This window comes from Hypomesus nipponensis, chromosome 14 (assembly GCF_054491055.1).
Source record: "Hypomesus nipponensis isolate SF chromosome 14, ASM5449105v1, whole genome shotgun sequence".
NCBI lineage: Eukaryota > Metazoa > Chordata > Actinopteri > Osmeriformes > Osmeridae > Hypomesus > Hypomesus nipponensis.
This window is the reverse complement of record NC_140374.1, coordinates 18,620,210-18,686,881: the sequence shown is the minus strand read 5'-3', so window position 1 is coordinate 18,686,881 and position 66,672 is coordinate 18,620,210. Positions and strand designations below refer to the sequence as shown.

The following is a 66,672-nucleotide window of genomic DNA, read 5'->3' as shown; positions in this document are numbered from 1 at the left end:
AAGACGTAGAATAGATTTTTCTGTTCAGATAAATAATTGTATCAAGCATAATTGGGGGTCCTAAAACAGCAGTCATACACTTGAATGCTTTTGAAATATGGGCCATTGCGTGTACCTGCGTGCGAGGCCTGAGTCATTTGGTCTGCGGTTTGCTTGTGGATGCAACAGCAGGTGGCATGGTCTTCATTCCCATTGTGCTGAAGGGGCAGCCTAGAAGAGTAAAAGTGTCAAGTGGTTCCACCGGCTTTTTCCTACAGCACAGGAACATGAATAGACAGTGAGCCACACATCGCCTCTACCACTCAGTCTGCAGTCCGGAAGATGCAACGAGAACCTTATTTCATTCGATACTTTCACTCTCAATATTCTGAAGTGTAAGCAAGATGCCACAATGTTGTATAATTTTTAGGCTATATACAATTTTCATAAATAATACATTGCCTGTACATACTTTTTTTTTACGGTAAAGAAATGTAATTTGTGTGTTTGTCCTTCAGTGCACTATTCCCCTCACATGTTAACATGTGACTAATTAAGGTGAAGAAAGAAGAATACACTGTATAGCCACCTACTGGTGGCAGAAGAGATGGCAAAAAGAGGTATATGGGGCCAATGTGTGCAGTCTATGGTGAGAGGAAAGGATGAGAAAGAGTGTGAGAAGCCACGAAGGCAGACAAAGAAAGAGAGACAGAAAGAGAGAGGGGGGAGAGGGAGAGAGAGACTGGGTAAGTAGGTAAGAGGCTTTTCTCTTCAATCCCCCAGTAACTGTCACTAGCAGTCAGTCAGTCACCTGCAGATGATGTTGTTGAGGGCATCCCTAGCAACAGAGCCTCAGTTGCCCTCAGTCAGCCTCAGTCGGTGTTTCAAACCAACATCAGACACACACTCACCAAGCAGCTGTACTGACTGTCAATCTGACATGTCACAACCTCCTAAGGACATTTTTGTATTCCTTTTAAAGTTGGTCAAATCTGTCCAACAATATTTTGCAATTATCCAAAACTAAAACACATGATAAATACAAAAAACGAACACACAGCTGCACTGGTGTACTTCTATAGAAACACATTTGATAAACACACACACACACACTCCCATGGAAGAGGTTCTACTTCAAATGGTATCCTGGGATTTGACATTTGTTTGTCGCTTTCAGTTTGGTTTCCTTGAACACGCACAGCAGACACACACACACACTCACACAAAACACACTCGCACAAACACATATGCACTCACACAAACACACACGCACATACATACGCAGACTGCACCATGGTAATACCAAGTGTGCAGCACATGATAAAGTTATCTTGGCCCCGCCCTCCTGTGCTCCATCCGCACTAGGCCCCCCTCCTCGTGTTTTAATTCCCCCAATCCTCTTTGAGGGAGTGACGTGTGCTGCTGTCAGAAACAGAGTTAAGCTCAGCCAGTTCTAACTGAAGAGACTGGAGACACACGGTGTCTTCTCTGTCTCAGGAGTTTACAGTAGCCTGTCTTACCCACACCTCTGGTTCATCTGACCTAGCTCTGCAGGTCCCCAGGAGGGCTGACACCCCTCCCAGGCTCCCTCTACACTCTCCCTCCTCCAGGGCTTCGACACCAAGCCGACTGGGGAACATCCAACAGACGCATCTCCTCATCTTGCTCTAAATCTCCGGAGTCCCCCCAGCCCTTGTTCCCCCACCCCTCTCTCCGTGTCTCTCTCTCTCTCTCTCTCTCTCTCTCTCTCTCTCTCTCTCTCTCTCTCTCTCTCTCTCTCTCTCTCTGTGTCTCTCTCTCTCTCTCTGTGTTTCTCTGTCTCTCACTGACAGAACTCTGGAAGGGCTTGCAGACAGGGAGGCAGGCAAGGGGACACACCAAAGACGGGCCACAGATTGAGTCATCTGGAGGACTGGCTCAGGTGTAAGGAACCTGTTCCCTTCGACTAGCGACGTGTCGGAGGGTGTGTGTTTGTTCAAACCCTTCTGAACTGCTGTGATCTGCTGGGGGACAGGACATCCAGGGGAAGAAGCCACTTCCGGAGGAGATTTGTTGTGCGTGCGAGTGTGAGCGTGCGTCTGAGGCGACAGTGACCGTGGAGGTAGGAACCCTGGATTTCCCCGAGATGGAGGGTCATGGTTATGACCGCTTTGGGGACGGGGAGAGGGACACCTACCAGATTGACTATCGAAGGATCGTGGGAGATATGGAGCCATCCCGGCCCCGCCTCTCGCTCCGTGATGGAGAGCACCCCCACCCTCCGTATGGACCCTCACCTCACTCCAACCACCATGGGCATGGGCATGAGACGGCAGCACAAAGATACAACGCTACTCGCGTCCAGGCGGGATATGAACCTGAGAGGTCAGTGTTGAAGGAACCAACACGCACACACAGCAGAGAAACCCAGCAACCGAGACTCACTCACTCACACACACAGACACTCACACAGACACAAAGGTTCAACCCACACAAACGTGCTAGGTTTTGGTCCGAGCAGTCTGGCGCTAGACCCTGTTGAGCTAAATCCAGTCATCAAGCTAATCAAGTACCCTTTTGCTTGTGAGTTTGTGGTTCTGTCGAGTAAGCAGTCACTTCCTGAGTAAGTCGACTGGTGGACGTCTTTCAGCTTGTGTTTTCACTCTTCGGTGATGTTGGCTGGCTCTTTATTAAAGCTCCTGAGCTGCTACCTAGACACAGTGACGTCACCAAATCTGCTTACCTGGCCTATGGTTGTCACTTCCTGTCACAGTGAAGTTTCCATTTGCCTGGCTACGTTTTTATAAATTGATTGCTCACGTTAATCACAGGTGGTTATAGTGTCACAGACCAACAGGGAGTGTATTTACAAACACTTTCCTCAGGTGCATCTTTAGTGCCAGACTGAGCGTTATTTTGCAAAGTAACCCTAGTGTATTATATTTGCACCAAACATGAACAGTAAAAGAGTAATGTGGGCAGCAGGGTGGTACATGTTGGACTGTGTGTTGTAGTAATGGGGACATGACCATATCAGTTTCATAAGCAGGAGCTTATGTGACGAGATGTGACAGAGTGGGATTAACAATGCATCATAGCCATAATCTTTATTTTTAAAACTACAAATCCTGGTTGAAAACGACAAGCCCTATGTGTGTGTGTGTGTTTGTGTGTGCGCGCGTGTGTGTGTGTGCGTGTATTGACCGTGTGTACAGCATGGCAGACTACCTGATCAGCGGGGGGACAGGGTACGTACCGGAGGATGGACTGACAGCGCAACAACTTTTTGCCATCGGTGACGGACTCACATACAAGTAAGGTGCCTGTAAAGCCTCATGTTCTGATGTGTTGTGCCATGTGGAGTTTTACAGTAAACATTCACTGTGAAAGCTGTGAGCCATCGGCTTGCTCTTACAGAGAGGATTATTGTGGGAAGGTCAACTTTGTTAGAGCGATGCCCATATGTAATGTGTACCCAGGACGATGTCACATGGTGCTGGTGTATCATCTCGACTGGAAAAGCTTTCAGGGTGGAAGATGTGGGCGTGGGTGAATTGGTTTTGCAGACTAGGTTGAGTGGATGCAGGATAAACCGTTTGGTAATGGCTGAGGTCAGGTGTGAGCAGGCAGGGGATGTGAGAAGGAAACCATCCAGTCCTTTCTCGGAAAAGATTACCACTGCTGATGACTGCTTTGTCTGAAGTCGACCTGTTGACTTCAGTGGTGCAGTTGTTGTTGTTGTTGATTGGAGTTGATTGTCTCTGTGGATGTTGTTTTTCTTGATGTTTATTTTCCTGCTGCATCTCTGTCCTCTGCTCTTCCTTCTCACAGTGACTTCCTGATCCTTCCTGGGTTCATAGACTTCACATCCGATGAAGTAGTGAGTATCCCTGGCTGTGTTTGGGACATCATTGTTTTTGGTCTGCGTGTTATGGTCGCTCAGGACCCCATGCTCAGCCTCTCTGAAGACTATGTCCTTTTTCCCAGCTGACTCATGTGTGAAGACCTGTCCTACTGGCCAATTTACACTGACAGGACCAGAACCATGACATTTGGTTTGGTTCAAGGGGACCCAGGCGTGTGTGTGCGTGTGTGTATGCATCCGTGTGTGTGTGTAAGCATCAACCAGCTTTTTCTTTGAGCATGTTCACACATGCATTCAAGATGAAATCTCGTCCTCTGAGACATACATAACAGTGTCTGTGTGTGTGTGTGTGTGTGTGTGTCTGATTGTCGCGTTATGACTCAGTCCTTTTAAGAAACTTTACCATATTCTTATATATTCCACAACAATCGATACAATTTCCTAATTAGTGGAGTTAGAGCTTCTCAACCTACATTTAAATTTGCTCTCTTTTTTTATTGCAGTCTTGTGATCTCTACAGGGATTATTGATTTCCTGCTGAGGTTACAGTGCCCATTCTGTCTGCTAAGCAACGCAGACCTGCGTCGCCTAACAATTCTCAGAAACAAAGGATGCTAAGCTAGCTCATTGCATACGCAGACTGACCAGGCTTGTCACACTCATAACTGAGTGTGGCATAACTGATGGCTTCAGTAGAACAGGTCCCTAATTTTACTAATATCCACATGCTTTGGAATGACCACAGCAAATGCGTGAAGAGGTGTTTGTCTGCTGTATGTTCATAGGCAACACAGGATCAAAACAAATCATTTCCCACAGAGGCACTGTGTTCAATTGTGCAGATCAACAACAAACATCTGGTTGTGTTTGTGTGTCCGACATGTCATCACCAGGATCTGACCTCGGCCCTGACCAAGAAGATCACCCTGAAGACACCCCTGATCTCCTCCCCCATGGACACTGTCACAGAGTCTTCCATGGCCATTGCTATGGCAGTGAGTACTGTTTTTCATCAATGTGTCTTTGTTGGTACCTGTTGTGGTTTGGATGACTGCCTTTTTTACTTGTTTGTTGACCCGTTGGTTGTTTCTCAGCTCATGGGCGGGATTGGAATCATCCATCATAACTGTACCGCAGAGTTCCAGGCTAACGAGGTCCGCAGGGTCAAGGTGAGGGAGGTTTATTCAGCCCTTTGCAGTCGAAATGAGCAGCTGCGTTTCTGCACGGTTTGACCAGTTTTTTTTCTGTGGTCAGAAATTTGAGCAGGGCTTCATCACAGACCCGGTGGTGATGAGTCCTCATCACACGGTAGGGGATGTGTTCGAGGCCAAGGTACGGCACGGCTTTTCCGGTATCCCCGTTACTGAGACGGGGAAGATGGGCAGCAAGCTGGTGGGTATCGTCACCTCCAGAGACATCGACTTCTTGTCCGAGAAGGACCACGGTAGACCTCTGGAGGAGGTGAGATCAGGCCTGTGTGAGTGCGTGAGTTTGGTCAAAATGTAGTCCCTAAATATCACTGATGATGTGATTTTACTATTTTGTTCAAGGCAATGACCAAGAGGGAAGATTTAGTGGTTGCACCGGCTGGTGTGACATTGAAAGAGGCTAATGATATCCTGCAGCGCAGTAAGAAAGGTAGCTGGCACCAAGGTCACAACTCCACTGTCATATCCTCCAGGTCAGGTGATGAAGATTTGGTTCCTGAGCCTGCTGTGTGTGTGTGTGTGTGATTGACAGGTAAGCTGCCCATCGTCAACGACAGCGATGAGCTGGTGGCCATCATTGCCAGGACAGACCTGAAGAAGAACAGAGACTACCCCCTGGCCTCCAAAGACTCACGCAAGCAGCTGCTGTGCGGTGCGGCCATCGGCACCAGGGAAGACGACAAGTATCGCCTGGAACTGCTCATGCAAGCCGGGGTAGACGTGATCGTTCTGGTGGGTCTGGTTCTCATAAACCTGGGGTTAGGTTGTGGTTGACGTGCAGAAGAGCCCCGCTCCAGTAGATCTTCACGATGCTCCTCCAAGATGAAGGTGGCGGTGTTTAGCTTCAGCAGTTCCATGACCAGCTGTGCACTGTGCTTTTCTCAGGACTCGTCACAAGGGAACTCAGTCTATCAGATCAACCTGATCAACTACATCAAACAGAAGTACCCTGAGCTGCAAGTGGTGGGAGGGAACGGTCAGTCTCCCCCAAGCCCCGCCCCCTCGTCTCACCCCCCCCCCCACCACCACCATCCCCTTCTCTTCTGCTTGTCCTGTGTGTCACTATGGTGACCGACCCGGTCTCCATTGTCTCTCTGTTCTGTGCGCAGTGGTGACTGCCGCCCAGGCCAAGAACCTGATCGATGCCGGCGTAGACGCCCTCCGAGTGGGCATGGGTTGTGGCTCCATCTGCATCACCCAGGAAGGTATGAGACGAGGCGGAGGGGTGAGGAAAGAGAGTCGAAGAGGTGAAACGGGGGTACGGACACGCGGCCTGTGCGACGCCGAGTCGAGCCGAGGGGGGACTGACGGCGTCGTGTTCCTTGTTGTCCCGACACAGTGATGGCCTGCGGGCGTCCCCAGGGCACGTCGGTGTACAAGGTGGCCGAGTACGCCCGCCGTTTTGGCGTGCCCGTCATCGCGGACGGAGGGATTCAGACTGTTGGGCATGTGGTGAAAGCTCTGGCCCTCGGAGCATCTACAGGTGTGTGTTTTTGTTTCCGCATGTATGTGTGTGTGTGTTTGTGAGATGGAGAGAGTGACGGAGTAAGCGGGAGTGTTTGGGTGAAAGAGGCGAAGCAGTGATCCGACCTCCTTCCGCCTTGCACTTCCCTTTTCTTCCCTCTTCCAGTGATGATGGGGTCGTTGCTGGCGGCAACCACCGAGGCTCCTGGGGAGTATTTCTTTTCGGACGGCGTGCGCCTGAAGAAGTACCGTGGCATGGGCTCCTTGGATGCCATGGAGAAGAACAGCAACAGTCAGAAGCGTTACTTCAGGTATAAACTGGGAGGTCAGATGGCTGAGCGGGAATTGGGCTATTAATTGGTTAGGTTGCTGGTTTGATTTCCGGCCATGCCAAATTACATTGTGTCCAAGGGCAAGGCACTTCACCCTACTTGCCTTGGGGGGAATGTCCCTGTACTTACTATAAGTCGTTCTGGATAAGAGCGTCTGCTAAATGACTAAATTACATGGAGAGGGGTGTGGTGGGGTTAGGGGAATTTGAGAGGTGGAGGAAGGGAGGGGTGGAGAGGGAGATTCTCTACAGAAACACCTCGGCATGCTGTTGTACACCTAAGGTGTTCTATGCTTTGGGTAGTGTGCGTTAGCCGTTCTTCTCTGCCTGTGTTGTGTGTGATTAGTGAGGGGGACAAGGTGAAGGTAGCGCAGGGTGTGTCGGGCTCCGTCCAGGACAAAGGCTCCATCCACAAGTTTGCCCCATACCTCATCGCTGGAATTCAACATGGCTGTCAGGATATAGGAGCCAAGAGCCTGTCCATACTGCGGTAAGACTGTGTGTGTGTGTGTGTGTTTCTGTCTGGGTGTCAGTACGAGTGATAGAGTTGCACTGATGTGTGCGGTCCTCTCCCAGGTCTATGATGTACTCCGGGGAGCTGAAGTTTGAAAAGAGGACCATGTCTGCCCAGGTGGAAGGAGGAGTCCACGGGCTCCACTCGTAAGTGTGACTCACGCTCCGGCGTCCCTTCGCCATCCTGTGCTCTGTGCGATCAGCGATCCACCCTGTGGCCTGCGTCTCTCAATGTTTGTGTCCTGTCATCCGCTTGGAATATTTGCTGCTTGTCCTTTCCATGAGGACGGGGTCTCTGTTGGTAGATGCGGCCCCGCAGCCAGTTGCCTCTTTGTATGATGTCGAGTAATCAAGTATAATGATGGTGTCCTCTGTAATGCTATTGCAGTTTGTGCAGACTTGCAGTAAAACTTCAGCTTTGAGTGGCCATGATCCCCCCCTGCCTGTTTTGTTCAAGTCTTCAGCTATGAATTCAACATCAACATGTCTTATCTTCTCTCTTCTCCATATCATGCACACTTTATAGATATTCTTTTTTGCCATGTAAGTACACCATGTACTCCTATCTGCCTCATTCTGCTACAGCCTATTTGATATTTACAGTTACAGTCATAACCAGAATACTACGATCTGATGTATACGTGTTGTCCTGCAGTTACGAGAAGCGACTATACTGAGGCAGGAAGTAAGGCCAGCGCGCGGGGGGCCCCTAATGTGCCCGCTCCCACAACAATGAAGAATAATGGACCGCACCTCTGACTAAACTACAACCACCTGATGGTTCAACCAACTGCTCTCTCTTCTATCTTTGGTGTTTTATAGTATTACACGTGCACACACACACACACACGCACACACACGCACACACACACGCACACACAGTGCTCTATGAGAGATTGTTCCTGTGTGTGGCTGCGTGTACTGGCACATTGCAGAGAGCCAGTCATGTACAGCAAGAGGGACTGTCTGTGTGAATGGAGAACCTCTTCAGTCTGCCCCATGAACGTGGGAGTCATATGAGCCCGATGAACAGCTGTTCTTAAACAGCCTCGGCTCGTTTAGTTTGGGTCACCCCCCCCTCCCCACCCCACCCCTCTTCCCCCAGCCCCAATCCCCAGAGTTCAATGAGTATCTCAGCCCTGTACACTTGTGGGACAGTGATGCCATGCTTTGTCGCTGTCCACTAGGACAGCTGTGCACAACTCTGGATAGCCTTGCACTGTGAGCTAGGTCTCCGCTGTGCCTAGAGGTAGCCTTGTTTATGAACGTATAGCAGAGATCTCTAAAGAGAGAGTAGAGCTTAGGAGATCAAAGCTAGGCATTAGCCTTAAAATCAGGGATCTATTAAACCAGAGCGCCTTACAACAGAAAGGTAGTCTAAATACTATAAGTCAACGTCTGTTATCTTATTCTTCAATCTTATGGCAGTGTTGGGAATAAGTGGCAGAATGTGGTTAGTTGACCAATTAGTTTATCCTGAAATTGTATACTGTAACGTATCATTTGTGGGTGTTAGGAACATGTTGTGTGCATTGAACTCACTAACGTTTAAGGAATAGGAAATGAAAAAATAAACATTTATGATATAAATTATTTGTTTGATCTGGATTTCCAGTTTTTTCTTTGTTGGATACATTGCAAATCATTGAAAGCCAACTGCACTCTCAGGCTTTTAAATCTTAAATACAACATCCTTGTAAAGAGGAACAGGTTTGTTAAACTAGTACTTCCATGTTAGTGGGACCTTTATATTTTCAACAGAAAAATTGATTCTCAAAAATAAATAAAAGTTAAATAAATAAATAAAATTTAATAAATAAAAGTAAAAGCTAAAATGAAGCTAAAAACTGGATTATGATATTTCTATAATGACCAGGGAGTGACACCTTTAGCACCGTCAAAGAACATTACAAAGCAGCCTAAACTAGATTCTATGCGATTACAAAGCACTACTGAACAGCAACAAACCACTCTAAAGGCATTACATTACAAGAATAATTGAGTTTGTTGGAAATGTAGCCTTTTAAAAAACACTCACAAAGCAGGCAAATTCACCTTTAACCTTTGAGTTTGTACTTTAAGTGTACATTTTTATTTTTACTTGAGTTATGAGGGTACAGAACTGTTAAATAAAAACAGTGGTTTTACACTTAAGCATCCTATATTTATTCTTACCGACATATCCATAATGTCCCCTTTTGTAGAGCATTTACGAGACCATTTTAAATCACAATGTAGCATATTATTTACAGAGCATTTTGTATGGCATCAAACGGGCACAGCAGCAGTATGCATGTTTTACGAAAGCAATTAGAAAATAACCTGATTTGTTTTAACAACAACACGGATAATCAAATCTGCACATCATAACAGCAGTATACATACCACTGGATGTATTCCATATTGTAAAGATAGAAGTACTTGCAGAAATTTGGCAGTTCAATCCAGTACACTATTTTCAATGGCATAATGCCCATGTTTTTCCAGTAGATGGCACTAGAGTTTCACTTGTGTTACAGAAAGCAGTCTGTGCAGCTTCAACAGTGCAGAGAGGGTCGGGAACAAGCCCCCACGCCTTGCTCCTCAGCTGTGTGTCATCTGGCTGCAGGCTTGAGAAAAAGGCCCCAAAGGATCTTGGGGATATTGCATTTCCGTTTTGGCACCCAACTTGTCCCGGTAATTTTATTCTATAAAATCTATTCAATAAAATTCTATATATTCAAGTCAAAATATCCCGAAACATTCCCCAGATAAATCCTGGTCTTATTGCAAGTCTTTCATTTGTTGTACTTTTATGCTATTAGGTTGTCAGCTTTTGTTGGCTTCACTAATGTTGTTGTGTTGTGCACCCTAGGACCAACTTGGTACTATATAAAGTACCCCCGCTTGAATGTGCTTGCTGGGAACACAACTCAGTCGGAGTTTGAGAGCGTCAGTATAGAATCTATGGACATAAAATGGTGCCAATGGCTCTTAATGTATACGTCTCTAAAAGGCTTTATATGACTGGTGATCAATAGAAAGAAAGCCAAATGGGGACAAACCTTCAACATCAATTGATGTTTCAGTTACAAACCCAGCATTTAATTTTGCAGACTCACAATCATTCTCGATTGTTTGTTTCTGGAACTAGCTAGCACTACTATAACATGATTAGGCTTGTCTCAAGTTTCACTGAGGCATTTCATCCACCCCATTAATAAATATTTATGAGCAAATCCCCATCTTTTCACCAGAAAGAGAGTAAAATTGGCAAATGTCGTTGCCATTTAAATCTAACTTCCTATAGGTCAATAGTATCACTACACACACTCAGAGAGTCTATCTGTCTACACACGTTGATGAACTCTGCCTGGACAGCCAGGTCTCGCTCCAGCTGCCTGCTCTCACTCAGGTGCTCAGTCCCCGCAAGTCTGCCCTCTCCCCGGCTGTGCTGGGAGGCCGAGCTGAGGGTGCGGTAGCGTCTGTGGTGCGGCATGTGGGGGATGGACCGTGGCAGGCTGCTCTGGGGGAGGTGCTGCCCCCTGGTGGCTCGGGGGCAGAAACGACTCTTCACTTTATCAATGGGACTAGAACACAGTCCTTGGGATGAGCTGCTCAGAGAAGCCTGGCCCACAGAGCTGGCATTACTTCCCTTCCATCCACAGGGGTCAGGGGATCCCGGAGTTCTGTTGTGGTCTGGCTGAGGGAGCCGCGACCCGGACATGGAGTCATCCTGGTCCACGTCTCCACAGGAGGAGGTGCGGTAGAGGGGACTACTGGCCGAGTGGGGGCCTGGGTATGAGTCTCCCTGGCTGGGGGAGGTTAGTGAGAGGCTGGAGGAGGCATGGAACAGCCTAGGAGGGCTGAAGAGACTATGGGGGAAGAGAGTTTCACTGAACAGGGCTTGGTCTATGCTGCGGGACAGGTTGATGGGAGAAGGGGGACGCAGGTCCACAGTAGAGTCACTGTAAAGAGTGGCACTGTCCAGGGAGAAGTGCGAATCAACCCCATCTCTGGGTCTTGCTGGGGGGCTGGGAGGGTTGGGGAGGAGTGGGGGTATGGAGCTCCTGGTGTGGCTGGGATTGGAGGGCAAGCCTGGCCCATTCTGAGGGGGGTCCGCCAGCGAGTAGAGGGAGGTCTTCTGACGGGCTCTTAGTGATGACTTCACAGACCACCAGCTTGTCCTGCTGGGACAGGGCCCAAGGGTAGTGTGGGGGGAGGTTGGGGGACTTGTTCTCCGCCCGAGGAGAGAGATTGGGCCCCGTTGAGGGGGAGACACAGGGCAGTCGCGACCAGGACCCCGGTCGAGGGTTTGATGTCGTCCTCGAGGAAGAGCTAGTGTGACATAAAAGAGGCTGTGCCCCAATGAGCGAAAGAGACAGACACACCCCCACCTCGCAGAGTCTGCAGCCCATCTGGTAGCCCCACCAGGGCCAGGGCTGGAACCCCGCCCCCGCACTGACCCCACCCAGTCCCAGGGCATGCAGTATCCCATACAACTGCAGCCCTCCGCACCCCATCAAACAGAGGGCAGCCCCCACCCCCGCCCCCGCCGCCTTACCCCACTCCCCCACCTCTGCAAATGGACACCTAGCGGGTGGGCCAATCTCGGGAGACCCCCCTTCCTCGCCGGTGTCCCTCAGCTGGTAGATGTGCGTGTTGTCGGCCCGCACGTGGCAGTAGAAGAGGAGGTAGGAGCAGGAAAGGAGGAGGCACAGGGACACAAACAGGCCCTGGGGGAGCAGGAGCAGGGCAGGGAGGCTGGGGAGGAGCTGCAGGAGGCCCACACAGCCCAGGGAGGCGCAAAAGTGGAGCAGGGAGAGGCCGAGCAACAGACAGGGCCGGGGCGGGGTCGACAGGGGGACGGAGAGGGAGAAACGGAGGGAGAGGCGCATGCGCGAGCGCTGAGAAAGGAGGATGAAGGAGAGAGAGAAGGCGGAGGTGAGGCAGGCTAGCGGGAGCTCAGACAGAAGAAGAGAGCCCAGGAGAGGAAGGCGGTCCTGGTGACTGTAGGCGTCATAGAGGAGAGAAAAAGCTCGGACTCCCCCAGTGGCCAGGAGGAGCAGGTGCAGGACGGTGAAATAGGGGCTGCCGGCGGGGCAACGCAGGGGCAAGCCTAACAAGCAGAGGACAGAGATCAAACCGAACCCAGCGAACACAGAACCCAAGCCATAGACGTGAGCCTCCCAGGCCAATCCCCATGTGGCCATGGCAGAGTTCCAATCAGAATACAGAGGCACAAAGAGAGGAGGGATCAAAACCAGAGAAGGATGCAGGGGTTGCTTGGATGTGATGTCGTCTGGGTCCACTGGGCTCAGGGGTTGATCAGACGTGTTGCTGGGTGGGGTAAGGGAGCTCACGTTCCAGTCAGGGGAATCAGATGTTTCATTGGTTTCCGGGTCCCACCACTCTTCATTCGAAGACCTACCTGTGAAAACGAGACAAAGATGGTGGAAATGTGTGTGAGATCATGACCTTAGCAGAGAACAGAAGACCCATGAGAATGAGCGAGTGTTTCAGTGTGAATACTTCCAATAACAGCTAAGACACCAAACATTCAACATTCAATGATAACATATCCTGATCTCTGCTCATATGTGTTTATCTCCACAGGTCCATCTAACCAACTCTGCTTTCCGCCAGTGTTTATCTTAAGTATCTTATATTTTCATGAACTGGGCAATCAGCATGCTCTGATAGATTGTTGGATTGTTAGATACATGATCGGCATGGCAACTAATTGCCATTGGTAATGTGGTTGATTGATTCATGGTTCCTCTGATTGGATGGCCCTTAGCCCACTATCCGTCTGGATAATAAAGCTTGCACACACTTACACAAGGTACAGAGGATGGATTGGTGGAGTGTCCTAAAACTATTACCATGCACACATGCATGCCATTGAATATGAAGGCAAGAGAGAGGAAGAAAGAGAGACTGAAGTGTATAACATGAGTTGATCCATTATAGAACAACTGGCTTGGAACTGGGAATCTCTAACTGGGTCAAACAGAGAGAGAGAGTGTGTAGAGGGACAGAGAGACAGGGGGGAGGGAGAGTGTATGGATAGATTAGGTTGTATTGACCTTTTTGCTGCACTGAACTATTTTTCATTCTACACTATTTCTAACGTTACATGATGTTTTGCATGTGTGCGAACGTATTTCTTTGTAGCAAATCATCCTTGCGTAACAGATGTACACAAATACCCATGGCAGACCCCATACCTAAGTCTAGTGTGTTTATATTTGAGTCTGTGTGTGTGTATAAGCATTTGTGTTCTGGTTGGTGAAGTGGGGGAAGGGGGATATGACAGACAGACAGACAGATAAACAGGCAGACAGACAGGCAGGCAGGCAGATAAACAGGCAGGCAGACAGGCAGGCAGGCAGACAGGCAGGCAGGCAGACAGACAGTGTAGTCCACCCCCTCAGACCTCTTCCACCCTGCGTGCCTCTGAATGTACCTCTCATCCTGCTTCTAGAATCACTGGCCTCCCGTCTGTCATGTCAGGCCTTCAAATGTGTGCTTTTATTACACGGTCTGACAGGACATCGGAGAGGACCACAGTACACTACATAGAACAAGAACTGTAACTGCTTCCTGTTATGTAGGGCACAGGAGGAGCAGTGTGGAAGAGATGGGGAGACAGAAAAAAAGAGATGAAGAGAAAAGGGAAAGGGAGCTATACAAGTGAAAAAGGAGGATAGAGAGAGAGGAGATCCTGGTAACTGTGTTGCAAACTGCTCTATGAATGTAAAACAGTTGTACTTGCCAGCAGAATACATATCACAAACACTGCAGTACAAAACAGCACACTAATTATGTGTTGTTTACTGCTATTTCCCAGAAGCCAACCTCAAACAGAAACAAGACAAGCTCTGCGGTTTCCATAAAAAGCATCGCAGAATCATCGTCCATCATTTAAAGATGTGGAGGGGGGGGGGGGTGTTAAACTGGGCCAGTGCTTCCACAGATGGGGGAGGGGAGTGGTGGTGGAGAGCACCATACCTTTTTCTTTCCCCGTGCTGTTACTCCCCGTGTTTGAGAAGTCCTTTGTAAAGTTCAGGAATCCCTTTCCAGTGTCCTCTACCGTGGGTGCTGACGCCCCCGGCTCCTCTGTTAGGCTGTCTGATTGGTCAACAGGTGGTTTAGCCTTGTCTGTCATTGGAGGGGTAAGGAGAAGGGGCTTGGAGGGGGCAGGGGTGGGCGGGCCTTCCCTTGACACTCCAGTTGATGGTAAAGGGGAGGAGTTTGAGTTTGGGGTGCTCCCTGTCTGGACCAGGCTGGAAAGAAGGAGTGATGAAGAACTTCCGGAAACCTCTTTCTGCATGACTGGGAGAGTCGAAGGGTTTTGTCCTAATATGCCTGTGGTATTCCTCTTGGTTGTCCCACGTCCGGGTGCTTGAGTAAAGTGGGGTTCCCTGTCCCTGGATAAAGTCCCTGGTGGAGGATAGGAATCTGTCTGTGAGGTCATACCTTTGTCTGTTGAACCAGGGATTTCTGATGGTCTTTCACCAGGAAAGGAACTTGTTGGCCACTCTGAGATATCTGCCGTATCAGCGTATTCACCAATAATTCCTCTGAACTCGTCTGTGGCATCCTTCCAGATAAAATCCTCTGAGGTTGGAGTCAACCAAGCCATAGGCACTGGCAGAGAGTCCACCATTTTGGTTCTCACTGGGAGAACTACAGAAGCCTGCGTGGGCCACACTGGGGGGTTTAACATTCCGGCAAGATTGTCTTCCTCTGCATCAGTGATTTGCAGTGGTGTGTCCGTGGCGTCCTCTCTAGTGAGGGCCAGAGCAGGGTGGGCGAGGGAGAGCAGAAGAGACCATGTCCACAGGGCAGTCATGGTGGAGAAGCTGGACACAACACTGAACAGTTACATGTTGTGTGTGGATGTCATTTTCCTATTACATGGTGGCCTCAGGTCCTGAACATGTCTGGTTCAGCTCATCTGCGGGAGGGAAAAAAAACTGAGATCAGGAATTTGTCCACTTATGCCCAACCATGCTACAATGTTCCAATACCTCTCAAACATACAACTATATACATGTTTTGTCTTGCAAAACGCACACACACACACAGCAGGCTAGAATTCAGCAATGCATGGTAAATCATTCATTTCTACCATCTTCTGTCCTCTCTCTTTCTTTCTTTTTTTTCTGGTCTGATTGAGAGCTCCTCCTGTCTCATAAATCCCCGCACATTGCCGCAGTCTGCTGTCTCTCTCTCTCTCACATGCCGCTGTGCACATTGCTGCTGTTATTCTCGGTAGTGCTGTGTTCTCTTGTACTCACTGTGGAAAGCGTCGTTCCCTCTCCATGGGACCACAGGCACATGGGACAAACTCCCACCAGTCAAGTCCAGCACTGCGGCTGCAAAGACCCAGCCGCCTCTTTGAGCCTCGATCCAACCTCCTCCTCTTCTCAGCAGCAGGGTAACAGTCTTACTGGGTATCTCTCACCTCTCTCTCTCTCTCTCTCTTTCTCTGTCTCTCTATCTCTCTTTGTCTCTCTCCCGCTCCGTCTCTCTCCTGCTCCGTCTCTCTCCTTACACCTCACTGAGCAAATTATTCATCAGAAAGGGGAGAGGGCTGGTGTTATGGGATGGTTCAAAAAAATTGATTGTGCACGCACACACGCACCCAGCCATCCACACACACACAGACACAAACACAGAGAGAGATCAGATCAATAAATAGTATTTGAAGGGGGGGTGGGTCCTTTAAAGGTTGTACAAACCAAGACACAGTGCTAGGCTAGAAGCACACTCTAACAATATACATTATGAAATAGTATAGAGAGAAATTGCATAAATCTCAGCATGTAACATTCAGAGATATATAGTACGTAATATACTGTAGTACTTTTAGGCTATAGAACTGTATATTTCTTTGCTTCAGTTGATTTTGGGGCTTATTTGGTAGAAACCTTTGCCACACTGGTCAGTGTGTAGTTAGTGTGTATCAACAGAGAGAGTGTGTGTTTCAGTTCTTGTTAACATGATATTCTAATGAGTGAGGCAATGTTGCCGATTGCCATTCACATGACTCTCTATCCCTGTTGGTGATGGGTCATCACTGATGGCCTGCTACAGCAACATCTTCAGAGATCTGTCCTCTTTCACAGTGTTCTGTACTATCAGCCGCCCCCCCAACCCCCCCCCCCCCCCCACACACACACACACTCACCTCCTCAGTCCTAATCTTCTCCACATCTCCTCACATCTCTGCTCAACCTACACTACCACCACCACTCTGCCCCCCTCCCATGTTGTCAAGACTGATGGTTGTTCATTTCCCAGTGGGGGAAGTCCAGACCCATGTCCTAATTCAATTCCTTATTGGCTGCCTTTAAAATAGATTCTGTTCCACATTTCGTTTAAAGGCTGCGCAGAGTAAAGTAAGAGGCATTAAAACTGATTGGTTACATATTTTCCATTCAAATGTGCCTGTGGATTATTAATGAAAAGGATGAGGAACCAATCAGTATACTTGAAACTTTACTTCAATAAAGTGCAGTGTGTACTCGGCACCAACAAAAATATAGTTTTATTGTTTAAAAGTAAATTTCTCCATGATTTCTGAGAGAAGAGACTCCCAGGCTGGCTCTGGCTGAACCCTGTTTGATGACAGCACAGGAAGCCATCAACCCAGCGGAACTGAGGAGTCCAGAGGGGAACAATACCTGGTCAAACAAATGAGCTCAGCTCTGTGCATGGCCAACCACCCCCACATCTCACTGGACACACAAACACACACACACACACACAAGCACACACGCACACACACACACACACACACACATGCACGCACACACACACACACACACAAGCCTAGCTGGCCCGTTGTTACAAGTCATCCCCATGCCCATAACATAAAGTACATGTTATAATAGTAAGAAATAATAATTCATTTAATTTATAATGCAATCTACTTTCAGCTGAAACTCAGAGTGCCACAGTACACAGCAAGAACATAGTTAAAAACAAACTATAATAAAATACATTTTTAAAGTAAGAAACGGCTTTCTGAATAGAAAGGTTTTTAGGCCAGCCTTAAAAGAGTCCAGTGTCTGTGTAGCCTTTAGGTGGTCAGGGAGTCTGTTGCATGCTCGTTATGAAATGTGTTTGTGGCCGTTTCTAGGCTATTGCGTGACGAACAACCACCAGAGAAGAGCACATAAAGTCTTTCAACTGTTAATCGTCTATAAAAAGGCTAGGCTAGGCTAGGGCTAGGCTAAACTAAGCTAAGCTAAGCTCTCAATTTATTTCGCGTAAAATCGACAAGCGCAACAACATGTGAAAGGGGCCAAGCTGAAAAACAAGTTATAAAATCAACTCAGTGATCAGTTATGAAACCATATCAAGGGCGTAAAGTGGTTTAGACAAATATAGTTAACAAGATAATTAAAGGTAGGTTGTTATTATGTTATAGATTATAATAAAATGCTCTAGCTCTATTTATAGAGAGAGCAGCACGTCGCTTATTTTGAGTGATAAGTATTGCCTAACTTGGGGGCGGGCCAAAGTTGTTAGATGCCCGGTGTGCATGGGTGAAGTTCGACCTATCTAGGTAACTATAAACAATAGTGTAACTCGCTTTTCATGTCATTGTGCACACATATTTTAGCATACAGATTACATTCGTACTTTGTCACTTGATTTCAGAATAGTAAGTCTCAACTCGAACATTGTGACTACTACTACTAAAGCGTTGTGGCAAGTAGTCGATCTGGACTTGTTAGGTTTATTTAGGTTTGTGTAGCTGTTGGTGTAGTTTTCCCTTGCATTTGTTATTTTCGACAAAATCAAGGGTAGCCTGCTTGACAAGTTAATTTGTTGTGATATACCTCAAACATTTCAATGGCGTCTAGCCTACAAATTAGGCTATGGCACGGATAATTGAGCTACCATGCAATTAAAGTTTTCAACAATCCATGCTTAGATTTAAACGTAGATAAGAGCGTCCGCTAAATGACTACATGTTAAACATTTTCCGCTTTCTTTCATTTTATTAATGAAAGCAAAGTTTTCCCAGCGTCTTTGAACCCACCCTTTCCAACTGGTTCCCTGACCTCCCGTGTTAAGGACGTCTAGCTGTCACCATGCTACCCCGGGTAATCAGTAGTGGGGTCACAGCTCACCGAATCGGCAAGAACATCACCTTATACCTAAGCGAGACGGCTGCCCTTGAACCTACCGGAACCCCAGCCCCTGTCAAAGCTAAACCTCTCCTTCTGATGCTGCCGTGGTTGGGGTCTCAACCCCATGCTGTGGCCAAGTACTGTGACATCTACTTCCGCACTGGCTTTGATGTGCTTGTTGTGGAGAGTGAGGTGAGCAGGCATTGTGACTCATGTTGTATTAGGCAAGTTACTCAGGATGGATAATAAGTTACTTTTTACTCGCTACTTAAAATTATTACAATTGCTGTACTTAATTAGTATCAAAAGCACTCAGTCGGAATATTATGTTACTTTAACAACTTGCTTTCCAAAGAAGTGATGCAGCCTCTCAACTCTTCCAAAACACCACATTTAGGCTGATTATTGTTGTGTCAAGCTTCTTGTTTGGTTATTTCTGATCGGACATATCAAGCAAATTCCTTATCTCCAGAAGGGAAACAATGATTGTATCTCATTAGCAGAAACTTCTCAAACCTTTGACAGTTTGTTCCTTCTAGGGGTGAGCACCACTCTCCTAAGCTGCTCCACATGTGGGCTAAATGGGGTCAGTAATGTACTTCATGTAAAGAAGCTATAGATCTTGTTCAATGTCTCAACCTCATACACCCCCACAGTGGCTACAAATTTGCCATGCATTCCATCTTAATCTCAATCTTAAATGTGCCTGCCTCTGATTCTTTTGTTGAGGCTTTGTTGCGCTCCAAAGTTAAACTGCTGATCCAGTGAACCATTACACCCAGAAAACATGTATTAGCTGTCCAGATGAGCCGAGGTGAAAGTTTACCTCTCAGAGTGTACTTTCAATGAGATCCCATCACCGCATATTCTCTCGTGGTAGCCAGCAAACGCCCTTCTTTGAGGCAGCTTTACATAGCTCTTCAAGAGTTTTTCTATGCGTCGAAATGAGGGCGAGTCAACTGGGGAAATGTGTAATGTCTCCTCGACCACAAACCCAATGACTAGCTTAGCTCTGACCTTGTCCAATTATCGTCTCCACCGCTGTGTACTGCTCTGAAATCCAGTCTTGTTGTTTTTCTGAACTCTTCATCCAAACAAGTTCATCCATGCCATCACTGAGTTTCCTAATATCTCTCTGTACCTTAACTCCTTGCCTTCAGGTGAGTCTGTTCCTGTGGCCTCGATGGGGTCTGGACTATGGAGCACGGGTGCTTGACGTGCTTCAAAGTGAGCAGTTTGTTTCACGCCCCCTGCTCGTGCATGCCTTTTCCATAGGCGCTTACACATTTACCCAGCTGCTGGTGCACGTGTCCCAGGACACGCTAAAGTATCAGGAACTCACCCAGAGGATTAGGGGCCACATCTACGACAGCCTGGTGATGGGCTCTCTGGAGAGGATGGCGATTGGTGAGTTTGTCTGGACAGCAGGCCTTAATGTGTTGACATTCAAGAGGAAGGTGGTTTAGAGCTATGTCTATAACTGTAGTGCTTTGGTTTCAACTAATTAATTACTGAGTTTCAAACCTCTGAAGTGTTTGCTCCAACATTTGGACTCCTTATTTCCTCAGGCCTAGGTAAGAACATATTCCCTCGCTTCGAGAACCTAGTGAAACACGGCAGTATGCTTTACTTTTGGGCCTTCAAACAGCACACGGTAGCATACTTCAACAAAAGCATCGACGTATTCTGGAACAATCCGGTCACCGCGCCAGCCCTGTTCTACTTCTGTGAGAACGATGTGCTGTGCGACCCGCGGGGAATGGAAGAGATCAGTGCCTTCTGGAGGAAACGAGGAATGAGTGTCACGGAGAAGAAATGGGAGGATTCGACACATGCAGGCCACCTTAGGCGACACCCCGAAGAGTACTTGTCCACCCTTGAGAAATTCCTCCAGTTCCTTAGTTTGGCTCCACTGAGGGCCAAGATGTAACAGAAGGGCACAGGACTCAGAAGAAACTTCTTTTGAGCGACAAGGTGTTACAGTGGATCTCCAAATATAAACCTAAAGTTTGACCTGGAAAACATCTGCAATACTGACTGTTTTGTAAATGACGTCACGTTTGCCTTGCATGTTTCATACACAATTAAAATGCAACGTAATTAAAAAGAAAACCTATGAGCATGAATGAACAAAAGCAATGGTAATTTGTTCATAAGAATAAGTAATTGCTTTTATGATATGCATAAATGAACAGATTAAGAGTTGAACAAGTTATTTTGACCGTTTCAATTGTGATCTGTCAAATGAAGGTAAAAAAGCATCTGAGAACTTTCAACTGTATCACAGGCACAAACATGAACATGGCACGATAATTACAAGAATCTGTGTGAGTCCCTGATATCATTGACTGCATCACAGGCACTGTGCACTAATATTTTACAGTTTATTACAGAGTTCAGTCTTCTATTTATAAGTATTAAAAACCGTGAAGTATAAAATCTTATAGTATTTCAATGACAAGACAGAAGTAGATCATAATGGTGCATACATTTTACAGTTTGCAACCATGTTTCAAGTGAAGCTATATGGAACCAAATCGGTGAAATAACTTCATATTTCAAATTAAGAGATTAATTCAAAACCATCAAATTCGGTGGTGTTTAAATTTTTATATTAATTATTCAATGCCTTTCAACATTCAAAACATGTCACTGATTTGCTTCCAGAAAACTGACTCTTCAAATTACTTTTGTGTTTTTTCATGCAAAGGTTCATGTAAGGTTACGTAGGTTTGTTTGAATGGTACCCAAGTAAAGGATTTTTTATGGCAGTAGTATGACAACGGGTTAGTGAATCACACAACAATAACTAAACTTAAACTAAATTATTTCACTGGATTATTTCAGGAAACAAGTTGCCAGAAAAATACCAAAATGTAAATCACCACAGCAGTGTGATGCAGTGCAGAGCAAATTAAATGTGAAACATCTGTAGTACAACATTGTTGTGATGTGTGTTCATGAGTTCAAGAGGGCACTTGTGTGGACGTGCGTGTGTGTGTTGGGGGGAAGGTACTACTGTGCCTCAGTGGGGGGCCTGTTCCTCTTTTCCTGCCAGTCCTTCTCCCTCAGACTCAACTCTCCCTCGCTGAAAGCTGCAGGGCCCCAGTTTGTCATTCTCTGCGATCCTTTGGAACCTGAGGATGGTCAAAAGAAGTTAAAGAAGAGAGAGGGGGACGAAGGGTCAAAGTCTAGAGCAGGGAATAGCCTAGTCACTCCCCTTGATTGTGACATGGCGAGGGGGTGAAGAAGGGGGGACGTTCTATTGACAGGTGGTACCTGGTTGAATGAGGCGGACCAGGCCCTCGTGGTGAGCCACTTTGTGCTTCCATGTCCTGGTGTTATTAGCAGCATCCTCCAATTTCTTCATCACTTCCTGTGTCAAACCAACCAACCGCACAGACAGGAACAGCAGACAGAAACAGAGAGAATACACAGTCTGTTGAATAGATCCGTTAAGGTCATTAAAAGAGTATTTAGTTAACCACCTTCCATTGCATTTTATTCTAAACTTCTATTTTTCCTCCAAGTCAGACATCAGAATTAGAAAACTCTGACACCAAAAATTCTAGCCTATAGGATAAACAATAGGCGTACATTATAGTAGTGTAGTATCTGACCTGGTATTGCTCTAGCGCCCCCTGTCTTTCACTCTCAAGCTGCTCTAGTTGCAGCATGGCAGCCTCAAGGGCACTCTCCTTGGCCAGCCTGGCCTTCTCTAGCTGCTGCTTCTCTGCCTCAGTCTCAGAGATCGCCCTCTGCTGGTGGATGTGGATCTGCTCCAGCTCAGCTCGCTTGGCTGCTTCCTCTTCCAGTAACCTGCCCAGAGACAAATTCAGACTTTAGTTTCCTTGCTTTAAATATGTAAAACTGGTGGGCTTTGCCCATTTGCCCGCATGTACTCAGGGGGTCAGATTGCCGGCCGTTGGTTCGATTACCCGGCCGTGCCAAATGACATTGTGTCCTTGGGCAAGGCACTTTACCCTACTTGCCTAGGGGAGAATGTCCCTGTACTTACTGTAAGTCGCTCTGGATAAGAGCGTCTGCTAAATGACCAAATGTAAAATGTATTCCACTCACCGGGCCTGCAGCCTGCGCACGGTCTCCTCGTCCTGCCTGGCACTTCTCTCGTCCTCTAGTGCCTCCTCCAGGCGGTGATACATGTCTTCTAATTCCTTGACCCGCTGGAGGTATTGCTCCAGCTCACTGGACTTCTGGGCCACCTGCTCCTCCATCTCCTGACGCACCTAAGGGGCCACATAGGAGGGCCGCTGGCTTCTTGTCAGGTAGTTTGACTGACTGCACTTACATCAACTGACACTCAAAAAGAGTGGATCACCGTCATGATTTACTCGGGTCGTCAGACACACAAACATACAAACAGTTGTAAGGGTTGTAGGGTTAAACAGGAAGCTACTAATGTGTGTGGTTCCTAAAATAAACCAGACAAGCTTAGCTAAATAAATAAGCTGATGTGGATGTATGATAACATTGTAAGGCCCTCCCCCTCTACAGTTCTGGACAGACTCAGACAGAAGCCAACAGAAACAGAAGAAAAATGGGTACCATTTTCTCTCTCTCCAGGTCCATCCTGTAGCGGTCCTGGAGCTCTGTCTGGGTCTGCTGTCGCTTGCGCTCCTCCTCTGCTGCGCTGGCCGCCGCCTCGTCTAGTTGCTGACCAGTAGCGGAGGGGTACAGTTAATACACACAAGAAAAGAAAAGAAGGTATCAGCGGAACTTTGGTTGTGAAACGTCATCGTTCATTCTCATCAGAACATGAATACAGCTGTGGCTGTTCATAGGACCTCTCTTACTCCTGCATCACTATGGCAAGTTGGTGAGGTGACCATCTGGAGACAGAAGGTTTTATTGTGTACATGTAAACCCAGGGTTGAGAGGTCAACAATCTGTGTGTGTAAATAGGTCTGGCATGTAGGAGCGAGGGTGATGAGCACCAGGGACAGGGGCTGACCTCAATGGGAGAGTGTGGTCCACACACTATGAATGGGGCACAATGGATGCTCAGACAATGTGAGCTTGTTGACGTTAAATGTGATGATTGTGCCTCGGCTGCATTGTATGTTGTAGATCACATGGTTAACTGCTCGAAGCTTGTTGAGGTTGAGATTGAAATAGTTGATGATGTGACCACAAGTGAAGAACTTTTGCTCGCTAACTAGAAACAAACCTCATTGTGACGTGTGTGTCTTCAGTCAAAACTAAATATATTGTAATATATTATAAGTAATACTGTTTCTGTGCAAGGTTAAAAATGTATTCAGGGTACATTCAAGGTACATTTGTATTCTTTAAGATATTATAACATAGCGTTACTTCATATAGCCTAATTTGCATTGTGCCTGTCAATCATTTTACAAATTAAGTTTACCTTCCTCATGGCATCCAGTTCCCGCTGCTTGTTCTCATTGGCTGTCTGCAGCTCCATCATCCTGAGCTCCAGTTCGTCCTGCTCCGCCTGCTGTTTCTGACGGAGCTCGCGACGCTTCAGGCGCGACTCGCGGTGCAGAGCTGGGCGGCCTAGCTTCAGCAGGTTAACACTCGTCTGGATGGCTGAGAAGACATAACTGAAAGGGTCAACCGCCTGTTTTACATGCTACGCTAATCGCAGAAATAATCATGGGAGACATAATCCATGTGTAGAGAACCCATCCCAATGCAAGACATATACAAAACTCATTCTACTGAAACATCAGACACACACACACACTGTGCCTTCAATCAAAAGAAAATGTTCTAACATGGCAACATATTAGACAATAAAGCTTTTTGAATCTTGACCTATTTCAAACGATTGAGAGTCATTGACTATTAAATATTCAACACAGTATTTTTGAGCGTATGAGGGACAAGAGGATTTCTGCTGACTTTTGAGTTTGAAAATGACGGAACCCTTCCATCTCTTACCCTGAATCCATTCCTGCTTCCTCTTTTTATCCGAGGCGCTGATCTCAAAACTTTTCTCAGAGCACTTGATGTAGAAGAGGCACTTTTTTCCTTCCTTATCCGGTAATGACTGATGGTGAAAGCATAAGCCTTTGAATGTCTTAAAGGCATACTACTTAAATGATCCATACCAGGGTCAAATAATTATGGCTCAGTTTACGCCGAGCAGTTTCTCAGTATCATATTTTACAAAGCCAAAATAAAAAGCCTTCATATGGAATTTGCTACAAACATCCCTCAAATTGGCTTTATTACAATGGTTTCTTACTTCCACGCAGCAGTTCTCGTCCAGCATGATGTCCCCTTTCTTCTCCATGAGGTCTTCGCTCACATAGTAGGCAACTGAGTCGGGCTTCAGCAGGAACCAACGCTCTATCCAGTTCTTCCTCTTGTGGCCCTTCTTCATCATGTAGCCCTCCAGGGTGAGACCAACATTGAGTGTGAGAGGACCGTACCATCTGAGAAGTACACTCTATGACTCCTGACACAATCAGGCTACCATGTCATTAATATCAGATTGTGTCCAGCAATTAGATATGGCTGTGCTATGTGTGACACTCTATCCAATTCAGTTTTCTTTTATGATAACGTTCTACGTTAGGTTTGTGCAGTATTTTCGTCAATAACAATTGCAAACGCCATGAAAAAAGGAATGGGGGGAAAGGCCACGTCAAAACAATTATCTCAATGATGAACCACAAAGTGAAGTGGGGCGTCCCCCAACTACAGGAATGCAGACATTACAGCGAAAGAATTTTAGAGTGACCAATAATAATAGACTACCATGCTTTAGAACAGACATGAAAGCTAACAACAAAGCCTGTTGAACCTGTTTGAGCACATCCAGGATCAGCTCTTGGTAGACCTCGGTGATGCCCATGGAAAGTGTCTGGTGGTCCATGCCCTTGCTGAAGCTCCCAGTGCCCACCAAGTGGATCAGCTCCCAAGCATTCAGACATTGCTGCTTGGCACTCAGCTCCAGCTTGTAGTCCTCAAACCTCTCCTCAACCCAGCTGCCCCCCATGGCATCGGTCAGCTTCCGTAGGAAGTACTCAATCTAATGGATACACACATCAAGATATTTCAATATAAGTATTCACCTATAAAAACATACACATATGCAGTGGAATCCAATCTGATCAACATGCAAGAACATACTATTTTAATCTATTTCATAGTCAAAAGTATTTAATCAAAACAACAGTGCACATTTCCATTTATAACCCAACTAGTGCATTGGTTGTATAATTGGCATCAACAATAAATCTTCAATTCAACAGGAAGCTGCAAACTTCCTTTTCTGTGTGTGCGGTTGAGCAATACTGGTCACTACAAGGATCTTCGCTACAGTATTTTTTCCATAAGGCACTGTGAGCTAAATCACCCTTCTCCACTTCATTCTGAATGCTCATGTTTCTGTCAGTAAAGAACAAAAACAATATTATTTATTGTCTTTGTATTCTTTTTGCATTTCTTCCTTATTATTTAAAGTCCCTAATTCCAAAGTAACTCAAACAACCAGTTTGTAGAAGCCAGGAAACTCTGGTTTAAACAATGTGTAAATGATTAACCCAACCTCTACACATAACTTAAGTGCACTGCTAACATAAGTGGTGATTAGTGTTTTTTTTTTAGGTATTCTGTTTATGTCAACAGAGGCCCTTCCAAGCATTTCACCTCTTCAGTGACCATGGTCAGTGGATATTTATCCTCGGAAAGGAAGTTGAAGATGCACCAGATCTTGAAGGCACTGTCATCCGAGATGAGAAGGTTGCTCCTATCCAGGTTCTTGCGAGCACACAGGGTCCAGCACATTCTGTTAAAGTCCTGCCGGTCAAAGTTATCCTGGACCTGCAGCGGGTGAAGAAGTTGGTCAAGTTGTTTACGTAGACGGAAGGCTCGAGACCCAGTTCAGCATACAGGGATAAGATCTACAAGCTCCAGCCACAGCACTTCTCCTCCTTTATGGAAATTACAGCAATGACAACAGGTGGCATGTGGGTCACTCAATTTATATTGAACGAGGTAGAACACAAATGTTTCTTGTTTACAGGTCCACAGTGAATGACAGAGAGAATTGTATATTTCTTGTATTTTGTCTCTGAAGCTCAGATTTCAGAGCAGTTGAGAAAAGGCCCTTGAAAAGGTACAATCAGTGCGGTGGAGGGGAAATGTTTTCTCCTCAGCTCTAAATACAAGCGTTTCCATAGAGACTTGGCAAGTCCAGCGTGTGATCATGTGGACAGGAGCACATCTCGTACCAAGAGCAACGCTGGGTAAGCAAACTGTCCCAGTAGGATGTTTACCCCTGAGTGTGAAATATAATGCTTTCAAATTACACAATAGATCGACACCTAAAAGGCTGAGAAATCTGGTATGGCCTTTATAGATAATAAAAGACCAAGATCCATTAACAGCCAATATATTTATAATTGTACCAGTTGGGACATCTCGGCTCAGAAGTTTGTTACAGAAGAGTCAACGAACGTTTAGCAGAGAACAACTTGAGAAATCCTGCGTTTGCAGTCAGACAGGGGAGAGAGCACTGTTGCGAACGCAGCAGATTATCTTTCTTTCTTGTATCGACATGTCAAGTCGTCGAGTTCTCTCTGCCTTCCAGACAAGTCAATACAGGCAGTGTGGCAGTGGCTCGTTGACTGTCTCTCTTCTTTCTCAATCTCTTTTCCTTCCTCCATGCCACTCACCCACTCTCTGCACCTCGACAATGGGGACTTTGTAAATGCATGCGCAGCAATGGGGGCTGTCTCTATCCACTCCACATGTTGATTAGCATGCACTGGCGGGAAGAGAGAGAGGTCTCAGGCATTGTTATCACTGACCTTGGATTGTCAAGGAGACAGAGACCTACAGAAAGAGAGATATCCCTTGTATATCTGGGTCATACTTAGAGGAGGACAGTAAATAGTCTAAATACATAAATCTATAATGCAGACAGAACGTGTGAACTATTCATAGCTACTACCGTCTGCATTGTGGATTGTATTAACATGTTTACACACTTTAGATCTGCTCAAACAAAGATGGCAAGCCAGCAACACTTGGGTCTACAAACATATAGACTATTTCCAAAGAAGTGGTGAAACAAACAACCCCTACTTTCCCAACTATAAATAAGTATGCGGATATGAGTAAAACGTGACCACAAAAATGAACCAACCATAGCAACCTTGTGGCATGTAATAAAAGCAGGTCATGTATTTGCGGCCTAAAAAATTGGGTTGTGTCTCTGTTCCACATTATTTGACCCCTTCTCTGTCACAAAAGGTCCTAATCGACCATGCATTCCGAGAGTGCACAGGGTCAAATGGGTAACAGGAATGTTATGCTCCACACAGGCAGAGTGCGCTGTGTCCAAAATGTTTTTCAGTGTTAGGCTACTGCATATCTAATTTGATTGGTTAATTAATTCATTTGGATTTTTACCAACCCAGTCATTTCAGGACACTCTTGTCATCCAGAACTGAACACACTGTCATATCATACCATAATGTCTGTAGTAGTACTTGGTCACATGTATTATTGTTATGAGGGTAGAATTCCTGGCAAGAGAAGTGAGTCAGTTAAGAGGGTGATACCAAGGGGTCAGAAAGGGTGGAGTTTCCCGATGGTGAATGGGGAGGTGGAACGCCCAAGTCTGCCTGGTGACATTGGTCACAAAAAGACCAGGTTCATGAACATTACTATGTTCTCGTACCCTATTTCATCATGGCTGCCAGTCAAAAAGAAGCAGTCATGAAGTAATGTCCTCTTAAAAAATCTTTCCATTACCTATTCTGATTCTTTTAACATTCCAAATGTGTTATATCCATATTTATTCCACCAACATTCCAGTTATATTGACATCCAACACTTCATGATGAATCACTTAATTATCACAGTAATTCTAAGCTCTCAAAGAAACAAAGCAGTAAAATGATTTAAAGTAAACTCCAAAATGTATGATCAATAACATTACGAGGCATCGTTTATCTCACCTTGTCCAGAATAAACTTATTCAAGTAAGGCATGTAACCCTGATTGGAAACAGGTCCCTCGTCGTCATCCTTAAAGTGCTCTTCAAGGGCCACTGGGTCGTGAGGGATCCGCATCACTGTGCATAAGTTGTGGGACAGCACCTACAATTGCAGAAGACAATTTATGACGATTTCATATTTAACATTTTACTTACGAACATGGTCATTTCAGGTTCAGGTTTTATTTACATTCAATGTATTTCTGCTTAGAAAATCATCAAGTCTAAATCGACGTACTTCGGATTGCGCAATTCACTTTGAACATCTTTCAATCTTAAATTCGTTTTAGTTGTAGCTACCATGCATTGCCCGCAGTTTAACCCAGAAATAACACAGCTTTGAATTTCAATAAACAGCCACTGATTCACTTGACACGCACGAGTAACAACTCTCTCACACATTTTAAACCACCATCCACGGTAAATGCCAAAATGCACAATCCTAGTTTTAGTGATTTTTTTCAAGTATACCCATGAAAACACAAGTAATTTGGATGTTCATGGGAAATTCTGAACTGTTGAACCTTTGATTTGCTGAGATGTCCAGATTACAAGTGACACCGGTTTCACAAAAGTATTCAGTAAATCGTACCTTTAACTGAGATTTGGACACTTTTCCGCTTTTGTCCACATCTAACGCTGTAAAAGCATGCCATATTGACTTCAGAAGTTCGTCTCGTAGTGCCATCGGTGTGTTTCTGCCAGTGCGCTCTCACTTCTGTTGTCGCTCGCTCTTCTGTATTGAAACTTAACGGAGAATTCAGTTGAGGTCACATGACATGCTGTCAGATACTCAAACAATATCAAGGGCTTGTAGCACCGCTCAGCGCTTGACAAAAGCATTTACATTTGTTTGTGGCAGACGCCCGTAACTTATACAAGTTTTATCCCAAGTGATAAACATGCAGTGTGGTATGTGAATACCGATGTGATTGTTTTACGTGTAAGCAATGAAACATTTAACCATGCCCTCTAAAGGTAAACTAGTTTACCTGGAATAACCAAATCCCATATTATGAGATATAAAATGAGAAAAGAGACACTACAGATGAATTTGACAGGAATTTATTAAAAGAACTGACAATAACAAAACGTTTGGTATGACAATTCATGAGCTAGAAAATATTTAGAAGCTAACAAAGGGGCATTATTTTTCCAGTGCAAAGTCAAACTAGACAGGCCCACTGCAACTGTTTCTTGAAAGAATGCATCATCCATTCACAAAATTACTCATAGAACAGAACAATGATTGTTTAATGCCAGACTGGGTCAGCGCCTCTAATTGAACCAAACCTGAACTATATTCACTAGTTGAAGTGTTGCCAACAAATGCTTTATCATTTCATTAGACCAGATGTGAGAAATGCTTACATGATCTATTCACCATTTCAAATAGATATCAGTTTAGAAGATAACAAAATATACAAATGCATATTAGGATTCCAAAAGGAAACATTGTTTTAAGAGCCAAGGATTTCAACTCACAGCGGTTGGAAATGAACAAATCCCCCAACCTCTACTGAACAAACAAACATGAATAGCAGCAGGTTCTCCTTGTTTGACTCCACAATGATTGCCTCCAGCTTGTGGCACCAGGCATGTGACAGAAGCAGCCAAGGAAAGGGCTTTTGCTGTGGTCCACTTTATTGAAGAGCAAGTTTAGGCTTCACAGAAAAAGTGCGGAAAGACAGGAGAACCTTCCAACCTTGAGTCTATGTGACTTTAGGACTGACAACGTCACAGTAGCTCTGTCGGGAATGGCTAGACTTGTCTTGAGACATATCCAGTACAATTGGAACTTGGTCAAGTTGAAGAGGTCATTTTTACTTGACAACTCTGACCAAGTCTGGAGCATCGACTCACAGCCCACTGCAGGTCTGACAAAGGATGTTCTCCATGACAATGGGCAAGATTTCTCAATCTTCAGGAGAAATCTGTGTTCCTTATACCTAAAAATATACTCCAGGGATACCATTGGATATTTTTAGTCCATGATCCAGCACCATAGGATGGACCAGCACCCTACTTAGGAGGGCATGAATTATTTATATTGAGTCATTCTCAATAAATGGTCAAACTGACCGACCGGTTCATCTTCTTGCCAATAAGCCTGGAAGGTCTGGGATTGTGTTGGACTGTTGACCGTGTCAGAACCCTGTCTGTGGATAGAAACTTCTCCTCAGCAACAGCTTTGGCCATCTGGGCCTTCTTCAGCTCCCTGGGGAAGAAAGCAAAGGAACATCGTTAGATTTGGGAATGAGCAAACTCCCAAACGTGACGCAATTTATATGAAGAGCAGACAATAGCATTTGTCAGACCAAGTTCCTAAACCTGTAGAACTAGATGTATTGTTTTAAAAAGGTGCTTGAACACTGCCCCGACACCCCATACAATTGTAATGTGTGCAGTTGTATTTTAGATGTTGAAAGAAAAAGGCAAGTGCAAAGTCTACAGAAAAGTTGTCAAACATTTACAGCAGTTACCTAGCAAGCTATACAGACTTTTAAACCACAGCTGCCGTTACAGTAAAAAAACGTGGTTGCTTGAAGTTAAGTAACCAGGGCTGAAATCAAGAAATGCACCTTAATAGGGCATTCACACCAACACCAGCTCAGTGTGGGGGGGTTTCCATGGTGCAACTCGCTGTGCCGTTCCACTTTGGATACTGGAACTGTACTCTACATCATAGACTTACTTCTGAAGCAGGGCATTCTTGAACTTCTCAGCATTGAGTTCTACTCGCAGTTGGTCAGCGCTCATCCTGGCAGCGGTCAAAAGCACCGGGTGTTTGATGAGATCAGAGGCGGACGGCCGTCTCACAGGGTCCGGATGGATCATCAGCTGCAGCAGGAGATGAGGATGGGTTAGCACCTTGACCACGGACCCCCAAGTCTTATGAACTCTATGGCACAGTTTCAAAATAGATTCTTACTTTGAGCAGATCCAGAAAGTCCTTAGACAGTGATTGTAAGATGGGAGGCAGTTTCCCCTTGCGGATCTCGTGCCATTTGTCCCCATTGGTGGGTAGAGGCTCCACCCCTGAGGCACTGATTACAGTCAGGGCTAGGGCAAATATGTCTGCCTTCATCAAGTTACTGTAGTCCTATTGAAAAAAAAATACAACTGTATTAGAAAAGAGATAAGATACAAAACTTGTGACTGGCATACTTCTTAGCTGTCGAAAACCGTTCTTCTTTTTCTTCGAAAAACGTACCTCTTGAAGGACCTCATTTGCCAAGAACCTGCTGTCACCTTCTTCCACTTGAGGATTGTTCACCCTCGTCACGTGACCAAGGTCACCTGAGCAATAGTGATTAGAATAAAAAAACATTATTGACTGAATATCAAATGCACTCAGAGTTAAATAGCAATGCACAAAGATTAAATGATAGCTACTAAGAATGAATAGCAAATGCTATAATTAACTGCAATAAAAGAACCTCTGCGTGACCTTACCTATTTTATACACAACACTGGTGGTCAAACCATCCCCATTATCGTCCTCTTCACATTCATCAACACTGGCAACAGTCTTGCGCGAGATGAAGATGTTGCCTGAGAGAGAGTGTAAAAAAAAAAAGATTTATCACAAGGTGGTAAATGGATCATTTCTTTCTTATTGATGTTATATAGAACCATTTCAGACAACAGAAAAAAAAGTATGCTCTGAAGAACACAGGGACAAGCCATTGGTTCCATCACTTCCCTGGAGTACTCACTGGGTTTGATGTCCATGTGCACCAGCAGGGTGGAGTGGATGTACTTCAGCCCACGCGTCACCTGCAGCAGCAGGTCCTTCAGCTCCAGCTCTGTCAGGAAACACAGACGCCTGTCGTTCTCTGTAATGACGTCGGACAGGGTGCCGCCGTTGCAGTACTCATTCTGGATGAGCATGTGATCGTCCTCTGCCCATGCCGAGTAGTAACGCACCACGTGGGGGTGCTGGCCCAACACAGCGTGAGCATAAACCTCGCGGAGTGCGTTCTGCCTGCGACGGAGAGGGACGATAGGAAAATCCGTCAATATCATTTAACAAGCTACAGTTGTTTTCCTTTCCTGACTTGGCACACATTCGCATCCATTCCAGAAGTGTTCCTGCTTTACAAATTGACAATTTAAAAAAAGATTCACTTACTCGTCTACAGATCCAGCTAGAGGCTTCTTTGACCGCTTAATGGCATAGATGCAACCGTCCAGCCTTTTGATACACTTGAAGACAGCGCCAAACTCCCCGCTGCCTATCTTCTCCAGCTCGTGAAACTCTGAGGCATACCTGGACATCATGTTGCTCTCCATCATTGTAATTCTCTGAAGGAAGAAAGACAAAAAGCTGTTAGAAAGCTTACACACCACAGACTATTTCACATGACTCTTTATGAGAAGAAAATACAATCTCAGCCTTCATTGTAATAACAGAATTTAAGGAATGAATAAAGAATATACCTTAGGAGGGCGTAAGATTTCTTCCTCAATTTCAGCATCACTTGCTTCCATGTCCTCACCACAGGAGCTATTCAAAAAGAAAAGACAGTACACATTTTACCCACCAGACGGTAGCAATGAGATTCCCTATGCACTATGCCCCCAATGGTGAAAAAACACTAGAGTTGAACATACTCATTCCAGTGTGCCCTCTTCCTGTTCTTTTTTTGAAGGGTGGCGGATTGGATATCGAGGGAATCCGGGGTAAAAGGGTTGAAGTTGACCATGGGAGTCCGACATCTCTTACTGCTACCGCTGCCGTCCAAACCAGATTTTCCTGTGGCATCTGCATTCTTAAACAGGGCTACCCTCCTGTTTGAGGATCCTGAGCTGCAGTCTCTGGCTCTAGACAGCAAGCTCTGCAAAGGAAATTATTTATTAGCATTTAGAAATAATGGAAAAAGTATACACTGACACCTTGCGTTATAAATGTGTGTGTATATGGACTTGACCCAATGACCCATGTCTTATTTACGTCTATTTTCAAAATATTTCAAGGTCTTGAATTTACAAACGTTCTAGGATATAAGGACACGTTACAACCATGTCAATGTCAACTAGCCAAAGACATGTCCAGGCATTAAAGTTTGGACCCAAATTTTTTTATTTCAACCATCAAACCGAGACCATTTTTTAAATGTAGGCTAATTGAAAAGTTTCTTTAAACTATTTCTAATGTATTAAAGTGCCAACAGGTCACCACATCTTGTTTAACGTTAACCGACCCACATGTGTGGTTATAACCTCAAATTAAAACGATATGAACAAATTCAGAATCCTAAATAATCAAGCTAGCGCACACAGTAAACCTAATAAAGTGAGAAACAAACCTTTGGTGTGTGTGGCGTATCAAAAAGGCGAAGTTTTCTAAAAGTTTTGTGCGGGGGTGTGTCGGGACAGTCTGGGATAGGTGAAGAGCTATCGTCCTGATTAAACGGCCGGTCTGGTGAACTACCATACAGGCGAGAATTTTTCCGTGGAGACGGGGAGCCTTTCATTAAAATTGAGAGACTTGGGGAACGTAGATGTGACGGGGAATCAAATCCTTCTTCGTCCCAAAGTTCCACATCATCCTCTTCTCTAGTCCGATTCAAAGGGCTGCTGTCGTCGACAAGTTTTGCGGTGGATTCACGCCGCTGATGCATTGGCGAGTCAAGTTCCGTAAAGCCAGACTCCGCTCCAGTGCTGTTATTTCCATCCTCTACGCCGGGGTCGTCTTCTCCGTCACTCAGTGGCTCAAACTGTAACTTTTGACGAATAGGTCGAACATTTGGAGATGGAGTTCCATGTCGACGGCAACTGTAGCTCATTATGGCTAATTCTAAATTCAACGCAAGCTAGCTAGCGACTCGCTTGTGAGCTAGGTTTAACCAGCAGCAACTTGATAAGTAAAAGTCAATTATTGGGGTAAAAAATGGCTGCACGGCAATTCTTAACGTTCCAGATCACACGCCCAAATGTAACACTTCAAATACTCACTGAATGCAATCCAACGGCAGTACTAGAACTGAAAAGTAGGTCAGTCGCTTACCTATTACATAATCGTTTGGAGATTTAGCTTTAAAACTGTAGCTCTATATGTTTACAAAATAGTTTGAAAAGAACTCACTCCTCCTATCAAAGGTGTGGAGGTCTTCCCGCGACCGTTGGTCAAGTGATCCAGCTGATGGCCAATAAGAGTGCACCATGAGGGTTTGAAACAGGGGGCGTTCTAAAAGGGTTACGTCACGAAACCCGAAACGTCAATTTGGCGCGAATGAAACCTTTCATGAAGTCAAATTAAAATAAGCACTTTATTGAAGGCTGGTCTTTTGTTTGGAATGGATTATATTAAGAACCTATCAAGACCAAAACCTCACGCCACAAGAACAGTTTATTCCCATCCGCTGTTGGCCATTTTAATAAGGTCAAGGACGCACACTGACTTTAAATCGTTGTTAGGATCAGTGACCGATGCTCTTTTGTAAAGCTCTCTCTTGGAAGTCGCTTTGGATAAAAGCGTCTGCTAAATACACAAATGTACATGTTAATCACAATCTGCACAATGACACCCTGCATATTGCAATTTGCACTATTGTATCATTCTCTTTGCACTATCTGTATTTTTTAGGTTAAATTGTAAATTCATGGCTACTTATATATTTTTTTTTATTCCCCTTATTATTAGCTAGAACCCCCTTAGTATTAGCTAGACTTTGCTCCTTTTGTATAGTTAGTCCACATATAAGTTTCAATATTCCTATGTTTAATGTATGCACCTCCCTGCCAAAGTAAATTCCTTGTTTGTGCAAACATTAATGGCGAATAAAATCCTTTCTGATTCTAATTAAATATTTATAATTAGCTATTCATCAAGTTTTTCCAAAGTAAAAAGCATATTATTTTCCATGCTGCTACTATCGATCCAAACCTCCCCCATGTTGCGAGCATACACTTGCCAGCACCTCTGACGCTTTCGACATAGATTTTTGTATTTAGCTGTAGCCTAGGCCTATCTGGAAATCTCGTGATCAAGACAAATCAAAACGTTAAGATTTTGGTCAAGTGATCCGAATTTTTGAGTAGGCTACTTCATTGGCGTTAGAAGTTGTTTACTTAGTTTTTACTTGTTGACAAAGTAAAATGACAGTTTGTGCTTTATCAAACCAAATGAGCAGTCACCATCTTTTATTTATGTATTTATTTAGAAACACAATTGCCAAGTGCAGTGTGCACTATAAAATATTAGAAATACTTCTCCTTTCAGCATGTCTGGACAATGTGATATGCAAACGGGAGGTTCCAGTTATCAAAACTTATATACACATAAAAGATCACTTCACATGAGTCGGACTTAGAAAATAGAGGAAGACGTGATTTCATGTTCTCTCTTTGCTAATAGGTTTAAAGTCCATTCTGGTTGGGCTTGGTGTCAATCTTCCAGGTCTGGCGACTCGCCTTGCTGTATTCTTGATGCAATGCGGATGGCTTCTTCCAATGAGGGCTGGTCACTGAGCTAGAGGGGAATAAGTACAGTTAAGTCATTAATACAACATTGTTAAAACTTCACAATCCTGAAACAAAACCTGATTTAACCATATCTTCAGTCGTAATCTGCACCAGTTTTGTTTGACCACAATCAGCATTAGTGGGTTTCAGCATAGCATTAACATGACAGAGGGAGAAAAGAAACTGTCAATTGGTTAGACGACATGTTATTCAGAAGCTTGTAGTTTTGATGGGTCATTATTCAACGTAAAAGCTTTACTCTGTGAAGTTAAGATTTCTCACACAGAATACAATTGGTGTTTACAAGAACTATTACATCATATCATGGTTTACTACATCCTTATTTGGTTGGTTCTTTTGTAGGTCAATGTTTTCTCCAATACATTAATCATGTGAGATCATCTCAATAGATACCGGGACAGTGTTTACCGAGACCTAATGAGTAAAGATCCACAGGCTTCCCCCTGTGCTTTGCGGATCATATTTGGATAAATGCATTGGCTCTGGATCTGGTACTGTCAAGCAGTCCAAAATATAGCAAGCCACTGTGGGACTTTAAAGGCGAAACAACAATGGTCATATGTAAACCCTTTATATCCTGTGACTTTCAGCTTCTGGGTGGTGTCACAATTAGGTAAACAATAAACCTGGTCAAACCTAGTTTTACTTGCACGTTGGAGCAGACAGCCAAGCAGGGTGGGAGCTGGGACTGGATTATCCTACAACAAATAGCTTAGACTAATAGCTCATCCAGAAAGATCTTGGCATCACTACAATGGTCTAAGATTAAACTACCGTGACTGTGAGAAACAGGAATATTAATGAATAGAGTATTTGTATCTGTATTTTTCAAAAAAAAAAAAAAGAGGCTTTGAATAAAAGTCTGCAAAAAAATGTTTTGTTTTAAATTGTGTATTAGAAAGACTAGTTCATAAAACAAGAGATACAATAGATTTATTCTCGATAATCATTACTCGACAACCATTACAATAATATTACCCGTTACCTCTGTGTAACAGGTAATACCTGCCTACATTTAACAAACCAAATACATAGTTTGCAATGTTTATATCATACCTGAACTGCAATATGAGTGCCATTGGAGGTAGCCAATAGGGTGACAGGGTGAGGGCTGGATGAGATCACCTGATGCTCCTGTTCCTGCCCATAGACTGCCTCATCCATCGTTTGAAATGAGGCCATGTCAGGTGTCATTATCGCCACCTGCTGTAGACACATACAAACTAAATGGCTAACCTTAAATACACTGCAATAGCTATTAGTGTATAGTGCAGCCAAGGTTTGGTTTAACTTGAAATTAGATTTTTTTTATGTCATGGCTTCAAAGTAGATATTCTATAATAGGCTGTGTGAAAGCCACAAAGTACCTACCTTGCTGTTGGAAACAACAAAACAGCTAGCTAATGAAAAAGACTTATGTAGATACCTGTCCATCTGAACCATCTGTTGTCACCATGGTGACAGAGTGAGCCCCTTGTGATGTCAGCTCATGGGCTGGAATGGTGATGGTGGTGCCCTCTTGCGTGACCATGGTGATTGTGCCACCCATGGCTTGAAGATCAGCTTCTGAGATACTGACCTGTGGAAGGAGGCATGAATCAGCAAAATGATCAAAGGCATTCAGTTCCTTATGACAAAAATTGCATTGTAGAAGCATCCTATCTTCATTATGCTCTCTGGTGAGTCAAATACAAATGTTGTTCCTCCTAAATGGCTGCATTAACACCTCATGAATCAAAAGTATATTAACTAAAGATCAGTGCTTAGGTGTAGGCCTATATGTGTTGTAAATTGTATTCAACCTGACCTTTCCTGGAGTAGATCCGGTATCAACAATTTAGACAGGGGCTACACCACTTGCAAACATTTCTCCCCAAACTTCAACCTAGACTCTGACCTGTTGCGTTCCATCTTGCGAGACGAGGACGTGCTGCTGTGTCATGATGTCCGGGGGATCGGCAGTCACCTGCTCCGACCCCGAATCGTCCCCTTCCACTATAGTGGTGTAGGTCACGTTAGGATCATCCAGGGCATCTGGAGTCAGACAGGGACATTAGAAATACAGTGCACCTCAGAGGGATAAGTATGTTAGCTCAACAGAGTGACAGAATCCATTTTAAAGGTCAAGTCTACATATAGCATTGTCTATGTATTGCTAATTCCTGTATGAGGAACTTTTGCCAAGACACATACTCCTTCAAGTTTGAAAAGTGAGTTCCTATTACACAAATTGAAACACACACACACCTGCAGGTGGTTCAAAGTAGGCCTCCTGCTCCTCTTCAATGGGCTCTGTGTCATTGTGCGCTGTGCGCTTGTGCATGGCCAGAGTGGAGATTTGCTTGTAGGTCTTCCCACAGTGGTTACAGTTATAGGGCTTGCATGGCGTGTGCACTACATGGTGCTTATACAGGCTGGAGTACTCTGTAAAACGCTTCTCACATCCAGGCACAGTACATACATAGGGTTTCTCTCCTGAAGATAGAGATGGGAATGAACATTTGAAGTTGTGACCCATTTTTTGGGGGTGGCTCCATTAAAAAAAATGTACAAAGTAACAGGCAACAGGGAGTTATTAATAAGCGATGTGTACCCGTGTGAATTCTCATGTGGTTCTTGTAGTTGGTGGCGCTGGCAAACGAGCGTCCACAGCTGGGCTCAGAGCAGTAGTAGGGACGCTCTCCAGTGTGCGTGCGGATATGGACTTTGCGAATGTTTGAGGTGGTGAACGAGCGTCCGCAGCCCTCCACTGGACATTTGAATGGCTTCTCCCCTGCAGACAGGACCAAGATATAACAAAATGTTTACAACTACACTTTTGCCAACTGTAACAATTATGATCCCCCCCCCAAAAAAAACTAAGCTGTGTGTTAGTACCAGAGTTCATGTGGTCTCCAATAGTGTGAAGTGTGTCATTTGTGTTTATTTGTGTACAATAGGCATGTTATACCTGTGTGTGTCCGAGTGTGCTTTTGGAGGTCTCCTGAAGTTTTGAAAGACTTGCGGCAGTTCAGTTCCTGACACCGATAAGGCTTTTCCCCAGTGTGTGTGCGAGAGTGACTCTTTAAGCCATACCCTGGTGGAAGACACCAAACAAGAACGACAGTCAGTCAAGTTCCATCATACACGTCCCCAAAATCAAAAGCAGCGAGGCTGTATGACCCAACAATAGAGTGAAAGCCCTCACAGTAGCTTGCTACCTGTGGCAAATTTCTTCCCACAGCCGAGGTATTCACAGATGTATGGTTTATCTCCAGTGTGGGATCGCTCATGAACCTGTATGAAACACAAGCAAACACTGCTTGGCAACAACAGTGAAACAGACCCACGAAACAAAGACACCAGGTCTGGCTAGGTAGCATTAAAGAAGAGAGTAATTAAGACAATACACACACCCCACAGTCTTACCTTGAGATGGTGGGCGGTGGTGTATAGCTTTCCACAGCCATCGTGGTCACAGCGGAATGCCTTCTCTCCAACGTGTGAGACCCTTCCTGACCTGCCCTCATGACCCTGAAGCACAATCTAACGGGTAACATAAAGTTAGACTATACTGCCTGTAACCTAAAACAAGGAATGACAGATACTTGTCATGGGTATTGTATTTCTAGTACCTGCATGTGGACTCCATTATCTGCCTCTCTGCCAAACTGTCCCAATGCAGTTTCTACATTCTCTACCTACGGGAACAAACAAAATGGTGTTGACCAACAAACCATGGTTATACCACACTAACATTCCTAGCATTACCTTTTTATTCAACTCTATGGACATCCACCCTAGGAACAAAGCAACTTTATTTGAAACCTGTCACAAGTCATTACCTTGGTAGTGTACTGCTCCAACACGCTGATGGTCTCTGGGTCGATGCAGGCATCAGCCTGCAGGTCAGAGATGGTGCCGTCCGCCTGGATGGCCAGGATGGTGTTGGACTGGGGCATGTGCAATGTGTGCTGGATGTATGCTGTGCTCCCATCCTCCAGCTGCACAGCCTGAAGACCACTCTGATCATAGGTCTCTATGGAGGTAAATAGGGTCATTTTAGGGGGGGGCTTTTAACTTAATATACAGAGGTTAGTTTTGATGAAATGGAAAATCTGACTTGACCATAATATTTGTGTTATTAACATAATTCCCAATGTGTCAAAGCTGGTTAATAATTTGGGAATAAAGCATTTTACATTTGTGTTCATTCAAAAACATGACAACTACTGATACTTCAAACTGTGTGTATCAAGGGTTAAACTGTACCTTTGGGTGCGTGGATGTAGGCTGTTGTCCCATCTTCCAGTTGGACGGCCTGCCCATCTTCCAGCTGTAAACTGTCAACTCCTACACCACAAAAATATCCAAAAGAACCATTCTAACGTAAATTAGGCAAAGAAAATTGATACATTTTTGTTCAGTTTTGAGTAGTTCCCTCTAGGGGCAATGCAAACTACTCTAAGGCAGGCTCTTGATAGGCAGACTGGGTTTTTTCCCCCCACACTTAGTACCTGCTTTAGGCATAGATACATGCTGAACGTAGGCAGCGGAGCCATCTTCCAGCTGGATGACCTGGCCATCCATGATCTGGCCATCTGAAAAGGAACCTACACATTTCAATTAGACTGACATTGAACCTGTCCAGTGTCAGTGAATACCTGTTATGACGGCAGTCAGAACACAGACTGCACACTGACCATTCATTACAAACTTTTCTTTGGAACTGATGATGCCGTGTTCGATTACCTTTACAAGCCCTTTTCCCTCGTTTATTTACATAATTTGAGGTCATCTTTCTGGTGTGTGTCAATTGTGCACATGATCTTATATTAGCTAACTGCTTACCTTTGGTGTCATGCTGTATGTAAGCAGTGGAGCCATCAGCTAGTGTGACAGCCTGTAGGCTTACCGTGTCCATACTGTCCATGTGATCACCGTCTATGTAGGATGGCAACAATGGTTATGATTATACGACTGAAAAGCAAACCTCAACAAGCTAAGTGGATAGACATTTTAGGATTGTGATTTGGATGAGAAGCATAAACAGGACTGGGATTAAAACTGTAGTTTACGCAGCATGTTTCAACTGAGGCCTTATGGGTCCGACCTTTGGATCTTTACTGTGTTCGATAAAAACTTCGAGTCTCACCTGCCACAGTGACGGCTTCCGCCAAACAGAGGGTAACTGGCTGGCCATCTGCGTCTTGAAACTCTGCCATCCCCTGAGAGTCACGGCTAATCTGAGCCAAGAGCATGATCTATTTGCTGAAAGTACACATACACTGGTGTCGTTACATTAAAGCTTATGTGGTCCAACTTTACAGTTGTATTAATTACAAGAGAACATCAAGAAACGTTTTAGTTAACATTATTGCTTTTCATTTTACAGCTATCCAAATAAATAAGACATTGCAACCAAATGAATGATTTTAACATTATTTTCTGCTCTGACCACATGCGTGTGCTTATGTTAACTATTTTATTAGATGTCTCATATTTTAGCAGGCAGAAAATCGTTTCCATAAAGTTCTGAGAAAACGTCATAAGGTAGCTAGCTACGTGCTAAAGTTCGGAAGTGACTTGCAACATCTGTTAAGTGGGTAAGAATGGGGAAAGGGGTAAAATTGACGAATTTAAGAACGTAAGTTAGTAATCTAGCTAGGTAGCAGTCCAGGCTAACCCTATCCAACACCAAAGATAGGCTTTACTAGCTTGCTAACTTGACAGGTTACAGTCGGGTGTTAGCCTACAATACTACACGAAATAACATTTTCTAGAAAATTCTACAGGCTAGGCCCCCTAATATTGATATTGCACATCCTTCATTATGTAGCAACCCCGTTTGTATAAACTAACAAACTAGATGGTTAATTCAGTATCATATTTTGCTGAGAATGCAGTGGGACGGTAACGACAAGTGCACGGAATCCATTAGCTAATTATTGAATCCTTAAGAATGATGTTTCGTATATAATTCAACTTTATTATAATGTAATTCTTTCCCATCCTTCGCCTAGAATCTCTGTTGTAGTTCCTTTCAGAGATGGCTGAAGGAATAATGCACACTGGGTAAAAATGTATATACGAACCTCAGAAATTTTCCAACAATCCCTTCGTTCGACCACCATGCATCAGTGCAGGAAACGTTCTGCGATGCCTTCAACCCTGTAACATGTATGACAACAGTGCATTTTCAAAAGTCCAGACCCACCGTCACTACACCTAATTTTTGATTGGATGGACACATGTCACTCCACAATTATTGTCCTCCAATTGGTCTAGAGATAGCTCAATCATAACGTAAGCAAGTCCTTGTTCCGTAGTTCATCTTCATGGGCCCCTTACAGACGCCATTCCGCGTTGGCTATCGTATTGTTTGAAGTGTTTTACTTTAAACTGGATTAATTGTACACACTCAGTGGTCACTATCAAAACGATAATGGTATATATTAAATGAGTTGTACACACTTTTTATCGTTTTTTCATGAGGTGCTTTTGAGACCAGGCTTACTGTAATTCTATCATGTAAACAACGCGGTCAGGGAAATTGTTCGGCATCCATGTTGAAAACAAGGTCGTGTGGGAAAAAATGGGGATATGTGGGCAATGCAGTGAATTAGAGATCTGCCTAGAGTCGACCCGCTTTCATTGAAACGTCACTGGCCTTTGGATTGCAGAATCGTGAAATCAAGCATACAGTTATAATATCGTCGTGCAAAAGGATGAATAGAATAATCAAGAAGATCGAAATCTGCAGAGCAATGTTCAGATCACCTTTTGGTGATTATTAGTAGCCTACTTTATTTCTCTGATAGACATGTGATCGTTCAACAATGTGATCTGACTCATCTCAAATACAGAATGCATGTATTTTTTGCAATGAAGTTTAATTTGTAATTCTCAGGAATTGTGTACAAGCAGATACTGATACAGTATAGAAAAAAACGTTGAATATTGATCTTATAGGGCTCTCAAGTCTCATGCATTCGAGACTCACGCATTTCAAACAGTTCACAAGCTCACATCCAACGCCAATATTCGTCCCGCGAGGACGAGACGCAGGCGGGAGATACATTTTAGGCTAAATTGATAGCTGTCTCGAATTATAGGCTAGACTTAAATGCTACCATGCTTCCTACCAGCCAATCAGAAACACCAGCCGCTGATTCTTTAATGCAGCCGTGACATTCATTCTATATAATTTAACACTGAAGTATACCCAGAATTGTATCAATAGTAGCAAGAAAAGTTGCAAATAATTTAACACAAATCCTGCAAAAAATACATGTTGGATACAGAGAAACATAAGAAATATGGAGAAACGTTCTTGTTAAAGGAAGTTTCAGATGTAAACATTTAGTTTGGTCAAGCATGTAACTGGAGTGGAGGGTCAAAAGTTACATGTCTGTGGTTAAAGAGGTTGATGCTCTGTCCAGCATTAATGTGGACTAGTCGGATATGTTCATGGGCATCCATCGTCTGGTGTTATGCTGTATGTCCATGGAGACACCTCAATGTTGAAGACCTCTGGTCCCAACTGGACCTACTGAACACAGAGCACTTTAAGAAGTAAATCCCACCTGTTGTATGTGCCATGATATGTTGAATGGGATATTTAATAACTAAGTAATACACACACTTAAATGTAACTTTCTTACGTGCTTTCTGGTCCCAAGTGCTGTGCCAGCGGTCTTTGGTGTGAGTGGTATCTACACACGTGAGCCCTCTCATTTTCAGTGGCCTTATGGGTAGGGTCCAAGTAAAACTTCTGACAATTCCACACAGATTTGGCATTAACTACATGATGAATCAAGTTTAAGCCTACTGTACTTGGAGATGGTATGATACAACTGACCTTGCATTGGTGTGTAGTCTGTGTCATGAATTCTGCTATGGATTCCAATGCATCGTCCAGGGTTGTGTGGGTTGAATGTCCCTGAAGCCATCAATACAATCATGGTCAAACATATCAATAAAAAACTGAGGGTGATAACACATTACGTCCACGTGGGGCCAGCTGCTTAAGAGGGTTGAAAAACGTCACTTTTGTAAAAGCTCTGAGATTTGTATCAGATTTATCAACTATATATCTAGAGCTTACATTTTCTGTTACAGGCACAAATATGTATTACCCTGATATGTATGCTAATGAATTTGTAAGAAAATCTAACGTAGGCCTACTTCGTCCGTTTCTTGGGTTGGGGTCTCAGACGGATTTGAAGTCCAGTCTACACTCCGTCTTGAGGCTCGCTCGAGTACATCAAGGCCGAGTATGGCGCAGCGGCGTAAGGAAGACTCCAAGCTCGCTTGACTCGCCATTTCACTGCATTTTCATAGCCTACACTCGAGCTCCAAATAAAACCTAGATTTTACAGCTGTCCCAACAAAACTTAATCTTAATAGCCTACGACACAATGCTGACATCACAATCTGCAGTAAACACTGACAACATGCAACAGGTCGAATTGATCACGTAGCCCAAGTAAAAACATTTTTAACATATAGGCTAACCTACAGCAAATTATCGCACAGGTTAACACAATACCCACACGCGTGATCAATTTACAACCAAATAGACAACACAGGATAAGTTGAGCGCCTTTTAAAATGCACGGTGTTTCGTTCAACTCCACTGCGGTGCTTAATGAAATAGTTTCCGGTCTGTTAAACACCGCCTTCCTGAATTTGAAGGCGACTGTCACCAGCACAGGGAAATTCAATAAAAACTGGTTAAGATGGGTGCAGTGAAGAACCCAAACAATTGAAAGGACCCATTTCCAAACAGAAATCGTAAACTATAGGCTAAATAAATTAAATACCATGCTCAAATCATGAGGCTACTACTTTCAAAAGCAGGAAGGAAAACTGGCCCCCAAAATTACCTGTGTGTGAATGCAAAATAGGCTTAGGCCTATCAATAACACTGGATCAAAGGCATATGGATATGGTCGCGACCTGATTAGACACCTTTTGTGGTTCATTTGGAAGCAGACCGAGACCTGCTTTGCAGCGTTCACACTCAAATTAACCATAGTAACAGATCAGAACAGAGTTTGTTTAATCAAACCAAACCTGCCAAGTGTGAACACTACTCTACAATAAGTTTGTTGTCATATTCCACTTTGTTTTGTCAAAGTACAAACACCAAGAGTCAAATCCCATTCATACATTTTTATTTATGCAAAAAACATTAGCAGGAGCTTATGCCATCAGCACACAGGCCCCTCCCACTGCCTTAATCTTCTCCTCTGCCCTTCGGCTGAAGAACTTTGCTTTAACGATCACGGGCTGCTTGGGCAGCTTGCCCTTTCCCAGGACTTTGAAGTAGCCCTGTTGAAACAACAAAAGATGTTAACGAACCACTTCTAACAGAGCAAAAGTCACAGATTTGCAAAAATAGCAGTTTCTTTCCACAATTCAGCCACCATGTAAGAGGCACAATCTCAACTTGTCAGTTATTAGTAAAGGTTTCGATGAACTGACAGTATAGAAAAGTCTGGGAAATCCTTGACATTTTATTGACTGATTACTATAAACTAATACTGACTTACTAAGTCTTAGGACTGGGTGCTATACCAATGTTTTTTCCTTTTGTTTTTCACGATATCGACTACATCAGTGGTTCTCAACCCTGGTCCTCAAGTACCCCTTGTCCTGCATGTTTTAGATGTTTCCCTGCTCCAACACACCTGATTCAAATGAATGGGTCATTATCTAGTTATGCAGACGCCTGTTAACGACGGTTCATTTGAATCAGGTGTGTTGGAACAGGGAAATATCTAAAACGTGTAGGACAGGACAGGGGGTACTTGAGGACCAGGGTTGAGAACCACTGGACTAAATATTTAATCATAACAACGAGGCTAAATTTACACCTCTAAAGAAAGCAGAAAGTTGGTCAGTATGGTTGCCATCAACAAGACACCAACACCATCTCACATTGCCATTATAGCCATCATTACTCCCTAGTTTAGTCTACTAGTTTTGCCATGTGTTGTACACACCATGAAAGATGGCAATGTGTGTCACATTTCTAATTGTATTGCTATTGCTTTGTGAAATGATGTTGCTGTTCTTATGCTTTTGTGGCAACTTCTTATTCTAAGTGCTACCTAGTAACCTTTACACCTAAGGTGTTTAAATCCTGGTCCTCAGGGTCCACTGTCCTGCATGTTTAAGATGTGTCCCTGCTCCAGCACACCTAATTCAAATGTACGGCCGTTAAAAGGCTTCAAAAGAGCTTGATGACAACCCATTCATTTGAATCAGGTGTATTGGGTGCTCTACACCTTATAACATAATAACAATCAATTGGTTATTGACTAGGCTATGGCTTAATACATAAGAAAAGGGCTACTAGATAACTACTTTCCTGTCTCACTTCAAAGAAAAGCATCACTAATACCATGTTTTAAGATCCTGTTCCTGTACAATTGACGTTCAGCGCACACAAAGATAAACCAACACAGTCCAGATACATTTCTGCATTCAGTACTTACAGCACGGACTGCATCTATGATGGGGGCAGGTCCCTCTGGCTTCTTGCCATAGTTGAGTCTGGTCTGCTCGCTCACCAGTGTCCACAGCTTGTCCAGGTTGATAGTGGGGCAGTGAACTGTGTTCTTCTTCAGATGATAGTGTCTCATACCAACCTTTCCAAAGTACCCAGGGTGGCTGTGTAGTTGAGGAAAATAAATAAATATTTACAAAACACAATCTATAGTAACAGTCAGCATGCAAGTAAGGCAAATTAAAGGAATTTCATACTTGTAACTGCCCATGTGGTTGACTAACCCAAAAACAGGCCAGTCGGTGAATAGGATCAGTTTTTAATCTTAGAGTGCTCTAGCACACCAAGACAAGTGTATGTCAGGATGAGACTCTAGCCTCTGAACCGTTGGTTTAACATTGGTGCCCATGAAGCTAGAATTAATTGAAGCACAATGCCAAATGCATACAGTACCAAAAACTTTACAAGTTAAACCTTTGAGAACTCTTTACTTACTATTTGTCAAAGTTGATTCTGTGGTGATGCATACCACCAGCATTACCACGACCTCCAGGATGCTTCCTGTGCTTGCCTAAAATGAGTACAGAGCAGTTAACTCACTGTAAAACAAACAGTCCGATTTAATGCATAATTAAATGAGACACTTACCAATACGACCGTGTCCATGGCTCACATGCCCTCGGAGCTTCCTAGTCTTCGTCTTCTTGGTTGGCTGAAGTCAGATAGGGTATGATTTAATGTTACTGTAGCTGACAAGACAGACCAACAGATTGCCAATACAGACCCATATCCCACAAGCGAGCTACAGCCTGTTTACCGACTGACCGGACCCATGTCTACAGACACTATACCGTGATGTGAGCCGTGATACACGAGATCTAGTAAGTAATGTCCATTGTTGAATAATCTGGGCAGCCAACATGAAACAACTAGCCTAGCCTAGGTTAGTATACAGTCCCCATGAACCCACGGCTAACTGTTAGCTTACTCTCTAACCTAGTATTTCATAATTATACGCACACTTTTCTTATTCAATCACGCGGCAGGTTAACAGTACATTGAATACGTTTATGTTCAATTAATTCCTTCAATTTACAACAATAACGTGGGAAAGGGGGTGAGTGAGCAAATGGTCGTGCTGAAGATGACTGGCCCTGCAACAATTCATCTAAATCTACAATAATTTGACCGCAATCATCCGTAATAATACCGAAGAGTGAAACAAACGTTTATATTTACAAGAACTTGTGTCACTGTATGTCGCTCTCAGCTTATACTACACGGGATGGACATAGATGGAAACCTAATTTTGCAGTACAGAAACACATTATAGCACCTACCATCTTGGAGGCTAGTTGAAAGAGGAAAGGGAATAGGAAGTCTCACGATTTTGTGCGAGATCTTGTCTCCAATTGAACGTTAGAAAAGTGACAGCGACTCCATGCGGAAATACTTGGGATTAATAAAATGGTCAATTTTGTCCTAAATTGATTTTTATATTACCAGTTAATCAAAGTCACATATGCCTTATATAGGCCTACTTCTTGCTTTTATACTATCATTCAATAGGTTAGTTTGAGCTACTTTACTTTTTTTTGCACTAATAATATGTATTATTTTTTATTTAGTTGCAGTAATATGCAAATATTATGTTGTGTATCATTAATACAATTTTCATATGACTGTAACTTACTTTATATCCAGCTCTTGACTTCGGATAACATAAGTGCAGGGAAATAGCCCTAATGCACGCACTCCTAGTTACAACAACATAACCAGGCAGTAATGAGGTACTGAGGGATTAATGGGGCTGGCCAAAACTGTTGAAGAGCTGCACAAACAGTCATACATCTGTTCAGCACTGGAGACATCATAACACTTTGACACTTGTTCTCATTCACACTCCATTTATCGACCATCTGTTTCTACATTCATTTTGTAAACATATCTGTGTGAGCCAGAACAGGTAAGTGACTAAATTTATTCAATCTATTAATGTTTATATCAAGATCCAAATAGTGCAAAAAGTATATTATATAAGTAATGGGATAGGTGTTTTTTCTTTCTTCCCAGTGGTCAGGCTTTATTCATTAAATCAGAAACAGTGTAGTGTCTAAAGACCTGAGACCCCACAGTAGGTATTTATGTTGATGATTCCACCATAAAGCGATACAGTTGTTTTGCTTTTAGCTCATGGCCCTTAGACTCCATCTTTGTGAGATTAGCCTGTGGCTCCCCTAGAGAACTGTTGCATCAGTGCTGGCAGCATCGACCCACAGATGCCATGGCAACTATCCCAGAAGGCTGGCAACTCTGATACTGTATTTCTGGGTCACTAGTGCTCTATAGCTAGGTGCAGGTGAGGAGGATTGGTACACAGGAGGCTTTGGCTGTTGAGACCGGCTTAAACCAGCAAACTCCAGCAGGGGAATGGAGCTTCAAAACAGAGAACGTAAAGGTAAAACATAAAAAGAAACAGACAATATTACTATAAAACCAGGAAACGCTGTATGTCTGTCTGTGTGTGGCTGGATTATCTCACAACCCGGGCACTGTATGAGGTGTAAATGTCAGGTGTATATTTCAAGACCCGACGACATGCAGTAAAATAAAGTGAAGTTGTTTGGAACTGGTAGTGGTAGTGGTAATACTGAAGTGGTATAAATTGCACAACAGGCCAGGCTGGGCCGTTAGGGGGAGCTGAAGGGCTGACAAATGTACATGTCATCCGTAACATTCTAGAATGTCATCCATAACATTCTAGAACAGAGCTTCTCGGCCTGGTTCTCAGGGACCCCCTGTCCTGCATGACATTCCCTGCTCCAGCACACCTGAGTAAAAGGAATTGGTTGTTATCAGGCTTCCGCTGAGCTTCATAACGACCATTTATTTCAATCAGGGGTATATATGTATATCTATGTGTATAGGAAGAGGAAGGTATAGACTTATTTGGAGAGAAAAAGGTACAGTCTGGGTTTTTAGCTTTGTTAAAGTTTGTAACTTTGACAAAGTTTATAACTTTGTAAGTTCGACGTTGTCATAGATGATACTGGTCTTCCTCTGATCTGCAGCCTGATGGTGCTGAGTCGTCAGGAATGAACATGGAGCCATGCTGGTTACTGCAGGGAAAATCCACAATGACTTTATCGTCCTCCCAGCAACAACAAAGACATTTCAAGCTACCTGACTCAAAAAAAAAGTTTTCTCCCTGCGAGAAAGAGAGAGAGAAAGAGAGTTCAAATGGTATTTCATGAGAACTAAAATGAAATTGAAATGTAGAGGTCAATCATGTTGAACATTCTTTACATCATATATTGTTTTCAGTCAAACTATCTTTTGTGTCTTTAGGAGGTGCATTTGACCAAAATAAAACAGAAATTGATGGAAAAAAAGTTAAGATAGTATCTTCAAGAAAGAGAATTAGGTATGTTTAAATCTCACACATCAAATAAAAAGCAAACATTGACAACACAGCTACAATAGGTTTGCATTCATTCTTATTCCTTAGAGATACAATATAACACTTTCTGGTATATCCTTATGAATTCCCTCACTGCTGGAGAATGTAAATCATATGTTGTGTTCACAAAGATCATTGGTAATGAGGCTGATGTAAAGCCTTGTGTTATTTTCTACAGGATCCACCCAGAGGCAGAGAGAATTCTGGGAAGTTCCTGCATAGCTGTTGTGTGTCTGGAACGATTGACTTTCCAAATAGACCCTAATGAGTCCGTATTTCTAGTAAATAGGCAGCCATTGTTGTCTATGGTTACACCATCTACACCTCAGGTGCACACGGAACAGCAAGGGGTTGTGATCCAAGAAGAGCATTCTCAGAAGGTACACACCTTGATCATTGTAAAAATCAGCACAAGGGTCATTTGAACTGGGACCATACAATAAGGCCAAAAAAGGATATCAAGAATATAATGCTCTTGCATCTCCCTAAAGAATAATGTTGTCAATACTTAAAAATAATTAAAAAATGTTTCATTTGTCTGCAGAGTGGATTCCATCAGGTTAATGAACAGAGTGCAGAGTGCATAAATGTGTCACCTCAAGCTGAACACGGGCCAGCTCAAAAAGAAGGTATGGAACTTGTTTCAACAGAAACACACGCTCTTGACAGATCCATACCATCAGTACCTGCTACAGCACAGGAACCAGCATCTGGTATGAGACAAGACTATGAATCTGGATTTGACTTCCAAGATGAGTGGGATCCCGGTATGAAATTCGATTCAATGCTAGACCTGGAGTCAGAATTGGAACTGAAATCAAAATCTGATTTGGAACCAGAACATGATGTGGTTCTGGAGTTGGAATTGGAATCCCAAAAATCTGTTTGTGATCCAGTGTGCAAGGGGCACGGTGAGTGGCAAGAAGGGCACTGTTCCACTGATCACGAGTACTTAGTGTTGATGGAGCTGCACGGAAAAGACAAGGGGACAGAGAAGATAGAAGATGGGACGAATAAGGGAGAAGAAAGAATAGAAGAACAAGAAGATACAACTGAGGAGGGTTATGACCAGATAGGAGGGAAAGAAGATGCAATGAAGGAAAGAAGAGAAGCTACGAGAGGAATTGTCAAGGTGACAGAGGAGAGAAAAGAAGATGGTAAAGAAGAAAAAGTGACAGAAGAGAGAGAGGAGGGATCTTTGGAGAGAAGAGAGATGGAGAGTGAGGATTTCTGTGCTGTTTGTTTAAACGGAGGGGAACTGCTCTGCTGTGATCACTGCCCAAAGGTCTACCACCTGTCATGTCATATACCGGTTCTCATGTTCTTCCCACTGTAAGTAGTTACAGCCATCTTTGTATTCCTTTTCATACACTCTGTTTATGTTCTCCTTTGAGCTTCATGGACAACTTCTGATCACACATTATACATAATGTTGTCTGTAAAAAAAAATATATATAAAAAAACACACAAAATATTCTATACACTGTCATGTACTTTGCCCTTGTATTACTCTGATAGCTTTATACAAATGTACTCTCATATTAAGGTAAGCTCTTGCCTATTTGTCTATTTGCTATTTGTCTGTGTGTCCCACAGGGGAGACTGGGTCTGCACACTGTGTAGAAGTGACCAGGAGCCCCTGGCGGAATATGAGTGTGAGAACACATGCCCCTCTGTGGGGGCTGGAGTACCTTACACTCTGTCCAGAACACACCAAAGAGTGGGTAGCACGTATTAAGACATGCAACTTTCGAGACACATCAGAGTGTAGATTGTTTTTGGCTCAGAAGGACATGGTGTGTCATTTCAGCCATTTGTGTTTCTCCCTCTCTGCTTAGAGATGTGAGAAGCTGACTCTGCTGCTTTCCTGTCACATCTCAAGCGCCCCATTTCAGGAGCCTGTTAGTCCCCTGGTGAGTGTCATCTTCATCCCTGATGCAAAGAAGGTAGTGGTAATCATGAGATAGGAGGAGGATAGTGGGGGTGGAAATAATGGTGGTGGTGATGATGATGATGATGATGATGATGATGATGATAATGGCTCTGTGATTGGGTTCCAGGCCCGCAACTACTACCAGATCATTAAGAGGCCTATTGACCTCTCAGTGATCAGAAAGAAGCTGAACAAGGGTAACACCCTTCATTACTTCACCTTTGAGCAGTTTGTGGACGACATCATGCTAATGTTCAGGAATTGCGCAACATTTAACTATGTAAGTCAGAACTACGGTATCAGAATAATTTAATTCATTCTGACTTCTCTGAAAATACTCAATATTACAAACCAAGATGTAACATACATATACAAATTTGATATCCTAAACATGCAACAAAGACAAATACCCACGTATTTATGTTTAATTATGTGACCTTTTATGCCATTTTGAGGTATTGTAGTAAGGTTTAGATATGAATACAATCAAGAAATGTATCAACATTTTTGGGATTTAAAATGAGCTCTTCTTGTTGTCTCCAGCCAGACTCAGAGGTGGCCCAAGCAGGCCGTGATCTTGAGGCCTTCTTCCTGACTAAGATTCAGGAGGTGTTCCCAGACCAGATCTTCCCAAAGGCCAACCAAGACAGAGTGGGCCGAGCCCATCTCTCCTGGCGTAACAGGAAGAGTAAGAAACATGTTTTAAGTGGGAAGAAATATTATCTTTAAAAGATTGCTGTTCTATTTTATTAATTATGATCTCATCATGTGTAACCCACATAGTACCTTTAGTTCAGGTGGGGAGGGTATGTGTAGTGGGGCTTAACAAAGACTGAAGAAATACGTTTTGATATGGTGATTAACATTTGGTCACTCTGGCTTCAATTCATCACAGGGTTGTTGGGTGTTATTAGACCATAGGTGCAATTAAACCATAACATAACCTATGCCCATTCTATTTGTACATCAGATGAGCTATAATAAAGGATTGATTGAGTAACTTGATGCTGAATACTTTGTTTTATTTTCATTACATATGAAACTCTACATTTTGCGAAGACAATTATCTGAGAGAGAGAAATATGCACGGAACGTAGCCTATGTGTTTTGGTGGGAATTCTGTTGCCGAAATTCTTGATAGAACCAGGGCAATGCAACGAAAGCACGTGGTGTCTCATTCACAAATCCCATATCACTTAATTTAAAATTATGTGATGGGTAAATAGAAAACTGTGCGTGCACGGACGCAATGGCTGTCTTGCTCACTAGATTGGAGGCTCGTCTTTGATTGCTGTGACGTCAGTTGACGCTATAATGTGGCCGACAAGACTTCTGTAAAAGCCGGTTTCAGCGACGTTGATTTAAAGCCGTGTTTGGAAAGTCATCGACATCCGTAAAGTCATCGACATTCCTGAAGTCAACATGCTTTTTTTAATCTTTGTGTCACCGCTGATGGTTCTTATGACTCATGTCGTGCATGGTAAGTACATGCTTTGCTTAAGTTTGGGATGAAACTAATTAACTATTGTTGAGCTTGTTAACTCAAACTTTTCTTAGTCTAAAAGAAATACTGATGAGAGCGAATAAAGTTATAGGCTCAGTTAAGTGATCGATATGGTAAGATCGTCCATTTAGTAAAGTTGAGATATTTTAACAACAAAAATAGCCATGTATAGTAGTGACTCCGGTCAGGGATAAAGGGATCAATATTTGGAAAGTAATTATAGAATAACTGACACTCGATAATTTAATATATGTTTCAGATCGAGATGCATGCCATTTTTACTGGGACGATAAATGATTGAATGAGAAAAGTAATCTAATGTGCCAGGAGGCCAGTATTTTCAAGAATGTCATTACTGTACTGACGAGTGAATCACGTTTCTATTAATGAGAGAGTAGTTCTTAGGTGGCTGTTTCTCGTCATTAATTAAGTGGACCAAGGAATTACCACTGCCTCACTATGTCAAGAATGTGTCGTGTAGCTGTCGGTTTTAGTGAGATACATTTAATGTAATCTAGTAACAACGTTAAATGATCGATTGACATGTACTTTTCTTCTTGCAGGTGCAAAATGGACTTACATGGGTAAGTGGACTATTGCCTGATTTATTAATGCTTTCAATGATTGTAACTATCATTAACTCCAAATCTAGTTACAATCTGACCTTCAATTGACTCCCGGGTCGGCTATTCTCAATACCGGTGTCCTATCAGTGTGGACAATCACATAATTGGTTACTGTGAGAGTTTACTGTACAAGAGTAATAAGGCTGAATTCTATTTGGTTTTCAAATAATAAAAAATAACACAATTAACATAATGAACAACATGATAAAACACAATACAACTTAGTGACTTGCACCCGTTGGAAAATAAATAGATCAATAAATAATACAACACTAAAACATTGCTTAAAAGTCTTAAAATAAGCATCAAAGCAATATCCAGCATGACTTTGTTGGTAAACTTGATAATTCAGTGAGTCCAGTGTGATAACCCCTCAGTGTTGGGTGGACTTTGTGAAGAGGACCATTATTTCATGGTTCAAAGTAATTTATACCCCCTTGCCAAATGGTTACAAGGTACCCTCTAATAGCCTACAACCTTAATCCAGTATGGGATCTTCACCCAACCATCAAAGCACACCAGGACTATCAACCATCTGTCACCACATTTTGACACAGCTCTACTATCTAACCCACACAGCTAAACGCATCTCCAACTTCCTTCACCTTGCCTGGTAGTCATACCATAAGGGCAACGTGAAGAGACCACTTGAATGATTACCAGCTCTGACATAAACAGCATTTAGCATCAAGCCTCAGTTATCTGGACCTGGTGTGTTATTTTCTGTTTGAGGCTTCCATATCATTTAAAAATGTTGCTATTTGTCCAAAGCCAGGACTTGCTGGAATTAATAGTAACCTTAATACATTTAGCATTCAAACATGCATTCAATTCCCCATAAAAATAAATAAATGTGTGTGTGTGTGTATATGTATTCATTGTCTTAATGACTACTCTGTAATTTGTGGTTAAATATTTATAGTGGGAGGAAATTATACTGGCTGCATTTAGCAGATTTTGGGTTTGCTGGTCCCCATCATAGTATTTATAACAACAGTAACATGCAATTAAGAGAGAATACCTGTCTGCAGATTATGTTCAATCTGCTGGCCACCCTATGATCACTGAAAAAATAGACTTCCTGAGAAAAATCTGATTCAGATGGTTATTTAGCTTAGTGGCAATGTCTTTACCATTTGATAACATAGCCAAGCAATGTGAGCAGCAACTCTGTGGGAATGCATACAGTCAGATTTGAGCTTTAGTTGCTGAGTCGTGGTGGAAAGTGTGTGATGACGACAGCCAAACTTCAAGGACCTTTGGCCTGTCTTCAGTACATTGTGCATGTATGTCCCGCGGGGTGGATATCATCCTAAGTTACAGTCAAACAATATGAAGACATCCCTACTCATAAGCTGGTGGCCCACAGGGATGATGACGTTCTCTGCTGACCCTGTCACTGCTTAGTCATGTGACTTCACCTCCCAGCTCCATCTGGGTGACAGAGAACCAAGCTACCCTGGAGTATGGGAAGTGATTCACCCCAGCCCAACTCCCGTATGGTACAAGTTTAAGTCTCGAAACCTCAACTGAACGTGCAAGTGTTTATAAAGCCAGAGCTCAACGCTGCTATTAGTATTTATGCTTCTGGCAACACTTTACATTAAGGTCATCTGGGGGCTTTGCTGAATGTTCATGTGATGTGCCTCAATTCAGAGTTCATTCAATCTTCACAATGTATAGACATTTGGAGGGATTCTTGACTCAGTGCATTTGATGCCAACGGTTGAAACATTACTAGCATTCAAATTGTGCAAAGGAAGACTGGGGGGTTACCACAGGTCACTTGTGTAATTATGAGACAGAAAATTGGCCCTAATTAAAAAGGCAAATGAATTGTACAGTAAGTAATTGTCACCAAAATAGTATGTGTGAGACATTTGACATGAAGTTGGTTTTGAGCCCAGTGATTTAAGAGGACAGTTTCCCTCATGTTCTGTACTTTTCTTTTGGACATGTCACGTGGAGTCAATTCACTGGGCTCTGTGATGTGATTGGGAGGAAAAGGTTTGCATGCCGCACCATGCACATCAAAACACAACTGGCATACAATATGGTAATTGGGTAAACAGTGAATGACATCTGAATGAATTATGAATGGGTCATCACGCTGAATTATGAATAGTCAATATGCAACATGTAGTGGAGCGAGAATAGCAATTTTCACTTGAATACATGTAGTGCATTGAGCTGTCTATTATGTTTGAGTGCTTTTCTTGGAGAGACATGTTTGGATAGCACAACGGAAAAGTCCACCAAGAAACCATTCTTCTTATTCTACTGACTGAATACATGTACCATGGAGTTGGGACCGTATTTGTCTCGTACAGAAGAACATGTTCAATGAACTAGACTTCACAGTACATGCATAGTTATCTTGGTCATCCATTGGTGCCTCCATATCACAGTAGATTGCTGCAAGCCTCAAGTCCTCTCGGTCCCACTGGATACTCTACTGTGACAGGAGTCTTGAGTGCCAGAGATACAGGCCTGGCTGAGGTCATGTATGGTTTGGCTTGATAGGTGAGGTGAAGTAGACCTCATTGGTGAACTGTACTATAGAAACCTTTCATTTGGAAAGGGATGGTATTTTCACTGGTTGTCCCAGTTAACAACAGTTTAGTTTTCTCAGATTGCTACTGGTGCTAGGGCCAAGAACAGGCAGAACACAAGCCACAGGCCTCTCCCATGCTGCTGTGGATTTAGCCCTGCGCTTCACACAGATAATAATACTTCACTTTGATTACAGATAAAACGTTCTGCTGGCCAGGATAAATCCTGGCACCCTTTTTGAAGTTATCCCCTGTTGCACTTAACTTTAGATCATGCTTTGTTCTTGGTTTGCCCTTTACGAAGAGCTTAACATTTAAAAGGGTTTCTGTTGATTTTCAACTAAGGACTTGAATCATAGCAGAAATAAAGCGCAGGTCGTGAAGTGTCCCCATCGTGTCAGCCAGATTGTTTTCAAAGGCCAAATGGATGCTTTTGTGGTACTTCCTGTTGCCAATATGCAACCTCTCATATCTTGGTAAAAAGTCTCATGGTCTCCTGTCAGCAATTTATGATGTGATGATGATGTTACAGGACCTCATGGTGAAAATTTCTGGTCCAAGCAATATCCTTTCTGTGGAGGGGCATTCCAGTCTCCCATCGACATCCAGACAGACCTGCTGAGGTTTGATCCAACTTTGCGTCCAATTGAGGTCCGGAACTACAACTTATCAACTGATGAACAGCTTACACTAGGAAACAATGGTCATTCAGGTGAGTGGAAATTGTTAATGATGTTACACGCATTTAGTAAACCAGTGCACATACACTGTAGATGATTCTGTAGTGGTACACAGGATAATGTCAAGAGTGTCATCAAATCCTCTGTACCAGAGTTGTGAGTTAGATGAGGAAACAAAAGTACAGTTTGTATATCTATATGATATCAGTTTATCCTGAGATGTCTTTCAGAACATAAACAGCAACAAATCTGTAACCAAGGAGCAATGTCTCTTGTGTGTTGGTTCAAGAAATGACTTCATATTGACAGTGACATCAATAGAGCTACAATAGCAGAGGCTGCTGTTTCACCACATGTCATCAGCCAGCAGGGTGCCTGAACCAGGCAGATGCTTATGCTTGCATGGCTAATGTCTGGTTGTGCTGTTGGTTAAGTGGAATTTGCTCAGCGGCTGTGTACTTGAGGTACAGTATGCTGACACAGCTCTCTCCCGGACATGCACTTACCCAACGGGGGGCTAATCATACATCCTGACAGTGGCAGGTGACTGCGTCACTCCTGATTTTCACAATCAGACTTGAGGTTGCTTTGACAGTTTGACAGCAGGAAACAGTCGATGCTTTGGCAACCCTAGTGGGGCTTTTTTATTTATTTATTAAACATCAAGCTGACATAGATCATCTACTTAACATTCACATTAGCTGCTCTTAAAGGATGCCATCCTGTGGGGTCAATATGCTGGAAATGAGGGATCAAATCTCTGCATGTTTATTCCAAATTTTAGATGAGTTACTAGGAAAAAAGCTACCCATGTGTCAGAAACCTACACCTGCAGCAGGTAGTCCGGTAGCTTGTTGAGGTGGATGAAGTGCTACAGGTTTGGCTGCCAGGTTTGTATGTCAATAAGGCATCACATCAACGACCTGAAAATACAAATGTCCTTCCTCGGTTTCTCTAGTTTGGTAAACGGAAATATTGCCCTCTTGTTTTGTGTCCACAGTGCAAGTATCCCTGCCCTCCAGGATGCACATCTCCGGTCTCCCTCATCACTACACTGCTGCCCAGCTCCACTTCCACTGGGGTTCATCTAGACTGCCTGCTGGATCAGAGCACACTGTCAATGGCAAGCAGTTTGCAGCAGAGGTAAATGGGCTGAGACAATGGGTCAACAACAATAAACAAAAACATTACCACCAGTTATGTATTGAGGGGTAAACATTGAGGTATGCTGGGGGCTGTAACCTGAAGTTGTCTGCCAGGAGACTGGATAAGATATGAGAGACTTGTTGAAAGGACTGTAAATATATTGTGTACCTTCTATCGGTATACAAGTACAGCTTATCATATCGCTTGACTGAGGACATCGAGCAAAAGTGACTGTGCCCTAGGCTGAGTTTAATCATTTGATATTCAGCGACTTCAGCATGTGACATTTGACTGTCACAGGGACCAGAGCCAGTGACGCCCTTCTAGCATGGCTTACTTAAAAAGGAGGAAACTGCTTGGAGCTGCCTGTCTGCATATCTGTGTCCCAGTTCTCTCAAACATCAAGTGGCAGATGTGTATCTGAAGCATCAACCCTTTTGGCAGTCACAGGAACGGCTTATTGTGCATCTTGCGCTTCATGGTGCAATTTAATGCATATTTAGGGTCTGGATTTGTGGCTTGGACTCCATCATTGCTATCCAACACAGATTTTCTCAGTAGGCCTGTTCCTGGTTTTAGACATCAAAACATTACAATTTACTTACCACTACTATAAGTTAACATGCAGTTGCAAGATTGAGAGTTGCAAGAACGATGTGAAAGATTCCACGTGTCTGTATCTGCTATAGGCCTGAGGAGAGCCAGGCACAAACTACTTGGTTGGATATGTAATTGAATATCATGGTTGCTTGTAACTTTTAGGATTCATTCAGTCAATCCATGGTGTCTGAAGTACAAGATTGTAATGAGGTGCTTTAGAAGGCCAGAGCATAGCCTGGCCAGCGACTGCAAAGTAAAAGGTGTTCTTCCACATCTTTACACCTGAATTAGCATATTTTATCACATGGTTAGTGCCAAACCTGCTAAAATATAATTGTACTCCAATGCTGTAGGGGATTAACTAGAATGATAGACTATTATGTTTGAATTTCTAACTGTTGTCTTATCCATAGCCCAGTAAACCGTTTCTTGGCATAAAGTGTCAGTCACATTAAAAAACTACCTCAGATGATTATACAGAAATTCAGGTGTTACAACAGGTATAATTTTTCTCTATTTCTAAAGAAGAACATTTAAATTTCAGGCCTGGGTGTGTGTACTATGTAACGGAATAAGGCTGGTAATACAGTTAAAATGGCCAAGTTAAATCATGTGTCCTTTTAAAAGACCATACCCTTCAATTCAAACACATGACTTCCATGACCTGACACAGGACACGTAGCAAGAGAGCCTCTTTTCAACTGCCTCCAGGCAACCGAACCACAAGAAACCTACTTACTCTTTGATGACATGTTGTCGTTGCAGTCCTGCATGATGCCATGTTGAACATTTCCCAGAAGTAATAAAGCCTTGCCCCTTTTCTCCCAAGACATCTTCTGGAAATACACTCACATTACATGAGTGTTTGCATCAATTCCTGCCCGCTTATGTGGGACACAAAGCTGAAACACCAAGCAAAAAGATGACTCCACAGGTGCCGTTGACGAGTGTAGCGCTGACCGTATGAGAGACAACACAACTTTTAAAATGGTTTATTAACACCGAAATGTTACGCCCATCTATCTTTCCTGTCATATTCTGTGTGAGAACATGGTGGATGACTCCCTGTATATCTCTTCTTTCTCAGATGCATGTTGTGCATTTCAACTCAGACAAGTATGCCAACATCTCCATGGCAGTTGACAAATCTGATGGACTGGCTGTGCTGGGTGTTCTTATAGAGGTGAGAGCCTATAGAGAAGGACTGGATCAGAAGGACCAACCTCATAAACAGATTGTGTATATAAAGTCAGCCTCTCTCTGATACAGATTGGGGAGTTCAACCCAGCATTTGACCAGTTCCTTAAGTATATCAATGGGATTAAATACAAAGGTGAGTTTTACATTGTTGGTTATCTCAATTCAAATGCAAATAATGGCGGTTGAAACGACTACACTGACTGCTGCTCTCACCTTTTTTTGTTTTTATTCAATTCAAATTGATACAGAGCATTAGCTTGGCAGATCAGGCAGATCTACTAGGCTGGAATGGTTCATAGAAATGTTTACACTCTTGATTTTAAAAGAAATATAGCCCTATTGATGGGAACTGCTGTTTGTATTTGACTTAGACCAGAGGGTGCAGGTGGCAGGGTTTAACATCCGGAGTTTGCTGCCTACGCGTCTGGATGAATATTACCGCTATGATGGCTCCTTGACCACTCCTCCATGCTATCCCAGTGTGCTCTGGACGGTCTTTAGGTCTCCCGTCTCCATCTCTGTCAAACAGGTGCTGAAACAGTTGATGAAAGATCACTTATTTTTTCTCTAGAGTATGACTGTGTTGGGATTTGTAGCATCAAAGTTTCATGTTCTTTTAAAGTTAAATGAAATCTAGGCCAATCAAAGCACCAAAAATGGAATGTACACTATGTAAGAGCTTCAATTGCTCTAAAATGGTGGAAAATGCATGTCATGTCCTGTTTTGTTGTCTGCTTAGTTCCAAGCCCTAGCAACAGCAATTTACGCCTCTGGTTCCCAAGATTCAAACCCTGTGCCTCTCCATGGAAACTACCGGAAACCACAGTTGTCCAACAACAGAGTAGTCCTGGTATCTTTTAAGGAGGGTAAGTATGGTCTTCCTGGCTATGCTTTGGTATTATGACAGAAGCTAAAGATATGCTGTTTTAGGGAATGGCAAAGCTTGTGCTGCAACAATCCAAAAATGGCAAGAGTACCGGCTGGGTTTGATGGGGCAGACGTGACATTTGAGGCCTCTTTGTTATGAAAGGCCATCGAGCTTGCATTTGCTTCTTCAGATTCCCTACCTTTTTGATTTCCGCTTGAATGCATCAAAGCAGCAATTTCGACATTCTTGACTTCCTTGTAAAATTGATTGACAAATGAATTCTCAACATTGGAGAACAGCCATTCTCCACAACACGCTATACATTACTTTAATTGGGATGCTCCTCAGCGCATAAATCTGTCTTCAAAGACCTTGTTTTAGTCAGTGGTGGTTAACCCTACATTATGGACTGAAAAACCATACGCAGTGGAATGACAGGAATCTGCACGTCTCCTTCATTTCAAGAAATTCTCTTGCACAAGTACACTTTCCTAATGTCTGATCTCTTCAGCATGGCACTTTGGCATCTTCTCCTTCTCAGCTTGCATGATAAAGACTTTGCAGGAGTCGGCATTCCGCAGTCACTGTACCAACGCAGGCGGTATAACTGCATGTTGTTTGTCAAAGCCAAACACAATATACGGGAAGCCTTCTGAGTAGAGATGTCTAACAGCCTGATCCTGTATCTGATGCAGGCCATGGACTGTATGGTATTATCGCTGTCACATCTCCCCTCTTAAGGAGGCAAACCATCCAGCAGCTCCAGCTTGGTGACCTTGCAGATCTGGCCGACGATGGGCTGCAGCAACTGCTGCCCAAACTCAGACAAAAGCCCCAGGCTGGAAACTCATGGAAGAACCACAAGCCCAGCCGGGGCCAAACCGGCTTTGAGGCACAAGGGCTGAAATTGAAGGTGAATGGAGACACCGTGTTCAGCTCCTCACCTTGGAAGTACACCCAGGCCGGGCGCTATGGGGCTGGGCTGAATGAGGACGCGATGTGTTACGTTTCTCTGGAGCAGAAGGTCATCCATCAGCTGAAGAGAACTCACACTGAGGCCCATCTGGTCCAGGCTCTGAGAGAGGTGATGTTACCACAGCTGAACTTCAGGAGTTACCTGCACGGCCGGTCTGACCTGGCCCTCCCCACCATCAGGCTTATCCTCAGTGGCAGGCCCACAGATGAGGCCTTTGAGCTAGATCGCTCTCTGACCAAGGCCTATGTGGGGCAGAGGAAGAGTGCAGTGGAGCAAAAGCCAAGCTTGGCCCTCACAAAGTATTCAAGCCTGTCTGTTGCTACTGTGCCTGAAAAACCCCACAGCCCAGTCCAACCCTATCTATGGATCCAGCCAATGGAGTGGGAGGACTAGAACTTCCTCACAATTCAATATATATTCTAGACCAAAGTGACATTGTAGCCAGACATTTTCTAAACGTTCTGTGCATTTACAGCGTACACCTAATTTGGGGTTGGGCTTTTTGTAATTTCTGCTTAAACGAAGAGAGATCTGCAGCTCGTACCGACTGTGGATATTTCCTCTGACTATGCCCAATTGTCACTATCACTCTGCTTTTATACAACTCAAGTTGTTTGAATGGCAAACTGTCCAAATCCGTTGGTTATACACATATTCACGGTTACCAATATGCATAATATTAACCACATTTATTTTCCTTAATGATGAATAATGGGTATTTTGTTTTTGTGGAACAATTGCCATTACCAATGCCTTCATATACAGTGTGGACTGCAATTTCAATGACAAGGGCAGACCTCTTTAAGGAATTATATGCTACAGGGATTTGCGTGGGAAGCTAAATGAACAAAGCTACATATAAATGGAATGCATACAAAGACAAGTGACGTACTTGTCTTTTAGAATTCTAGAATTTTATTTGGAAAAGTAGTCATATGTTGCAGTAATTGTACATTGATGCGGTTAGAGTATTGCACAAAGAAAAAAGAAAATTAGTGTTTCAACTGCGTTTTATAATGTTGGCTATAGCTGCTTGTGATGTGGGTTGAAACGGTTGTCTGCTAAATAAAGTCATATATTGAACAAATACTCTGAACAGACAGTTTTACATCCTAACACAACACCAAGGGCTTTCTCTGTGGCCCTTAACCCATTCAACTGTGTAATGAACGGTATGGAAATAGAACAAGTCATAGTTGTTGGTTTGTGTACTTTTCATTATGTGCATATCATTTCTATACTCTTGGTTGCTTAGGATGTATACATGCCCATGATGACCCAAATTTACTGGATTTTTCCTCTTGAGTCGGATATTTCTTTCTTTCTGCACTTCTAACATTTCTCTCTGCATTTTTCTCCTTTACCCAGACGTGCTGTCCGGGATGAGCATCGGTATGTTACTTGTGTGTATCTGTGTTTTCTATTCTGGTGGCTATGATTGATGTCTTCCCATGCATGCACACTTCTGCTCATCTTAAATGAATCCATCTTGACATTTTTATTCACACTAGCATGTTTGTTCTCCTTCGTCATGAATTAGTTGCTGACTAATGAATGACGTTCCAAAGAACTACGTCTTTCTAGATGTATCACCATTGGAGTTATGTAAAGAATACATTATGTACAGACTGTACATTATGAACACTCATCCATTAGTTGTGCTACTAATACTTTTCATTCTTGTCCTTTTATATCAAAATGTGTACTGTAAACATGCACTTAAATTTGTCTGGGGCTTGCAGAATTTCTAACAATTAAATACAGGACAAATTAAAGTGGGAATACTGTATACTGCCCTATTACATGGAGACACAAACTCGCTCAGAACACACAATGGTATTTTGAGGTTCTCAATGCATTCATACCTGCAGGTATACTGGTTTCCATAGTTGTGGCTGTAATGCTGGGACTACTGCTAATTATCTCCCTCCTTTGCTGTCTATTACGGAGAAAAAGGTAAATATGATGATCGGTTATATATATATATATATATATAATGTCTAATTTCCAAAAGTCAGCACTGCACTTTCCTTGGTATGTTCTGGACATTTTATATACTTAACCTGCACGTGACTGAAGACAGACAGTTGTATGAACTATTAAAGTTTTTATCCCCCCCTCCTCCCCCATCCCCCATTTGGCTTTTAATGCTGCTGTCCAATACATTTTAAGACAGAAGGGCAGTACAGAGAAAGTCAGAGCACAGACTTGTTCTCAAATGCCATGTGTCCTCTAATGAAATAGACTGCCTTAATATTTTTGGACAAGAACCAGTGGTCCACTCCCGGCAACTTCAGAGCTGACTCATTTAGAGGGTTATGTAAAGCTGACAATGGCATGATTTCAGCTGACAATTTAAGATTCAAAATTAGACATGTTGGCAGTTAAGTTAACCACAAACGTGTGGTGGCCAGACACATTTAAAACATACGTTTAAAAAGATGGTACGCTTAATTGGCTGGGGCAAAGTGCTTGCTTGTGCCACTGTAATTGTAAATTGCCCTATTGTGATGTCAAACTAGAGTGCCAGAAGAGACCACAGCCTTGAGACGTGTTGTATTATTGTGGTTCTCATTAACAACAATTGTATCCTTTGACACAGTGTTCTTCCTGGTATTGGTATGGCAATGGGGAACAAGCTAGTTAATGCACAGGAACAATTAAGGCAACACTCTCGCATTTATACAGGCAACTAAATCTTAATTTCAATAAAAGCTTGAGCACAGCACACCTGGTATAGTAGTACGTGGCACCTGTTCTGCGATAATTATGCAGAGGCTCTTTCAGGAGAGGAGAGGAGACGTTGGGATGCTGCCTTACAGATGGGATGGCTCTAGCTCCGCAGACAGGTGGTCCCATCTTCTCCTGCAGTCGGGATTATTTTACCATTCACTGAGAGGATGGAGATGGACTCGGACGCAATTCCTTGGTAGATTCTGTCTGCATTCATCATTTTGTATTTCATCCTCAGATCTGGAGCAGAGCCAGAAAAGAGTAACGCTGTTGGCTATAACCTCGGAGAGAGGGAAGAGCCAGGGTATGGATCAAGAGTTTAGCTCACCCTGCATCCTGCATGTAGAGATACCTGGCAGGGAGAGAACCCCGTAAAAGGAAACAGCAACATTCACCGCCCTCAAAGTACTGTCGTAGTTCAGTCATAGTTGTGATCCTGAGTCTATCGCGTGGGTCAGTTCGGACCCTCGTATTTGCATGACGTACACTTAAACCAGACGGATTTTATGCAGCCATCACACTGGTAGGTCAGTTCTTTTAGTTTTCATCTCATCCATTAATCCTTCACATCAGACGGTACAGGCATTTTAATACAGTGATTTAGGCAAAGGGGATACAGCTGTCCCAATCATTTATCAGCTCACCCCAATCAATTCTCAAATCACAGTTCACTAGTGAACTACCCAGGCTGACCTAGGAGGCTGAAGCTACGACCAAAACTCTCAGGTCAAGTTTAACCATGTCATCTGTTCCCTTTGGCTGTCCAGACGTGGTGGAAAAAGCATAACCACAGTCCAAACAATAGGGGGACACATGGAGACTGACTCCCACTGATGGTAGGGTGGCCTGAGAAGGAAGGGCTGTACCACAGCTTTATCCACCCTGTACTTAAAGCTGCTCTATGGATTTCATAATAAACCGGTACCCAGCTCCACAGTCACACAACAGTCCCTTCCCTGTGAATAATGCTGAGAAAAGGGCTTTGTTCTCGCAAGGGTGTATGTGGGATGACCTCTGAACCCTCTCTACCACTCTGATCATGAGACTCACTCCTCGCCACTTCTGACATTCTCTGTAGACAGAACCTAGTCTACCACAGCACCATGTACGTCCTACTATGAGAATGACTTCATAGGCCTCACCTTTTTAAATACATAGTGGTATGTACGTACATAAAACTGCGAAAAACAAATATTTTAGATCGCGAACGTTTCTTGATAGTTATCGATGTACGTTGACAAACCAAAACTTGATAAGAGTAGGCTGGTAATGCATGCGGAGGCTTTTAACCTCGAAATGAACTTGCCTGGAATGGGAACTATACTTGGAATTATATGTATTACATGGGGGAATACTGGGGATGTGTGATCAACACAGAAACGGTGTTGATTGCTGTAAATAATCATTCTCTTTCTGTTGATTATTGTATGAGGGCAAACTGAGACACATACAGTGCAGAGGGAGAGTTTGCCCTACTTAGGTCGTAATCGTGTCATTTCATGTTCCATCACACCGTCTAATTTAAAGGATTCCCTTTACCATTCCTCTGCTGCTTGTAGTGTCACACTGAAGTTATGTGCCATTATCTTCACCTCCAAACATTAAACCCATGGAATGTAAAAAGAATGTCATGTTGTTGACGAACTAGTATCTGGCAGAATAAGGTGGAGTAGTAGGGGATAATGTATTTCTGGATTTCTTCTGATTGTGGTTGGTGTTTTGGCGTTGTTTGTGTAGTGTTTGCAAATAATTCGTGCTTTTGTTGTTGTTTTGTGGCACATATTTGTGAATTGTATGTATTTAATAAATGGTTTCAATCTCATACTGCATATCTTAGGTCTTTCTATTCAATTTAAGTACCAAAATATATTTATAGAATTAAACATACTTGGATGACAACGTTGCTGCCTTCCTATTTGACCTACAACATCGACATCTAG

General features: G+C 43.5%; 9 protein-coding genes, 1 long non-coding RNA gene and 1 other non-coding gene across 21 annotated transcripts; 4 read left to right on the top strand and 7 right to left on the bottom strand.

The window, feature by feature from the left end:
• The first annotated feature begins 1,774 nt into the window (after positions 1 to 1,774).
• Positions 1,775 to 8,932, top strand: LOC146258988 (inosine-5'-monophosphate dehydrogenase 1b-like). Of its 3 annotated transcripts, none has more exons than XM_084672790.1 (16): positions 1,775 to 2,343; positions 3,174 to 3,272; positions 3,790 to 3,838; positions 4,717 to 4,818; positions 4,918 to 4,992; positions 5,078 to 5,284; positions 5,374 to 5,461; positions 5,564 to 5,763; positions 5,917 to 6,007; positions 6,141 to 6,236; positions 6,371 to 6,514; positions 6,662 to 6,806; positions 7,173 to 7,316; positions 7,403 to 7,486; positions 7,866 to 7,882; positions 7,995 to 8,932. In XM_084672790.1, exons 1-16 carry the CDS (start codon positions 2,105 to 2,107, stop codon positions 8,096 to 8,098), a joined length of 1,884 nt encoding a protein of 627 aa, XP_084528916.1. In that variant the 5' UTR covers positions 1,775 to 2,104; the 3' UTR covers positions 8,099 to 8,932. The 3 variants fall into 3 exon arrangements, with proteins under 3 accessions (XP_084528916.1, XP_084528918.1, XP_084528917.1); XM_084672792.1 differs by having other exon boundaries at positions 6,141 to 6,278; XM_084672791.1 differs by lacking the exon at positions 7,866 to 7,882 and having other exon boundaries at positions 7,995 to 8,102.
• Positions 8,933 to 9,395: 463 nt separating this feature from the next.
• On the bottom strand, positions 9,396 to 16,511 carry LOC146258987 (proline-rich transmembrane protein 4-like). Its single transcript, XM_084671337.1, is given in 4 exon segments — positions 9,396 to 11,448; positions 11,450 to 12,749; positions 14,333 to 15,281; positions 15,625 to 16,511. Coding segments are annotated over 3 exon segments (2,970 nt in total). The 5' UTR covers positions 15,177 to 15,281; positions 15,625 to 16,511; the 3' UTR covers positions 9,396 to 10,622.
• Positions 16,512 to 17,422: 911 nt separating this feature from the next.
• On the top strand, positions 17,423 to 20,495 carry LOC146258986 (transmembrane protein 53-A). Of its 5 annotated transcripts, none has more exons than XM_084671344.1 (4): positions 17,423 to 17,740; positions 18,352 to 18,663; positions 19,632 to 19,878; positions 20,040 to 20,495. In XM_084671344.1, exons 2-4 carry the CDS (start codon positions 18,433 to 18,435, stop codon positions 20,399 to 20,401), a joined length of 840 nt encoding a protein of 279 aa, XP_084527470.1. In that variant the 5' UTR covers positions 17,423 to 17,740; positions 18,352 to 18,432; the 3' UTR covers positions 20,402 to 20,495. The 5 variants fall into 5 exon arrangements, with proteins under 5 accessions (XP_084527470.1, XP_084527468.1, XP_084527473.1 ...); XM_084671342.1 differs by lacking the exon at positions 17,423 to 17,740 and adding an exon at positions 17,806 to 17,900; XM_084671347.1 differs by lacking the exon at positions 17,423 to 17,740 and adding an exon at positions 17,831 to 17,900 and having other exon boundaries at positions 18,416 to 18,663.
• A 121-nt stretch (positions 20,496 to 20,616) lies between these two features.
• Positions 20,617 to 29,215, bottom strand: LOC146258985 (switch-associated protein 70-like). 2 transcript variants are annotated; one of them, XM_084671340.1, is made up of 12 exons: positions 29,061 to 29,215; positions 28,431 to 28,571; positions 26,113 to 26,286; positions 25,265 to 25,492; positions 24,704 to 24,850; positions 24,397 to 24,505; positions 23,861 to 24,042; positions 23,038 to 23,145; positions 22,552 to 22,718; positions 22,092 to 22,290; positions 21,751 to 21,847; positions 20,617 to 21,608 (listed from the first exon to the last, which is right to left on the bottom strand). In XM_084671340.1, exons 1-12 carry the CDS (start codon positions 29,154 to 29,156, stop codon positions 21,487 to 21,489), a joined length of 1,770 nt encoding a protein of 589 aa, XP_084527466.1. In that variant the 5' UTR covers positions 29,157 to 29,215; the 3' UTR covers positions 20,617 to 21,486. The 2 variants fall into 2 exon arrangements, with proteins under 2 accessions (XP_084527466.1, XP_084527467.1); XM_084671341.1 differs by lacking the exon at positions 26,113 to 26,286.
• A 302-nt stretch (positions 29,216 to 29,517) lies between these two features.
• On the bottom strand, positions 29,518 to 34,616 carry wee1 (WEE1 G2 checkpoint kinase). Its single transcript, XM_084671338.1, has 10 exons — positions 33,781 to 34,616; positions 33,086 to 33,309; positions 32,912 to 32,978; positions 32,604 to 32,776; positions 32,188 to 32,456; positions 31,925 to 32,023; positions 31,683 to 31,768; positions 31,401 to 31,571; positions 31,164 to 31,309; positions 29,518 to 30,686 (listed from the first exon to the last, which is right to left on the bottom strand). Exons 1-10 carry the CDS (start codon positions 34,258 to 34,260, stop codon positions 30,530 to 30,532), a joined length of 1,872 nt encoding a protein of 623 aa, XP_084527464.1. The 5' UTR covers positions 34,261 to 34,616; the 3' UTR covers positions 29,518 to 30,529.
• A 999-nt stretch (positions 34,617 to 35,615) lies between these two features.
• Positions 35,616 to 42,473, bottom strand: znf143b (zinc finger protein 143b). 4 transcript variants are annotated; one of them, XM_084672508.1, is made up of 17 exons: positions 42,456 to 42,473; positions 42,034 to 42,109; positions 41,094 to 41,209; positions 40,790 to 40,882; positions 40,456 to 40,551; positions 40,211 to 40,291; positions 39,784 to 39,977; positions 39,574 to 39,639; positions 39,368 to 39,484; positions 39,160 to 39,235; positions 38,910 to 39,035; positions 38,553 to 38,732; positions 38,207 to 38,434; positions 37,857 to 37,993; positions 37,386 to 37,538; positions 37,016 to 37,162; positions 35,616 to 35,945 (listed from the first exon to the last, which is right to left on the bottom strand). In XM_084672508.1, exons 3-17 carry the CDS (start codon positions 41,197 to 41,199, stop codon positions 35,862 to 35,864), a joined length of 1,884 nt encoding a protein of 627 aa, XP_084528634.1. In that variant the 5' UTR covers positions 41,200 to 41,209; positions 42,034 to 42,109; positions 42,456 to 42,473; the 3' UTR covers positions 35,616 to 35,861. The 4 variants fall into 4 exon arrangements, with proteins under 4 accessions (XP_084528634.1, XP_084528632.1, XP_084528635.1 ...); XM_084672506.1 differs by having other exon boundaries at positions 37,016 to 37,165; positions 42,456 to 42,472; XM_084672509.1 differs by having other exon boundaries at positions 37,016 to 37,165; positions 40,456 to 40,539; positions 42,456 to 42,472.
• Positions 42,474 to 42,708: 235 nt separating this feature from the next.
• On the bottom strand, positions 42,709 to 43,880 carry LOC146258982 (uncharacterized). Its single transcript, XR_014729745.1, has 3 exons — positions 43,800 to 43,880; positions 43,603 to 43,712; positions 42,709 to 43,490 (listed from the first exon to the last, which is right to left on the bottom strand). It is a non-coding gene; the product is annotated as an uncharacterized LOC146258982 (long non-coding RNA).
• A 1,220-nt stretch (positions 43,881 to 45,100) lies between these two features.
• rpl27a (ribosomal protein L27a) lies at positions 45,101 to 47,866 on the bottom strand. The gene is made up of 5 exons (XM_084672918.1): positions 47,795 to 47,866; positions 47,103 to 47,166; positions 46,950 to 47,025; positions 46,444 to 46,618; positions 45,101 to 45,274 (listed from the first exon to the last, which is right to left on the bottom strand). Exons 1-5 carry the CDS (start codon positions 47,795 to 47,797, stop codon positions 45,146 to 45,148), a joined length of 447 nt encoding a protein of 148 aa, XP_084529044.1. The 5' UTR covers positions 47,798 to 47,866; the 3' UTR covers positions 45,101 to 45,145.
• LOC146258981 (small nucleolar RNA SNORA3/SNORA45 family) lies at positions 46,710 to 46,837 on the bottom strand. Its single transcript, XR_014729837.1, has one exon. It is a non-coding gene; the product is annotated as a small nucleolar RNA SNORA3/SNORA45 family (small nucleolar RNA).
• A 996-nt stretch (positions 47,867 to 48,862) lies between the features above and the next one.
• On the top strand, positions 48,863 to 52,852 carry LOC146258979 (uncharacterized). The gene is made up of 9 exons (XM_084672761.1): positions 48,863 to 48,912; positions 49,526 to 49,697; positions 49,803 to 49,878; positions 50,093 to 50,294; positions 50,459 to 51,246; positions 51,511 to 51,634; positions 51,753 to 51,827; positions 51,975 to 52,127; positions 52,391 to 52,852. The coding sequence occupies exons 2-9, from the start codon at positions 49,550 to 49,552 to the stop codon at positions 52,574 to 52,576; spliced, it is 1,752 nt and encodes a 583-aa protein (XP_084528887.1). The 5' UTR covers positions 48,863 to 48,912; positions 49,526 to 49,549; the 3' UTR covers positions 52,577 to 52,852.
• Positions 52,853 to 53,197: 345 nt separating this feature from the next.
• ca12 (carbonic anhydrase 12) lies at positions 53,198 to 62,866 on the top strand. Its single transcript, XM_084671865.1, has 9 exons — positions 53,198 to 53,327; positions 53,915 to 53,935; positions 57,062 to 57,241; positions 58,210 to 58,352; positions 60,043 to 60,138; positions 60,225 to 60,288; positions 60,527 to 60,684; positions 60,895 to 61,021; positions 61,719 to 62,866. Exons 1-9 carry the CDS (start codon positions 53,270 to 53,272, stop codon positions 62,390 to 62,392), a joined length of 1,521 nt encoding a protein of 506 aa, XP_084527991.1. The 5' UTR covers positions 53,198 to 53,269; the 3' UTR covers positions 62,393 to 62,866.
• The last annotated feature ends 3,806 nt before the right edge of the window (positions 62,867 to 66,672 follow it).

What these genes read in the sequence shown, in the direction of transcription:
- LOC146258985 (XM_084671340.1), bottom strand. Translation starts at nt 29,156, where the DNA reads ATGGCACTACGAGACGAACTTCTGAAGTCAATATGGCATGCTTTTACA. An exon ending in TGTCCAAATCTCAGTTAAAG is followed by an intron (nt 28,572 to 29,060) that starts GTACGATTTACT and finishes CTGCAATTGTAG; the next exon opens with GTGCTGTCCCACAACTTATG. An exon ending in ATAAGTTTATTCTGGACAAG is followed by an intron (nt 26,287 to 28,430) that starts GTGAGATAAACG and finishes CACCCGCTGCAG; the next exon opens with GTCCAGGATAACTTTGACCG.
- LOC146258988 (XM_084672792.1), top strand. Translation starts at nt 2,105, where the DNA reads ATGGAGGGTCATGGTTATGACCGCTTTGGGGACGGGGAGAGGGACACC. An exon ending in GCAAGTGGTGGGAGGGAACG is followed by an intron (nt 6,008 to 6,140) that starts GTCAGTCTCCCC and finishes TTCTGTGCGCAG; the next exon opens with TGGTGACTGCCGCCCAGGCC. An exon ending in GGCCCTCGGAGCATCTACAG is followed by an intron (nt 6,515 to 6,661) that starts GTGTGTGTTTTT and finishes TCCCTCTTCCAG; the next exon opens with TGATGATGGGGTCGTTGCTG.
- ca12 (XM_084671865.1), top strand. Translation starts at nt 53,270, where the DNA reads ATGCTTTTTTTAATCTTTGTGTCACCGCTGATGGTTCTTATGACTCAT. An exon ending in CAATGGGATTAAATACAAAG is followed by an intron (nt 60,289 to 60,526) that starts GTGAGTTTTACA and finishes TATTTGACTTAG; the next exon opens with ACCAGAGGGTGCAGGTGGCA. An exon ending in TCTCCATCTCTGTCAAACAG is followed by an intron (nt 60,685 to 60,894) that starts GTGCTGAAACAG and finishes TTGTCTGCTTAG; the next exon opens with TTCCAAGCCCTAGCAACAGC.
- LOC146258986 (XM_084671344.1), top strand. Translation starts at nt 18,433, where the DNA reads ATGCTACCCCGGGTAATCAGTAGTGGGGTCACAGCTCACCGAATCGGC. An exon ending in TGCTTGTTGTGGAGAGTGAG is followed by an intron (nt 18,664 to 19,631) that starts GTGAGCAGGCAT and finishes CCTTGCCTTCAG; the next exon opens with GTGAGTCTGTTCCTGTGGCC. An exon ending in TCTGGAGAGGATGGCGATTG is followed by an intron (nt 19,879 to 20,039) that starts GTGAGTTTGTCT and finishes TTATTTCCTCAG; the next exon opens with GCCTAGGTAAGAACATATTC.
- wee1 (XM_084671338.1), bottom strand. Translation starts at nt 34,260, where the DNA reads ATGAGCTACAGTTGCCGTCGACATGGAACTCCATCTCCAAATGTTCGA. An exon ending in ATACGCCACACACACCAAAG is followed by an intron (nt 33,310 to 33,780) that starts GTTTGTTTCTCA and finishes TTTCCTTTGCAG; the next exon opens with AGCTTGCTGTCTAGAGCCAG. An exon ending in CAAATGAGGTCCTTCAAGAG is followed by an intron (nt 31,572 to 31,682) that starts GTACGTTTTTCG and finishes TTTTTTCAATAG; the next exon opens with GACTACAGTAACTTGATGAA.
- LOC146258979 (XM_084672761.1), top strand. Translation starts at nt 49,550, where the DNA reads ATGAACATGGAGCCATGCTGGTTACTGCAGGGAAAATCCACAATGACT. An exon ending in GTTCTCATGTTCTTCCCACT is followed by an intron (nt 51,247 to 51,510) that starts GTAAGTAGTTAC and finishes TGTGTCCCACAG; the next exon opens with GGGAGACTGGGTCTGCACAC. An exon ending in AGGAGCCTGTTAGTCCCCTG is followed by an intron (nt 51,828 to 51,974) that starts GTGAGTGTCATC and finishes ATTGGGTTCCAG; the next exon opens with GCCCGCAACTACTACCAGAT.
- rpl27a (XM_084672918.1), bottom strand. An exon ending in AGAATCAACTTTGACAAATA is followed by an intron (nt 46,619 to 46,949) that starts GTAAGTAAAGAG and finishes TCAACTACACAG; the next exon opens with CCACCCTGGGTACTTTGGAA. An exon ending in TCATAGATGCAGTCCGTGCT is followed by an intron (nt 45,275 to 46,443) that starts GTAAGTACTGAA and finishes TTGTTTCAACAG; the next exon opens with GGCTACTTCAAAGTCCTGGG.
- znf143b (XM_084672506.1), bottom strand. Translation starts at nt 41,199, where the DNA reads ATGCTCTTGGCTCAGATTAGCCGTGACTCTCAGGGGATGGCAGAGTTT. An exon ending in GGAAGCCGTCACTGTGGCAG is followed by an intron (nt 40,883 to 41,093) that starts GTGAGACTCGAA and finishes CATCCTACATAG; the next exon opens with ACGGTGATCACATGGACAGT. An exon ending in CCACCGCCCACCATCTCAAG is followed by an intron (nt 39,236 to 39,367) that starts GTAAGACTGTGG and finishes TGTTTCATACAG; the next exon opens with GTTCATGAGCGATCCCACAC.